The sequence below is a fragment of the Gossypium raimondii genome, chromosome 5 (assembly GCF_025698545.1).
Source record: "Gossypium raimondii isolate GPD5lz chromosome 5, ASM2569854v1, whole genome shotgun sequence".
Lineage (NCBI taxonomy): Eukaryota > Viridiplantae > Streptophyta > Magnoliopsida > Malvales > Malvaceae > Gossypium > Gossypium raimondii.
Window position 1 is genome coordinate 18,002,530 of NC_068569.1, and position 70,898 is coordinate 18,073,427.

General features: G+C 34.2%; 5 protein-coding genes and 1 non-coding gene across 9 annotated transcripts in view; 4 read left to right on the forward strand and 2 right to left on the reverse strand.

The window, feature by feature from the left end:
* The first annotated feature begins 11,242 nt into the window (after nucleotides 1–11,242).
* On the forward strand, nucleotides 11,243–26,923 carry LOC105769441 (E3 ubiquitin-protein ligase UPL2). Of its 2 annotated transcripts, none has more exons than XM_012590076.2 (17): nucleotides 11,243–11,491; nucleotides 11,633–11,756; nucleotides 13,632–13,727; nucleotides 13,805–14,011; nucleotides 14,160–20,685; nucleotides 20,819–21,900; nucleotides 21,988–22,293; nucleotides 22,369–22,573; nucleotides 22,775–23,028; nucleotides 23,114–23,403; nucleotides 23,643–24,759; nucleotides 24,906–25,052; nucleotides 25,200–25,280; nucleotides 25,378–25,603; nucleotides 25,713–25,852; nucleotides 26,225–26,331; nucleotides 26,469–26,923. In XM_012590076.2, exons 2-17 carry the CDS (start codon nucleotides 11,661–11,663, stop codon nucleotides 26,569–26,571), a joined length of 10,983 nt encoding a protein of 3,660 aa, XP_012445530.1. In that variant the 5' UTR covers nucleotides 11,243–11,491; nucleotides 11,633–11,660; the 3' UTR covers nucleotides 26,572–26,923. The 2 variants fall into 2 exon arrangements, with proteins under 2 accessions (XP_012445530.1, XP_012445531.1); XM_012590077.2 differs by having other exon boundaries at nucleotides 11,636–11,756.
* A 4,851-nt stretch (nucleotides 26,924–31,774) lies between these two features.
* Nucleotides 31,775–31,897, forward strand: LOC128041495 (small nucleolar RNA snoR100). Its single transcript, XR_008196514.1, has one exon. It is a non-coding gene; the product is annotated as a small nucleolar RNA snoR100 (small nucleolar RNA).
* A 1,417-nt stretch (nucleotides 31,898–33,314) lies between these two features.
* Nucleotides 33,315–39,753, reverse strand: LOC105770517 (kinesin-like protein KIN-14R). The gene is made up of 19 exons (XM_012591741.2): nucleotides 39,419–39,753; nucleotides 38,899–39,200; nucleotides 38,635–38,806; nucleotides 38,469–38,545; nucleotides 38,197–38,380; nucleotides 37,939–38,048; nucleotides 37,732–37,831; nucleotides 37,567–37,653; nucleotides 37,300–37,476; nucleotides 36,621–36,894; nucleotides 36,360–36,521; nucleotides 35,904–36,119; nucleotides 35,798–35,835; nucleotides 35,369–35,532; nucleotides 34,995–35,246; nucleotides 34,826–34,897; nucleotides 34,598–34,672; nucleotides 34,016–34,075; nucleotides 33,315–33,914 (listed from the first exon to the last, which is right to left on the reverse strand). The coding sequence occupies exons 1-19, from the start codon at nucleotides 39,624–39,626 to the stop codon at nucleotides 33,456–33,458; spliced, it is 3,189 nt and encodes a 1,062-aa protein (XP_012447195.1). The 5' UTR covers nucleotides 39,627–39,753; the 3' UTR covers nucleotides 33,315–33,455.
* Nucleotides 39,754–51,738: 11,985 nt separating this feature from the next.
* On the forward strand, nucleotides 51,739–55,723 carry LOC105769447 (protein CLT2, chloroplastic). 2 transcript variants are annotated; one of them, XM_012590087.2, is made up of 10 exons: nucleotides 51,740–52,399; nucleotides 52,476–52,621; nucleotides 52,769–52,806; nucleotides 52,969–53,084; nucleotides 53,544–53,643; nucleotides 53,723–53,758; nucleotides 53,847–53,897; nucleotides 54,417–54,540; nucleotides 55,109–55,234; nucleotides 55,398–55,723. In XM_012590087.2, the coding sequence occupies exons 1-10, from the start codon at nucleotides 51,879–51,881 to the stop codon at nucleotides 55,547–55,549; spliced, it is 1,410 nt and encodes a 469-aa protein (XP_012445541.1). In that variant the 5' UTR covers nucleotides 51,740–51,878; the 3' UTR covers nucleotides 55,550–55,723. The 2 variants fall into 2 exon arrangements, with proteins under 2 accessions (XP_052487171.1, XP_012445541.1); XM_052631211.1 differs by lacking the exon at nucleotides 53,847–53,897 and having other exon boundaries at nucleotides 51,739–52,399.
* Nucleotides 55,724–55,782: 59 nt separating this feature from the next.
* Nucleotides 55,783–58,265, reverse strand: LOC105769448 (uncharacterized). The gene is made up of 8 exons (XM_012590089.2): nucleotides 58,101–58,265; nucleotides 57,939–58,026; nucleotides 57,666–57,845; nucleotides 57,380–57,562; nucleotides 57,113–57,289; nucleotides 56,879–57,033; nucleotides 56,631–56,757; nucleotides 55,783–56,166 (listed from the first exon to the last, which is right to left on the reverse strand). Exons 1-8 carry the CDS (start codon nucleotides 58,142–58,144, stop codon nucleotides 56,155–56,157), a joined length of 966 nt encoding a protein of 321 aa, XP_012445543.1. The 5' UTR covers nucleotides 58,145–58,265; the 3' UTR covers nucleotides 55,783–56,154.
* A 4,699-nt stretch (nucleotides 58,266–62,964) lies between these two features.
* Nucleotides 62,965–70,898, forward strand: part of LOC105769449 (protein SABRE) — a 19,205-nt gene continuing 11,271 nt past the window's right edge. The window contains exons 1-9 of one of the 2 annotated variants that reach the window (XM_012590093.2): nucleotides 62,965–63,399; nucleotides 63,837–63,948; nucleotides 65,208–65,468; nucleotides 65,991–66,193; nucleotides 66,417–66,639; nucleotides 67,240–67,410; nucleotides 67,509–67,610; nucleotides 69,157–69,408; nucleotides 70,114–70,898. The exon at nucleotides 70,114–70,898 is cut by the window's right edge and continues 1,321 nt beyond it. In XM_012590093.2, the coding sequence (XP_012445547.1) occupies nucleotides 63,329–63,399; nucleotides 63,837–63,948; nucleotides 65,208–65,468; nucleotides 65,991–66,193; nucleotides 66,417–66,639; nucleotides 67,240–67,410; nucleotides 67,509–67,610; nucleotides 69,157–69,408; nucleotides 70,114–70,898 (2,180 nt within the window). In that variant the 5' untranslated portion in view covers nucleotides 62,965–63,328. The remainder of the gene's footprint in view (nucleotides 63,400–63,836; nucleotides 63,949–65,207; nucleotides 65,469–65,990; nucleotides 66,194–66,416; nucleotides 66,640–67,239; nucleotides 67,411–67,508; nucleotides 67,611–69,156; nucleotides 69,409–70,113) is intronic. The other variant, XM_012590091.2, reaches the window with a different exon arrangement.

A 70,898-nucleotide genomic window follows, 5' to 3' on the forward strand; every position in this document is an offset into this window, starting at 1 on the left:
ATTAAGTATATATAAACTAATTGTAATATATTAAAATTGTTTGATATATTTAAAAATTAAACATCAATTATAATTATTTTATTTGAGACTAATAAATCTTAATTTTTGAAAATTTATTTATTTATAATTTTAATATTATTAATATGATATTTTATTTTATTTCTTAATAATTTTAATATGTTAATTTTAATAAAATAAGGAGATAATTTATTAAGAACAATTTTGAAAATAAAAATAAACTTAGGGTACGCTTTGGTTTCTTGTAATAGAATAGAGTCAGAATGGAATAAAGTCGTAATCAAGAATTCAATTGTTTAGTTGAATGAAATGGAATAGAACTGTAATAGTATTATTGTGTTTGATTAAATGGAATGATGTTGTAATAGCATAAGGAAAAAACTAAAATGACTAGAATACCCTTAGCATAATTTTTTAGGTAGATGATTATTGTTATTGTTATTAAATTTTAATAAGATTATTATTAAAAATAATTTAATAAAAATAATAAATAATTTAACCATATTTTAACATAATTATTATTAAATATAATTTAATAAAATTCTTAATAAAATTATTATATGAATTAAAATCATAATATATAATACTATAAAATAATATATAATCTACTTTATTATTTTTAAATTGCAATACATATTTAATGTGCTAAAATATCATTAGTGAAACAAATAATTTAATCATTCTACAATAAAAACAAAATATTAAAAGTAATAAATAACTTGATAATTATATTTCACATCCAAACATAATATTCATATATTAATAAAAGTTACATGATTTCATTAGTTTATATGTCATAATTTATATGTTATAAAATTTTACAACATCAAAAAATTACAACATTGTAATGGCATTCTATCATGCCATTATACCATCCAAATATTACAAACACAAAAAAGTTACCAAAATGTCATCAACACAACCATGATTTTTAATGGTCAATAATAAATCTTTTGACCCATTCCAATCGCACAGAAGAAGGTAAACTAAGGAAAATGAGCATTTGCGTTGGATGATCTGAAATTTTGCTCAATGCGCGATGGCGCTCATCCTTAGTTAAACCTTATACTTCACATAATGTTGGATATAATGTTAGAGCTCTTTCTTGAATGGTCATTTCTGACTTTTGTTGAATTAGCACTTCAGAGGCAATACTCCTACTGATTTCAACGCCAACGGTCCGTATGTTTTCCACCAATAAAGTGGCAGCATCGTGAAATGAAGTAGAAGAATCACTTGCATCAGAAATCTTTTTTTTTTCTTCTTTGAAAATGTGGAATCACCTTAGTTTCTAGCTAGTTGCGGTTGTGTAGCTGCAAGATTCATGTCATCCAAAGAAACATCAACTTCGCATCCATAGAAATAGTTTCTTTCTTCATGAGTATATGTAGTAGCTACATCCTCAACATGTATTTCTTCAATAATATCAGCAGTTGTTTGAGCATCTTTCCCAGTGGCTCGATCTTTTGCGTACATAACAGTAAGTTGGTCATAATAAAGGAAACTACAATGTTTGAATTGACCGGCTTCTTTATGGCTCTATAAAAATGATGAATTCATATTAGATATAAGTTTGGTCAAAATAAGATAATAAAGACTTAAAAAAATTCTTACATTTATATATGAGTTCTACACCGCATCTTCAGCAACAACAAGCTGTCTATGCTCATCCCAACCAAAATCGCTATTGTTTTTTCCACTAAGCATGTCATAAACGATTGGCCAATCCCTTTTCAATGTCTTAATCCTCGATTCAAGATTAGGTTTAGCCTTCAACATGGCATTGGGTAAAACTTTTTCTAATATTTTTTCCAACTCATTTAAATAACCGGCTTTGAATCCCGTAACAGCATTGAAGGTTCCAAGACTGTGCAAGTCGACCATACAGACAACTAACGCAGCATCTTCTTCTGGAACCCATTTCTTTTTGGTTCCTTAAGAATTTTGGGAAGAAATACTTGATTGTGAAAAACCTGACATAATTAAAATTAAAATTAAGTTCAATATTATGAATCAAAAGGTCAACACTTTATAAAATTATAACACGTGATGAATCAAAAGAAAATAAATTATAATTCAACAAGTCTAGTACAATACAAAAAACAATTCAAACACCACCAAAGTTTCATAAACTAGATACATGAAATGACATAAACAAATTAACGTTTACTATTTTTACCCTAAACCTAACTAATTTCTAGACGCTTGCCATTCATCGAACATTTGGTTGGCTAGTTCCATCCTCCAAGTAGCCCATGCATCCGATGGATGAATATTTACGATATTCGGTTCATCGTCATCTATCACATTACTATGTAATCCTTCTCCTAACTCCGCTTCAATAGGATCAAGACTCATATAGGTTCGAATAAAATTATGGAGCAAACAACATGCAATAATGATTCTATTGTGCACTCTCACAGGATAGAATGATGGACTCCTAAGTATTCCCCATCTAAGTTTTAATAACCCAAAGCATCTTTCAATAACATTACATGCTGAAGCATGTTTCATATTGAAAAATTCTTCCGGAGTACTTGGCTGGTAACCCTGATGCCACTCATTCAAATGATATCTTTTTCCTCTAAAAGGTGCTAGAAATCCCTCACAATTTGTGTATCCAACATCAACTAGATAATAACAACCTATAAAAAAAAACTATTTGTCATGGTTAATTTCCTAAAAAAGTATGATCTTAAAGATTAATTCATAGTCCTCTAATTTTGCACTTTACCATGAGGAACTTTTAATCTATGTCTCCTACTAATGGCATCTTGAAGAACCCGTCCATTAGCAACAGAACCTTTCCAACTAGGAAGAACATAAACAAAATGCATATCAGGTGTACAAACACCTAAACACCTAACATATTTGTTGCCATGTCACCTTTTCGCGTTCAATATCTAGGTTTATCAACTGTTGTAACCCTAATCTTGATGTGGGTTCCATCTAAAGCACCTAAGCAATTCTACATCACATGTATAAAACCTTGAGTTAGGATACTATATTTAAATCTAAATCAACTAAATTATGTACAAGTTATATATAGAACTCACTCCAATACATTGACCATTTCCACATTAGGTCTGTAGAATTAGTTGTAATTGGCTCGGCCTTTTTAAATAACACGTCTTGTAAGCATATGACAACATTTAAAACATTGTGAAATGATTTGCTAACGGTTTCCCCGAACCTATTAAAGTGATGCTTGATAACTCGATTTTTAAGGTGATGAGAAATTATATGTAAAAACATTGCCACTTGCTCATCAACAAGCATGTTCCTTGACGACTTCAATCCCCTAAAAGTTTGTAACATGTCACATAGTTTAAAAAAGGTAATTCTATTCATCATAACTTGTTCCATATAGGTCTCGCCACTAGCATATACAAATCTTTTCACTTAATCTCGTTTTGCATAAAAATCTAAAATATAGGATCTAATCATTGGTCTATAAGTATGTAGGCTATGGATGGCACCCAATGTAACTAAGAACCAACTCGCAACTGTACACATTTGCAACCATATTGCCAATGCTAGATCAATTCTTTTACGCTTCATACTTTGTACTATTAAAGGCAGACGAGCCATTACTGCAAGATATTAAAGTATTACATATCTTCAAATCGTAGTAATAGGGTCACAATTCTCCAATACTAATTTCAATAACAGTAAAATAAAATCAAAGAATTTAATTACCAAAAGAAATTACAATGATTCAGTGAATACAAGACGCTCAACTTGTAACACCCCTTAGCCCCATATTGTCGTCGGAATAGGGTTACGAGACATTACCGAACATATCAAATAATTTACGATTAAATTTACAAATAAATAACATACATATTATAATTTAATGATTTAGTCCCTTTCATGGACCTTCGAGGCCCAGAATACGGATTAAAAATGAATCGGGACTTGTTCGAGTGCTCCGATTTTTTTTTAACTCAATATAACCCCTTTATAATTAACTAACATTCCCTACAAATTCAAACCACAACCAATTTGCAACCAATATAACAACCTATCCATCTCCATACTCAAACATGCCTAATTATGCCTACAACATTAATTTAACAATTTATCTACTTGATCATTCATAAATAATTTTTAATTGAACTAATAATTTCATTTATTTTCATTTTAGTTTCATGTCACATTTACCAAATATGCCATAATATTTCATTTCATACTTATAATCCATATTAGACATCATTTTACAACCAAAGTTACAAGACTTAAGTACATAATTTATATAATACCTAATTACATGCCACTTTTACCCAAAGAAAGGTTACATCACCAAATTATCTCTAAAGTCGGGATTGGTCTGGATGCTGAACCGGGACCTTTGACTTCTACTGACCTGCGCACGGAAACAACTATACGCTGAGCATTTCATACTCAGTGGTATTACCATAATTCAAACTATATAACTTTAATGAATTATAAATATTAATCATATAACATTAAACATGTAAAATTTATAACTCATAAGAACTAATTTACATTCAGTTTCATATTTCATATATAATAATTCATCAATAATATCATATATTAATAACTTGAATTTAATCAATTCATGAACCTTAGGTTCATGTTTTCAAATCTCACAATTCGACTAACAAATTTTTTCTTATACTTTCAGTTGTACGATCAATCAAATTTATTCAATTCTCACATTTCGATTATTCACCCATTAACAAACCTGGACTTTGGCGGATACACGGATTCCAACCAAACACACCAGTACGGCACATTGTTCCTAAAACGGTACTCAGTACCTGATCAACGTATCAGAAGCAGTATACAACACATAAAGTGCCTGAAACGACACACGTGGTGCCTAATACGACACATATAGTGCCTGATCGGCAAAGCCGATAAATTCCCGTATTCTTCCAATCCTATGGCATGCCAGCTATATCCGACTAAGCCTGATTAGTTAATAGGATATTCAAATCACTTTCTCAATTTCAAATTCACTTTCAATGTACAATTCAATTCAATACAATTTTCCACTTTCCAACTATATACTGTCAAATATTCATACATAATCATACTTCATCTCAATTTCATTCATTTCAATATTGATACTTATCTTAAAATTTTACTTACCATACACATAAATTTAAATATAACATTTAATAAATAGTAGTTTGAGTTATAGTAATACAAACCCGGATTTGTTCGATTACTCCTCGACAACTTTTTCCTTTCCTTTCGGTACTGATGCCCCGGGTTCTTTGCTAGCTACGGAAATTAAAATAATTATACTATTAATTACAGCACTAATTAATAATAATAATTAAATTTTTATCCAATTTATACCTTAATTCCAATTTAATCATAATTAACTCATTTACTTTTCTTATTCAATTCACACTTCATTTCTACTTAATATCTTACAACATTCAACTTAACTATTCAATATTCATATTAAAACCCTAATTTTAAACTTCTTTCAATTTAATCCCTACCATGTAAAACTTATAACTTACTTTACAATTCAATCCCATTTTTCAATTCTATCTTGAAATTCATTCAATTAAACCCCTAATTCATTATTTTGTTCAACATGAACTATGTTTAAAAACTTGAAAACTTCTAAAACCTCAACTTAACTTCAACAAAACTTTGTTCTAAAGTTTTAAAACGTCAAATTTAAGTAAAAGGACTTAATTGACTTACCAATTAAAGCTTAAAGCTTCCAAACCCTAATTTTTCCTTTTCTTTATTTTCTTCTTTTTCCCTTGTACTTTCGAATAGCCTATTCTGTTTTGGTTTCCTTCCTTGTTTTATTTCCTTTTATTTTTTATGCTGTATTTGTTTAATAATAATATAATAACTTAGTAAATATCTATTTAATAATCAATATATTTATTACAAGTGTAATATTATTTATATTTACATGTATAATAAATCATCATCATGCATTTGTCATGTTTTAATTTATTTATCACATAAAAATCTTATAATATAATTATTTAATTAATAAATATCTTTTACTTAATAATGAATAATAAATATCTATTTACTTAAATAATAAGTAATTAAATAAATATATTACAATTGTACAAATATAATTATTACACATGTATATTTTTATTACCATACATTTAGCTTTAATTTATATATATTTCATTAATTTAATAAGATAATATCAATTAAATAATAATCTATACTATTTTATTCTAATATTAATTAATAATAACTTAAATCTTTAAAATCTTTAAATTTTTCTCATTGTTTTGCCGCCTCAACTATTACTTAATGGCATATTTGTCATTTTGGTCCTTTATATTTTCTTTTAATCTATAATTCAATTTTTACCCTTATTCAATCTAGTCCATCTTCTTATTTTCTCTTAATTAAACTAAATTCACTTAATTAAAACCTAATTAAGCTCACCACTAGACTTATAAATAATTCTAATAATTATTTACAAACCCATTTTATTAAGACGGAGGCTCGATAATGTACTTTTTCGATGCCCGTGAATTTTGGGTCATATCACAACTGTGGGTGGAGGATGTAATCCAACAAGCCAAAGAAGAAGAGGAAGCAATAACACACTATCAAAGAAAAATGAACAATACATATTAAGAATCTTTACAAAGCACAAAATAGAAATTACAACTATCTTTGCAAGTAAAAAACTTGAAATTCATTTCTTTATCAATCCCCCAAAAAAGAAAAAAAGAAAAGAAAAGAAAAGAATGTGTTTTGTGGATTTGATTAATTGATGATTGACATTTAATACTTATTTTTTAAAAAATACCCATTTAATACATCCACATCCAAATAACATAGTTTCTAGTTCTACGTAAATATACATATATTATATGAAAATTTTAAAATATTCGATCTTTAATTTACCTTCTAAAAGTTTGTATTCATCCTCACATTGTAATTAACTAATGTTTTATTTGAATTAACTTCTTTTATTTTGTATTAACTCAATTCGATTATAGGTATACAATGTATTAAATATCTTAAAATTATGTATGTTAAAATATTCGATTATTATTTGTATTTAAATAAAATCTAAAATTCCACATACATTACATTCTTACCATAACATGATTTGTTTGTAGCATTTTTTTTGTTTCGTTTGTTGAGATAATTTTTGTAGTGTTAATTATATTTTTAATCAAACAATATAAGTAATATAAAAATTGTTTGAAGACCAAAATTAAATATAACATAAATTAAAGATATCGAAAATAAAAATAGTTTAAAAATATATTAAAAGATTAAAATAGTTTTAAATGAAACATATCAAAAATAAAAACATATCGAAAATTAAATATAACCAAAATGTTCTTGTTTAAAGTAAAAAGATCAAATCCAAATTGTAAATGTAGTTTAACATGTATATATTGTCTTGTTGCTACCTTAGCATACCCTTGAGTGATATTTGCAACTTTTGAATGCCAGATAAAATCTGCAACCATGAAAATGTCCTTAGCAACCATGTAAATGCCAGATAAAATGTGCAACTTTTGAATCAATCAAAATAGATGAAAACCAGTGGAAAAATGAGGGTAATGAACGATTGCCTATAACTCAATACAAAAATCTTACGATGGACTGGTGATCAAGTTATAATGTCTCTGTCCAATCAACTATCAACATTATGAACGATACCCTTAATTTAAATTGCATAAAACAGATGAAGATAGGTATAAAATATGATCATGCTTTCATTAGTTTTTAAGGAGAATTACTATACAACCTTAGAAAATAGAAACTCAATTATATGTTGCCTTCAAAATGTAGGGACAGACTAATAACAAAGAAAACCAGTAGAAAGTTACAACTACAAACTTAAATATTAAATATTTGAGATTCATTGTGCCAATTCGATATTAAAAAAAATTGAAACTTTGAAATTATAAATGAACGAAGCATACTAGATCAAATTAGATTTAAATTAAATATAATATCATTGACTCACTGTGGTAAGCAATCACCAATGATTTGAGCACACATATACCAATAATATATATTTGAAGTCAATATGGTAAGATGGTCCATCCTCATGCAAATGTTACCAATACAAATCAGCAATGATTAAAAAAACCAGCCCACATTAGTTGCAGCCTCAGAGTCAGATCATACAAACAATTGACTATCAAATGATTAAGATGGACTAAGATTCATGCTTGTGCTAAGCAATAAATACAAAAGCACAAAGCCTGAGTCAGATTCATGCTTGTGTTAACAAACTATACCACAACAACATAAAGACCGAAAGAACATCCATAAAACAAACTTACAAATTCACAAGATTTGTAATAATATCATGAGTCATGGAACTGAAAATTCTGTAGAATTTAAAGAAAATCATATCTTCGTTAAGACTATTGTGAGGGTTCCTACTTAGAACTAACCTATTAACATTTTAAATAGAACACAATTTTCAACATTGGAACTGAATACCACAGAAAGTTAGCATCACATAATTATTGCCAAAAAAATGCAATAAAGGGCCTTATCCGATCTTTAAGTCTGAAAATGAGTACATGCATGGTAAACACTTTTTACTTGGTACAGTAAATACTAAGAAAATAAAAAAGATGAAATGAATTTGCTACCTTAGCTAACAAATTTGAATCCAGCAAAACAAAAAGGATGGCGAGATTACAGATAAAAACTAATTAGGTATATCATTTTCTTGCATTCCACTTCTAAATCTTTCCTAGAGAGCATATGAATGAAAAAGTATGCTCATTTTCTATCATTCTTCCCACCAATCCTCTATCCTCCTAGTTTTCAAAACACTCCACCAATAAAATTTTAAAGTTAACCACAACAACATAATGTATACGGTACATTCCAAGAGGGCAGAAAATGCAAAGAAATAAATGCTCTTACTTATTTCAACTTATAACATTATACTAACAAAATTTGAGAAAAAAGAAAGAAAGAAGAGGAAGAAAAAGTAGCATTTAAGGTTGAGAACACAGTATGAAAATTACCCTGTTCTCACGGTATTCTTCTGAATACTCTGATCCATCTCATCTAAAACATGTGATCTAAAAAGCACATCAAACTGTATCAAATAAAGCATCATTAAACAAAATCCAGTAAAAAGAACCATTGCACTAAAAGCAATCTAATTTTGCAACATCTAAAACTTCCATCTAAACTTCATAAAAAGCCTAACATAGGGTCATATTTTTTTGGCAGAACTAGGGACAAGCAGCAAGGTAAGAAATATATCCAATTTCTAAAGAGGACCCAAAACCCTAATTCCCAACATAGGCCATTCAACATTACAAAGGACTAATACATCAAATTTCAAGATAGCTGGAGATAAGGTTGGGAGGAAATGAGAAGAAGAATGAGAAAGAGGAAAATGCTTTAGAAGTTTGAAAGAAATAAGGGTAAACAGAGGAAATTTTTCACCCACCCATTCGCTGAATAGTTATTCCTGACCCAGACCACCGAATTGTAAACATAACTTTTGCCTTGAATAATCCCGTTTGGAATAGGATTGTAATAGCTCATTACAACCAACCAAACAATGGCTTAGTGATGGGCTCACTGAATTCAGTTGTAATGTATTAGTATTACAACCAACCAAACATGCTGTTAACATTTTCAATATTAAGGCAACGTCTAGTGTTTTCCCAGGTTATGATTAAAATGGAATGTAATTCATTAAAATGTAATTTTTGTGAATGTGATTTTCGGGAAAGTTACTTTATAGCGTTTGATATACATAGGAATGTGTTGATTAAAATTCTAAAATACGATGAAATTTACACTATCACATTTGGTTCACTAAATACTTTATTAGGAATGTAATGCTAATTTATGAAAGTACTTTTATTAAATAAAATAAAATATTTATGTATTTAATTCCTATATTAAACTTTATTCTTAACAAATATTTGGATTAAATATTTAATAATAAATTTTAATTGACATTTTTAATTTTTAAATTTATAATGTTAATTGGAAATAAAATTATTTTAAATTTGTCTTGCATATATTTTCTAAATATAATAATGCATATATAAAATCAAGTATATATAAAATTTGTTTTGCAATAAACTAAAAAATATGTATATATAATACTTGTGAAAAATCATTAAAATAATAAAGAAAATCAAGCAGTAGGACAAAGGAAGAAGGTAATAGCTTTTTTTTTCTTTTACCTTCATTAATATATTAATATCCTAAATCAATATAAAATAAGATTAATTTTGTCATAATATTTTTAGAACTTTTCAATCTATATGAAAAAGTTTATCATGAGAATCATATTATCATGTAATGGAAAATGACACCTAAAAGAAAATTAGATTTGAAAGAAAATAAATAATGCTGAAATGCTAAAAGTTAAAATCACTTTCTAACTCTAAAAAAATTAGCTATTTTCATAATACCAAATGTTATCTAAGTAATAAGCAGCTACCTACTTAGCATATTCAACATATTTTGTTAAAAAATTATATTCGTGAAAAATTAATAGATTATTAAATACCATTAAAAATTAAATGTTGAAAATTACATTTTCAATCATTTATTAAACACAACTTAAATTATATTTTAAATTTTATATATATACAAAAAAATAACTAAAAAAGTTAGGGTGTTTTATTAATACTTATTTATTTAATTATATATTTTAAAATATTATCATAAAATATTTTAACAATAAATTTAAAAATAAATTTAAATATTTTTCAAATCAACTTGGATCAATTTTAAAATTTTTTCTAAATATTAATTAGTTGATGTGAATCTTTCAGTTAATTCTTAAACACCTTGAAATCAAATTTTAAAACGCAATTTACAAAGATAATGTTTAAAATAATATTTTTCTGGTCAATATTAAAATAAAATAACAAAAATTAGAAAGAAGGAATAGTAGTATGTAATTATGTATCGCTAAAAACTGGATTTTTTCTCAAATTGGGAGATATTTTTGGAGATCATAAAAAACTACACTGATACCTTTGAAAAACAATCATTTATTTATTATTAAAAGAGTAAAAAAAACAATAAATGAAAATAAAAAAGAAAAAATAGAGTTTCAAAACGACCTCTGGAGTCTGTGGCGGTGTAGTCGTCGTAGGTCTCTTAAGACACCCGCAAATGTACACATCTTTTTTTAACTATTTCATACTTCATTTACTTTCATTTCACTCCTCTTCTAATAGGCCCTAAACCTTTTTTCCCCTATTTATTGACCCCCCTTGATTTCCTTGTTGAAACACTGTGAAAATTCCTCAGAGAACTCAAAATTTGTATAAAACGCCAAAAATCAAACAAACACTTAAACCAAGCACCACTCTCTCATCAAACCTCCATTCTATTTGCTTTTGGGGTTTTCTTTTCTCTTTCTTTCTTTCATTTTCATAAATCTCTCTTTGAGAATCAATTTTCTTTGGTTTCATGCTGCCTACTTTGGATGTGTAAGCATCCATCGCTAATCGCTCTCTCTCGCCTTTCACAGGTTTTCTCTCTTTTCTTTCTTTTTAGGCTTTTCAGTATGTCTATTTTTTATGTAATTTATATCTGATCTGTTTTTTTTTTTCGATTTCTAAAATATATGTTCTCGCTTTTTTTTTTTTTTAAATTTGTTTCGTCTTTTTAGTAGTTGGAAGTAGAGGAGTAGAGGTGAGATGGCGAATATAAGATCGACTTTGCCTTCGAGGCTTCGCCAGCTTTTGTCTGGTGAAACTGACATCGGTCCTTCTATTAAACTCGATTCTGAGCCCGTAAGTTTCTTTTTCTTTAATTTTTCGTTTAGGATTCCTGAGAAAATGCTGTCTAATTAGGGTTTATCTGAATCTCTCTTTTTTTTTTGTACTCCTTTCTCGGAGTGATTGCTATTTTAATGCTATGCTTGTTTCTTTATGTTTTCTATGTTATTATTAGTTGTTGATATAATTGATTGTTTGTTTGTTACTATTGATTGCTTCCACTATATGGCGGTTAACTGAGAGATATTAATGCTTTTAGAACGAATTGATTCTTACATTATTAGTTGTAGTCACAAAATTGTTATCTGTATTTTAAAAAAAAATGAGCACAATGTCTTAAAGCTGAAGACCTTATATTGTTTATGACATGTTTTCTGTTCTACCTGCTTAAGAATGTGCTTTGGAGTAAGCATTCCGTATTTGCAAATGTTTTCTCTAACAGTAAGGGCAATAGTTGGTGTCAGTTGTTATGGTTCATGTTGTTTCTCTGACAGGATTATGCGCCTTTACTTCTCATAATTCATACCAAGTAAGAATCCTGAGGTTTTAGAGAGTTTTTTATTTATTTAAATAATGCTGGACTAGAAAATTGAAGCATGTAATTTGTTGTGGATAGTTGTCTTAGGATGTTATGATCTTTTTTTACACTATATTTTTCATTTTAGAATAAAAAATAATGTTAGTAAATTGCTAAATTGTGCATTCTGTGTTATTTTGCCTAGGTATGAAACTTTCTGTATGGTTCTAGATGTTTCCGGGCTTACATGCTGATAACTTAGTTTCTTTAATTTCAATATATGAATGAAATATTTTGTCCAAGGTTATAGAGGACATTTTGGTTTCTTTCATTGGAGTTTTTGGAATGCCATTTAAGCCTAGATTTTAGGCACTTCTAACTGATCAATGCTAGTTCTTTTCCTACTTTCTACTTTTAGAATATTTGGTTATCATGTGTTTACTGCTGGTGCTTGTAATTATATGTCTGTGTGAACTTTTTGTTCTGGTACTGCTATAATTTTATAATTGATGTGATACATCTGCAATCAGTACGCATGTCCTGTTCTGCGGTACTATTAATAGCTTTTATAAGATGGCATTCTCTACTCTCAATTAATTGTTGCTTGGTATGACTTTTAGACCTTTAGCAAAGTGCTTATATGAATATCTTTGTGAGCATCTATTTTATCTTTCTACATTGTGGAAGTATTAGAAGAATTTTTTAGTTCTCTTCTATTTTATACTCTCAATTAATTGTTGCTTGGTATGACTTTTAGACCTTTAGCAAAGTGCTTATATGAATATCCTTGAGAGCATCTATTTTATCTTTCTACATTGTGGAAGTATTAGAAGAATTTTACAGTTCTCTTCTATTTTATGTGTGAAATTTTTGGAAGTCATCTAAGCTGGCATCTTGGCATATTTTACAAGAACACTACATAAATTTCATTTTTAACATAGTTTTATGGATAATTATGATGTACCAGCTAGTCAATACTTGGCTAGCTTTAATGCAATGAGCAAGAGATGATGTTTTGAGTTCCCATTATTATTCTTGCTCTTTTGACCTTTAATTATTGAGCTTCAAATTTTGGCATTAGTTTTGTGCTTTAAAATTTCTTTTAGATTTTCTTTTCAATATTATTTATTGCTTTCATTGCTCATATTTGGTTATTCTCATCTTTCTTTAGGGAATTAAGAGCCAACATAAACTCCCAAACATGCTTTAGGGAACTTATGCATATACATTGATGTATGTTTACTGATTGCCATGGACTTTCTTGAATGGAGTATATACTGGTTTCAATAAGCTTGCCTGAATGTCCAGAAAATTTCTATGTATGTTCTCTTTTTGTTCTGGGAAATATATCTAACATGCACTGTCACTTGCAGCCTCCTCAAATTAAAGCATTTATTGATAAAGTGATCCAGAGTCCTTTACAGGATATAGCAATACCTCTTTCAGGCTTTCGATGGGAGTATAGTAAGGTGATTTTTGCACTACTTATTCCTCTTTGATTGCCTCCTTTCTTGGTTCTTTCACTCACTTGTTGCTTTTAATTCAGGGGAATTTTCATCATTGGAGGCCACTATTTCTTCATTTTGATACATATTTCAAGACTTATGTGTCTTGTAGGAATGATCTTCTCTTATCAGATAAAATTCTAGAAGATGATAGTCCATTTCCAAAGCATTCAGTTCTTCAAATACTACGAGTTATGCAAATGATATTGGAGAATTGCCACAACAAAAGTTCATTTGATGGTTTGGAGGTATGCTGAGATGGTGCCATGAATTATTTTAACTATGGTGACTTGCGAACATGTTTAGGTCCTAGCGACTTGTTAACTTATGGATGCTCTATGTTCTTCTCCTATACTGTTTTTTTTTTCTAATGTAACTCTCACATTCGCCTTTCAGCATTTCAAGTTCCTGCTTTCATCCACTGATCCTGAAGTTCTCATAGCTACCCTGGAGACTCTTTCTGCTCTTGTTAAAATAAACCCATCTAAGGCCCACGGGAGTGGTAAACTGATTGGATGTGTCTCAGTAAACAGCTATCTGCTTTCTCTTGCTCAGGGATGGGGGAGCAAGGAGGAGGGCTTGGGTCTGTATTCTTGCGTTTTGGCAAATGAGAAAACAAATGATGAAGGGCTTAGTTTATTTCCATCTGACATGGAAAATGACCATGACAAGTCTCAACACCGAATTGGTTCTAGCCTTTATTTTGAATTGCATGGGCCCAATACTCAAGGTACTGAAGAAAGCAGTGGGAATGCAAGTTCTAATTCGAGAGTCATTCACATGCCAGATTTACATTTGCAGGAGGAGGATGATCTTTTAATAATGAAGCAATGTATTGAGCAGTACAACATACCGACTGAGCTCCGGTTTTCATTGCTAACAAGAATTAGATATGCACATGCCTTTCGGTCACCCAAGATATGCAGGCTGTACAGCAGGATTTGCCTTCTTGCATTTATTGTGCTTGTTCAGTCTAATGATGCTAATGATGAGCTGGCATCATTTTTTGCAAATGAGCCAGAGTATACAAATGAATTGATCAGAATCGTACGCTCTGAGGAAACGATTCCTGGAACTATTAGAACACTTGCGATGCTTGCATTAGGAGCTCAGTTAGCTGCATATTCAGCATCTCATGACCGGGCACGAATTTTGAGTGGATCAAGTATTAGTTTTACTGTAGGAAATCGGATGATTCTCCTGAATGTGCTGCAGAAGGCAGTTCTGTCACTGAAAGGTTCTAGTGATTCATCATCCCTTGCTTTTATTGAGGCTCTTCTTCAGTTCTATCTGCTTCATATTGTGTCATCCTCTGCTTCAGGGAGTAATATTAGAGGGTCAGGAATGGTTCCAACCTTTTTACCTCTTTTGGAGGATTCTGACCCAAATCATATGCATCTTGTGTATTTGGCTGTAAAAGCTCTACAAAAGCTCATGGATTACAGTAGTTCAGCTGTGTCATTGCTTAGAGAACTGGGTGGGGTGGAGCTTTTGTCTCTGAGACTACAGATAGAAGTGCATAGAATTATTGGTGTGTCTGGTGGAAATGATAATTCGGTGGTCATTGGTGAATGCTCAAGATACAATGATGATCAGTTGCATTCCCAGAAGAGGCTTATCAAGGTGCTTTTGAAAGCTCTTGGTTCTGCTACATATGCCCCTGCAAATTCTGCCAGAGTACAGAATCCACATGACAGTTCTCTGCCTGGGACGCTCTCACTCATATATGGCAATGCTGAAAAATTTGGAGGAGATATTTATTACTCAGCTGTGACTGTTATGAGTGAAATTATCCATAAAGATCCAACTTGTCTTGCTGCACTTCTTGAACTTGGTCTTCCAGATGCCTTTTTATCTTCTGTCTTATCCGGAGTGCTTCCATCTTCAAAGGCTATAACATGTATTCCCAATGGCCTTAGTGCCATTTGTCTTAATGCCAAAGGCTTGGAGGCCGTGAAAGAAACATCAGCATTGCGATTTTTGGTTGACATCTTCACCAGCAAGAAGTATGTGCTTGCGATGAATGAAGCAATTGTTCCTTTGGCTAATGCGGTTGAAGAGCTTCTGCGTCATGTATCTTCATTGAGAAGCAGTGGTGTTGATATAATAATTGAGATTGTAAATAAAATTGCTTCCTTTGGAGACAACAGTACATGTTCCACATCATTATCTGTTGAAAAAGTTAATGGGAGTACTGCAATGGAAACTGATTCTGAAGACAAAGGAAATGAAGAGCATTGCTGTCCTGTTGGTGAACTGGAATCTGTAACTGATGGAATTAGTGATGAGCAGTTTCTCCAATTGAGCATCTTGCATCTGATGGTTCTGCTTCATAGAACAGAGAATTCTGAAACATGTCGCCTGTTTGTGGAGAAATCAGGAATTGAGGCTTTACTGAAGCTTCTTTTAAGGCCCAGTATTGTACAGTCATCAGAGGGGATGTCAATTGCTTTACATAGCACTGTGGTTTTTAAAGGGTTCACCCAGCATCACTCTGCTCCTCTTGCACGCGCATTCTGTTCTTCTCTTAGGGAACATTTAAAGAAAGCTTTGACTGGATTTGGTGCAGTTTCAGGGTCCTTTTTACTGGATCCTAGTGTGATGCCTGATGATGGAATCTTTTCTCCCCTTTTCCTCATTGAGTTCCTTCTATTTCTTGCTGCTTCCAAAGATAATCGCTGGGTTAGTGCGTTGCTTGCAGAACTTGGAAATGGCAGCAAAGATGTTCTGGAAGATATTGGTCGTGTCCATCGTGAAATTTTGTGGCAGATTGCTCTCCTTGAAGATGCCAAGGTTGAAATTGAGGATGATGGTGTGAGCGCTAGTTCTGCTGAGCCTGAGTCACAACAGGGTTCTAGTGCTACCGATACTGAAGAGCAAAGGATGAACTCCTTTAGACATTTCCTTGATCCATTATTAAGGAGGAGGACACCAGGATGGAGTATTGAATCCCAGTTCTTCGACCTCATAAACCTTTATCGTGACCTTGGCCGTGCTACCGGCTTTCAACAGAGATTGCGCATTGATGGTTCGAATGTGCGTTTTGGAGCCAATCATTCTACTTCATCTGATGCTTCTGGATCTGTCAGTAAAAAGGAACATGACAGACAGAGATCCAATCACACCTCTTGCTGTGACATGGTGAGGTCACTTTCCTTCCACATTACCCATTTGTTTCAAGAGGTGGGAAAAGTGATGTTACTTCCATCGCGTCGTCGGGATGATACTGTCAATGCTTCCCTTGCATCAAAATTGGTTGCGTCTATTTTTGCCTCTATTGCATTGGATCATATGAACTTTGGAGGTCATGTTAAATCTTCAGGCTCAGAAGCATCCATATCGACAAAATGTCGCTACTTTGGTAAGGTTATTGATTTCATTGACAGCATTCTTCTGGACAGGCCCGATTCCTGCAATGCTATAATGCTAAATTGCTTATATGGTCGTGGAGTTGTTAAATCTGTTTTGACAACTTTCGAAGCTACCAGTCAATTACTATTTGCAGTTAATAGGGCACCAGCATCTCCAATGGATACAGATGATGGTAATGTAAAGCAGGATGAAAAGGAAGATGGAGATCATGCATGGATTTATGGTCCATTGGCTAGCTATGGTAAACTTATGGATCACCTTGTGACATCTTCTTTTATTTTGTCTCCATTTACCAAACACCTGCTCGTGCAACCACTTCTGAGTGGAGATGTCCCTTTCCCAAGGGATCCTGAAACTTTTGTGAAGGTGCTTCAATCCATGGTGCTTAAGGCAGTCCTTCCAGTTTGGGCAGACCCACAGTTTACCGATTGCAGTTATGATTTCATCACTACGATTATATCTATCATTAGGCACATTTACTCTGGTGTTGAAGTGAAAAATATTTCCAGTGGTAATAATGCCCGTGTTACTGGACCCCCTCCAAATGAAACAGCCATAGCAACAATTGTAGAGATGGGATTTTCAAGGTCCAGGGCCGAAGAGGCTTTGAGACAAGTTGGATCTAACAGTGTGGAGTTAGCAATGGAGTGGTTATTCTCCCATCCAGAGGAAATCCAAGAGGATGATGAACTTGCTCGTGCACTTGCCATGTCTCTTGGGAACTCCGAAACTGACACAAATGTAGATGTTACAAATGACAGTAGCCAACAACTGGAAGAAGAGATGGCCCAACTTCCCCCTATTGAGGAGTTGTTGTCGACATGTACAAAGCTGCTTCAGATGAAGGAACCTCTAGCGTTCCCGGTTAGAGATCTTCTTGTGTTGATATGCTCCCAAAATGATGGTCAATATAGGTCCAGTGTCATTAATTTCATTCTTGACCAAGTAAGAGATTCTAGTTCTGCTTCTGTTAGCAGAAACAATTCGCTGCTGTCTGCACTTTTCCATCTTCTTGCTTTAATTCTTCAAGAGGATGTGGGGGCACGGGAAATTGCCTCAAAGACTGGACTCGTAAGACTTGTGACTGATTTACTTTCAGAATGGGACTCTGGCTTAGTAGATAAGGAGAAACCACAAGTTCCAAAGTGGGTAACCACTGCTTTCCTTGCTCTTGATAGGCTACTTCAGGTGGATAAAAAATTAGATTCTGAAATTCTTGAGCAGTTAAAAGGGGATAATCTTAGTAGCCAACAGATATCTGTTAGTATTGATGAGGATAAGAAAAGTAAGCTGCATTCTTCATTTGGATCTCCAAGAAATATAGATATCTATGAGCAAAAGAGACTGATTGAGATTGCTTGTGGATGTATAAGGAACCAGTTTCCATCTGAAACAGTGCATGCTGTCCTGCAGCTGTGTTCTACTCTTACTAGAACCCATTCTCTTGCTGTTTGTTTTCTTGATGGTGGGGGTGTAAGTTCACTTCTTTCATTGCCGACAAGTAGTCTCTTCCCTGGGTTTGACAATGTTGCTGCTAGTATTATCCGCCATGTCCTTGAAGATCCTCAAACCTTGCAGCACGCGATGGAAGCTGAGATAAAGCACAATCTTGTGGCTATGGCTAACAGGCATTCGAATGGAAGGGTTAGCCCACGCAATTTCCTGGTCAACCTAAGTTCTGTTGTTTCTCGTGATCCAGTGATATTCATGCAGGCTGTTAAGTCTGTCTGTCAAGTTGAGATGGTTGGTGACAGACCTTATGTTGTTTTGATTAAAGACCGTGACAAGGATAAATCAAAAGAGAAGGAAAAAGGATCAGAAAAAGATAAATCACAGCAAATTGATGGAAAGGGTAATTTGTGTAATGTGAATTCTGCAGGTCCTGGGATCGGACATGGAAAATTTAATGATTTAAATTCAAAGTCTGTTAAAATGCATAGAAAATCTCCCCAGAGCTTTGTAAATGTGATTGAGCTTCTTTTGGACTTGGTTGTTTCTTTTATACCTCCCTTGACAGAAGATATTAACATGAAGGCGCATGGTGATGCACCACCATCAACTGATATGGAAATTGATGTTGCTGCCATCAAGGGTAAAGGAAAAGCCATTGCTTCTTTGTCTTTGGAGAATGAAGTTTCTAGCCAAGATGTGTCTGCCTCACTTGCAAAGATAGTATTCATCTTTAAACTTTTGACAGAGATCCTGTTAATGTACGCATCATCTGTTCATGTGCTGCTTCGCAGAGATGGTGAAATTGGTAGCTGTAGGGCCCCTCATCAAAAGGGCTCAACTGGTTTAACCGGTGGTGGAATATTTCACCACATTCTTCACAGGTTTATCCCATATTCACAGAATTCAAAGAAGGAAAGGAAAACTGATGGTGACTGGAGGCATAAACTGGCAACCAGAGCTAGTCAATTCCTGGTGGCATCTTGTGTGCGTTCTGCAGAGGCAAAGAGGAGAGTCTTCACAGAGATCAATTGTATTTTCAATAACTTTGTTGATTCCTGCCCTGGTTTCAGACCACCAAGGGGTGATATGCAGCATTTTGTTGATTTGCTAAATGATATACTAGTTGCTCGTACCCCAACTGGTTCATGCATCTCGGCAGAAGCATCTGCCACTTTTATAGATGTTGGTTTGATCGTGTCGTTAACACGCACCCTTGAAGTTTTGGATTTGGATCATGCTGAGTCACCTAAAGCTGTCACAGGGCTCATCAAAGCTTTGGAACTTGTAACCAAGGAGCATGTTCATTCTGTTGATTCTTCTGCTATTAAAGGTGAGAATTCAGTCAAACCTGCTGATCGTAATCAAACTGGGAGAACAGATAATATTGTTGATGCATCACAGTCCATGGAAATGGCATCGCAGTCCAATGATGCAATTGCAGCTGACCGAATTGAATCTTTCAACAGAGTCCAAAACTATGGTGGTTCTGAAGCTGTTACAGATGATATGGAACATGACCAGGATCTTGATGGGGGTTTTGCTCCTGCTGCTGAGGATGATTATATGCAAGAAACCTCTGAGGATGCAAGGGCTCTTGAAAATGGTGTAAACAATGTGGGGATCCATTTTGAAATCCAGCCACATGAGCAAGAAAACCTTGATGATGATGAGGATGAGGATGAGGAGATGTCCGGAGATGATGGGGATGAAGATGATGATGATGTACATCACCTGTCTCATCCAGACACAGATCAAGATGACCATGAGATTGATGATGATGAGTTTGATGACGAAGTGTTGGAGGATGATGGTGATGATGAGGACGATGGCGATGATGAGGGTGGTGTTATTCTGCGGTTGGAGGAGGGTACCAATGGAATGGATATGTTTGATCGGATTGAGGTTTTTGGCAGAGACCACAATTTTGCTGATGAAACTCTTCGTGTAATGCCAATTGAAGTTTTTGGTTCCAGGCGTCAAGGACGCACCACATCCATTTACAGTCTTTTGGGGCGGAGTGGTGAGAATTCAGCCCCCTCGAGACATCCTCTTTTATTGGGCCCTTCATCACTACAATCAGCCTCTCCAAGGCAATCAGGTTATTTTCTGCGTTCTAATAGTGTACTTGTTTTGGGTTTTGTTGTAATTTACAAATTAATGCTTATTAATTTTGTACATATGTGCATCTCTAATTTTAACAACACTTTCTTCTTTACTTTGTTCCTGTTCAGAAAATGCCCATGATATGATTCTCGCAGACAGAAACTCTGATAGCACCTCAACACGTTTGGATACTATTTTCCGGTCTCTTAGGAATGGGCGTCACAGCCATCGTTTGAATTTGTGGGTTGATGAGAGCCAGCAAAGCAGTGGGTCAAGTGTGGCTACTGTACCACAAGGTCTTGAAGAATTGCTTGTCTCCCAATTGAGGCGACCAGGCCCTGAGAAATCTCCTGATCAGAAGACATCAGTAGTGGAACCTCAGAACCAGGTTGAAGGTAGTCAGTTACAGGAACCAGGGACTGGTACAACGCCTGAGAATCGTGCAGAAAACAATGTTTATAATGAAAATGCTAATGCATCTCTATCTTCCGAAGCAATTGGTAGCGCTCTCAATGCTGATAGGAGACCTGCAGTAAGTGATCCTCTACAAGGCACAGATGCATCAAGTGTACATTCGCAATCTGTTGAAATGCAATTTGAGCAAAATGATGCAGCTGCTCGAGATGTTGAAGCAGTGAGCCAAGAAAGTAGTGGTAGTGGGGCTACTTTAGGGGAAAGCCTTCGAAGCCTTGATGTTGAGATTGGAAGTGCAGATGGCCATGATGAAGGTGGAGAGAGACATGGATCTTCTGATAGAACTCCTGAACCACAGGTTGCTCGTGCAAGAAGAACAAATGTTGGTATTGTGAATAGTGGCAGAGATGCCCCGCTTCATAGTGTTACTGAGGTTTCAGAGAACTCAAGTCGAGAGGCAGATCAAGATGGTCCAGCTGCAGAGCAGCAGATAAATAGTGATGCTGGTTCTGGATCAATTGACCCTGCATTTTTAGAAGCTCTCCCCGAGGAATTGCGTGCTGAAGTTCTTTCAGCTCAGCAGGGTCAAGTGGCACAGCCTTCAAATTCTGAACAACAGAATTCTGGAGATATAGATCCAGAATTTCTTGCAGCCCTTCCCCCAGATATTAGAGCTGAAGTCCTAGCACAACAGCAAGCGCAAAGGCTTCATCAATCTCACGAACTTGAAGGGCAACCAGTTGAAATGGACACGGTCTCAATAATAGCAACATTTCCTTCAGATTTGCGAGAAGAGGTATAATTTTTGTTATTTTGTGGTTCAATTTTAAGTTGTAAGTCCTGTGTGCCTAAACATTTTCTTTTTGCTATATTTTATCCTCAGGTTCTCCTAACGTCATCTGATGCTATTCTTGCTAATCTCACTCCTGCACTTGTTGCGGAGGCGAACATGTTGCGCGAGAGATTTGCGCATCGCTATCATAATCGTAGCTTGTTTGGAATGTATCCTAGGAATCGCAGAGGTGAATCTTCTAGGAGAGGCGAAGGTGTTGGATCCAGCCTGGACAGAATGGCAGGAAGTATTGTGTCCCGCAGATCTGTTTCTGCTAAGCTAATTGAAGCTGAAGGAGCGCCTCTGGTTGGCACAGAAGCTCTCCGAGCAATGGTTCGGATACTTCGCATAGTTCAGGTGTTCCCTTAGCAGGTTAATTTTTCCTTTTGGTTCTTGATTTTGATCTATGCATTAACACATTAAAACCTGCAGCCACTCTATAAAGGTTCGTTGCAGAAGCTGCTCTTGAATTTATGTGCTCATAATGAAACAAGAAAAGCGCTAGTTAAAATCTTGATGGACATGCTGATGCTTGATACAAGAAAGCCTGTCAATTATTCAAATGCAATTGAACCTCCTTACAGGCTTTACGGTTGCCAGAATAATGTTATGTATTCTCGTCCTCAACATTTTGATGGTAAGATTTGGAACAGAAGAATTCACAGTCCCTGGTGATTCAATATGGCTTATCTTAAGAACTTCACTTTTGTCTCTACCTATTTTAATTCTTTTTATTTTTCATCAGTTGAATATATATAGTTTTATAGTTTGGTCATCATCTGACTTGTAGCATTCAGGTTTGAAGTGATTTTCTTCTATTTTATCCTTTTCTTTCTAGGAGTTCCTCCTTTGGTGTCTAGGCGAGTGCTTGAAACTCTCACTTACTTGGCTCGAAACCATCCATATGTTGCGAAGATTTTACTTCAGTTCAGGTTGCCTCTTCCTATCTTACAAGAGCAAAGGAATATTGATCAGTCACGTGGAAAAGCTTTGATGAATGAGGTGCAGCTGGAAGGATTCAGTTCTATTGCATTGCTTCTGAGCCTTCTCAATCAACCCCTGTACTTGAGAAGTATAGCCCATCTTGAACAGGTAACATGTGACAACCCTATTATAAATATGTAAAGCAATTTTATGTCTTTTTGTTCAGTTTGCTCATTTCTGGTTTTTGCCCCAGCTGCTTAACTTGTTGGATGTCATTGTTGACCATGTGGAAAGGAAGTCCCTTTCATCTGAGAAATCGAAAGCATCTTCCACTGAACAAGTACCTGCTTCACGAATTTCATTGGCTGATGCTGACACCAGTGCGGAGAAGGCTCCTTCTGATGTTGAATCACAATTGAAGGCTGTTGACTGCTCCATACCTTCAACATCTGATTCAAGTAATGAATGTGATCCGCTCAGTATACTGACCAATCTCCCACAAGTGGAGCTCCGACTTTTATGCTCATTGCTTGCACGGGAAGGGTAAGTTATATGTCTAACAATGTATCGGTTTTAGCAGTTTCCTCAATGAGAAGTTCGTCTTTCCTCTGTTTCTTTATTATGCTTCAATTGAAGAAGGGTCCTCTTTTTTCATTTTCTGTGACCAGTGGAATTATGGGATTTTGCACTTGCTATGTTTATTATCTTTCCATTGTCAAATTTCAATATGATTTAGTGCTTTTTTCCCATTTGCTCAGTCTGATGTTCTGTTCCCCTCCCAGATTGTCAGATAATGCATATGGCCTGGTTGCTGAGGTAATGAAGAAGTTGGTTGCAATTGCTCCTAGCCACTGTCATCTGTTTATTTCTGAGCTAGCAGATGCTGTACAAAATCTGATTAAATCTGCCATGGATGAGTTACGCATGTTTGGAGAAGCTTTGAAAGCTTTACTCAGCTCAATATCTTCTGATGGAGCTGCAATTTTAAGGGTCTTACAGGCACTGAGTTCTCTTGTTTCTTCAATAACTGAGAGAGAAAAGGATCTGCAGCTGCTTCCTGAAATAGAGCGTTCTACTGCTCTTTCTAAGGTGTTGGACATTAATGCCGCCTTAGAACCTTTGTGGACAGAGTTGAGTACTTGCATAAGCAAAATAGAGAGCTATTCAGATTCTGCACCAGATTTATTAGCTCCTTCGAGAACGACCACAACACGTTCTGGTGTAACACCACCCCTTCCTGCAGGCACTCAAAACATCTTACCATATATTGAATCCTTTTTCGTGATGTGTGAGAAGTTACATCCTGCACAGCCAAGTTCTGGTCAAGATTTTAGCATGGCTACACTTTCCGATGCTGAGGATGCCAGCACATCTTCTGGCCAGCAGAAAACTGCTTGTCCTGTCTCAAAATTTGATGAAAAACATGTTGCCTTTGTGAAGTTCTCTGAGAAACATCGGAAGTTGCTAAATGCTTTTATCCGTCAAAACCCCGGGCTGCTTGAGAAGTCATTTTCACTCATGCTGAAAGTTCCCCGCTTTGTTGATTTTGATAATAAACGTGCTCACTTCAGGTCTAAAATAAAGCATCAACATGATAATCATCACAGTCCTCTGAGAATATCAGTTAGAAGGGCTTACATTCTTGAGGATTCATATAACCAACTGCGGATGCGGACAACTCAAGATTTGAAGGGGAGATTAACTGTTCACTTCCAAGGAGAGGAAGGTATTGATGCGGGTGGGCTTACAAGGGAATGGTATCAGCTCTTGTCCAGGGTTATATTTGACAAAGGAGCTTTGCTTTTCACTACTGTGGGTAATGAGTCCACATTCCAGCCTAACCCGAACTCAGTCTACCAAACAGAGCATCTTTCATACTTCAAATTTGTTGGGCGAGTTGTGAGTACCTTCTCTGGTTGCTTTTTTTGGATTGAATCTTATTTTTTTGGATAAAGTAATTTTCATTTTTCTAAAAGCAAAGTATGCAACTCCTCTTTTTCATTTGGGTCTGACTTTTGTTTCACTTCCTAATCAAAATTTTAAAGGTCGGCAAAGCACTTTTTGATGGGCAACTCTTGGATGTCCACTTCACTCGATCTTTCTACAAGCATATCTTGGGGGCGAAAGTTACTTATCATGACATTGAAGCAATTGATCCTGATTATTTCAAAAACCTAAAGTGGATGCTTGAGGTCTGTCTTTTTTCTGTTATCTTTTCCTCTTTTTCTCTTATGAGGGAGAGGGAGGGAGCTTTTAGTTTGTTAGCTATTATCTTTCTCAGTCCATTAGATAATTGTTTTGCATTTCTTTTTTTCTCCTTTCCTTATTTGTTTCTCCAGAATGATATTAGTGATGTCCTGGGCCTTACTTTTAGCATTGATGCTGATGAGGAGAAGCTGATATTGTATGAAAGGACACAGGTAAGTGTTTTGATTGATCTTTTCAAGAAACCCTTTGTGGTGACATTTCTTTTTTGGTTATAAATTTATGATTTATATTCTACGAAATATGGTGCAGGTGACTGACTATGAGCTGATTCCTGGTGGTCGGAACATTAAAGTTACTGAGGAGAATAAACACCAATATGTTGACTTGGTTGTTGAGCATCGTCTGACAACAGCTATCCGTCCTCAAATAAATGCATTTCTGGAAGGATTCAATGAATTAATTCCTAGGGAATTAATTTCTGTTTTTAATGACAAGGAGCTGGAGTTACTGATAAGTGGTCTTCCTGATATTGATCGTAAGTGTTTATAAACCAATTTATTTAAATGTTAATTACTTGATGATAGAATGCTTTATTTTGCCTACCATTATTTTAATATGACATGATCTCAATAACTCTCTCCTAGTGGATGACATGAGGGCAAATACGGAGTACTCTGGTTATAGTGCAGCATCACCTGTTATTCAGTGGTTTTGGGAGGTTGTTCAGGGGTTCAGCAAGGAGGATAAAGCTCGGCTTCTACAGTTTGTGACAGGCACCTCAAAGGTAATTCAACGCCTGAAATTGTAGTTAATACTACTTTTAAGTTAGCATTTCAGGTTGTTATCTACAGTTCAACACAAATCAAATTATTAAATGCCTGAACTAAGGTTCAGATAAGATAAACAGGTTTTGATTTACTGTGAAATTGTGCAGCTGTTTAACTCTTCTAGCATGTAGCATAGCTCTATATTAGTTCACTAAGATAAACCGAGCTTAGCTTAGCTGACTGATTGATTCATGCAACCATCTGCAATTCATTCTCCTATTCCCAAACCGCAGCCTCCTTTGTATAAAAATAATAACAACAATAATAGTAGTAGCTTTTGATTCATAACCAGTCTCAAATCTCAGTCGTTGCTCGATATAATTTCACAGGTGCCATTAGAAGGCTTTAGTGCACTTCAAGGAATTTCAGGTTCTCAGAAGTTTCAGATACACAAAGCATATGGCAGCCCTGATCACTTGCCTTCTGCTCATACCTGGTAATTCTATGTATTTGGTTAATTCTGCAACTTAATGATTTTATCTTTTCTGCGAGTTTTCTTTCATTTGCTTTGCAATTTTCAGCTTTAGATCCTTCTCCCTTAACAAGGAGCATTATACTTCATGATTATTGCAGTTTCAATCAATTGGATTTGCCCGAGTACCCATCTAAGGAACATCTAGAAGAGAGATTGCTACTCGCAATTCATGAGGCCAATGAAGGGTTTGGATTTGGTTAAAGATGGGAAGCGGTGATCAGAGTCATCTTGTAGATAAAGCTACATATATACATAAGATGCATATGGGGATCTTGTTATGAGGGTATAAGGGGCTAGGCAATTAGTACATATTTATATGCTGTACAGTCGCATATTGGCTACTGTAATTGCTCTGGCAGTTTTAAATTTGCCACCGTTGTCGTTCCATTTAAATCTGCCTTGGAAGTAGAGGCTCGTTAACGATTCATCACATTGTTGAGTCTTTCCTTTGTTGAGACCCTCTTTGCAGGTAGTCTTTTCTATTACATTTTAGGTTGTACAATAATTGCATCAAATTAGTTTATTGCTACCATGTTTTGGTTAGTATTTTTTCTCTTGCCTTTTCTATTTATTTGTTTTGTTAAACGAGTTTAATTGTTTTGGTAACGAAACACCACTGTGCCTTGATTAATTTTTTTTAATAAAAGATGATTCATTTACTGAAAAGTCTTTTAAGTGATTTAACAAGAGCCCTTAATTGAAAACAATAGGCTCCTTCCCTAATAGGAAGGAAGCAATCAATTGACCCTTGAATCAAATCCTAGTATGAATTTTTTTTCTAAATTGAACTAATGGAAGTAGATATCATGATCCCAAACCCTTGATCTAGAGAAATCCTAAATTATTCATTGATAGAAATGTTCTTAGCCTGACTGATACTTCTCAGTTCGTCCTTAAACCTTATCCCTAAAACGCAAAATTTACTGCAAAGAGAACCCTTCAGCCCACTACTTCAGCCAAATCCTGTGAATCGAAACTATTTTTGCTCTTAATCCTTTGAATCCACAGCCATTTCCATACCCTTGCTTACATTGCTGGTGGTCGTATATGCAAAAGAAGATAACAGGTATGGTTTTTTTCCCATTCTGGTTCTTGCATCTTGCATCTTGCGTCCTGAAGGGTTTAGGGATATTTCCCTTTATTTCTGTGGGTGTTTTTTTTCTCTAATTTGTCCAGTATATATACATTGTTGATGAGGCTGATGCCTGTTCAATATATAATTTTAGGGCTATTTTTTAATTTTTGGTTGTCAGATAAGGACTGTAAAATCCTTTAGGGAGTCGGTATTTAGAATTTGAATTTGGATTAAAAATAGTGTAAATCAGGTAGTAAAAAATTTAGAAATATATGATTTATGATGATTTCTTAAATTCATGGATTTATTAGAATCTCATTTAGTAATGAATTTGAGATCTTTAAAATATTTTTAAATTTGATAAATCTACTTTTTATACTTTTCTAATGTTATAAATCTACTTTTTATACTTTTTTAATGTTATATTAAACCTCAATTAATTTATTCAATTTATTTTTACCATTACCATAATAATTAAAATTTAAATTCAAGTTTTTAAATCTAAACTTTTATGAAATTTGGGTTTGAATGTTTATTTAAACCCTATTTTTTTGGAGAAATAAACAAATAAAATGAATATGAAGATATTAGATGAAAATACATCTTTGCTTGGGATGAATAAAGATGAAGACAACAATTATGAAATGTTAGAACCCTTGCACGATAAAAACAACCGTTTTGGATTTCAGTGTATTTTTCACTTTTAACTATTTTTATAATGAAATTGTTCCGTCATCATTTAATTACTTGTTAGGGTGTAACATATCACAACCTACACCATTCAAATTTTTAAGTCAACAAAAGATAATTACTTATTAGGGTTTATACAATTATAATTTAAGCGGTTAATTGATTGTTTATATTTGATTAGAGATTCAATTGAATCTAATTTTTATTAAAACTTAATTGATTGTTAATTTATTTTATAGGAATTTATCGCTTTATTAAACGTAAATAAATGCTAATCTAAAATTGAAAAGTTTACCATACTTTTAACACATAAATTTTGAAATATGATTTAGCCAACCTGAAAATGATAATGTTGAGGAGGATTTAATTTTAAATGAATGAAAGAAAAACAATTATGACATGTTTGGTTGAGAGAATTGGAATAGTGATTTTCTCATAGTTAAATAATCATTCAAGATTCTAAAGTAAAAAGTAAAAGAAAATAAGTACTTTAAAAATAGGTAAACTAGAAGGAAAAAAGGCTAAAAATAAAAAAGCGAATCAAATATGATTTTAATTCTGTTTAATTGGTAGTTTAAATGCAAAATAATTTATGTTGTGGAATTCAAAATCATACTTAAATGCACGGTTTATATTAATCTTGATCGTTTATAAATGTCAATCACTAGAAGTCGTCTAATGCATTAGCAGTTATATGATTTATCCCGCACAAAGCAAGATTGACAATTGTATAAAATCTTTACCTCATTAAGCATAAAAAATGAAAACGATATATAAAGTTCTTTTTTTTTCTTTCAAGAGAAACAATGAAGTAGCCTTATTCTCCATCCAAAGTTGCCCGGGTCCGAAATTTATGCCTATTGTGCTATGAATGCCTAAAAAAATTACTCTGTATAAATTTTTAAACCAAAGAATTAAACAAAAAAAACTCTTTGAGAGAGGAAGATCATAAAAAGAACGAGACGGAATCACAGAATTGGAAACCAAAAATATGAGGAATGAACTATTGAAAAAAGGAGAGTAAAAAAACATTCACACTAAAAGGTAAAAGAGAGAGCATGCATTAAACACCAGTCATAGCATATATATATATATATATATATAAGAGAATTACAATTTAGTACAAATATATATCTAATCAACTATAATATAAAATAAATGTAAGATAGAGATTCACACTTTACGTTTGCGCAAAGAGAGTCTCAATGACTCAAAGCCTCCATCTTAACCAACAAGCCAATGACTCATTGACAAACAATGGCAAATCCAGGAGAAGCTGGCAGGGGGCCCAGCTCCCCCTAAAATAGAAATTTTCTCTTTAGGGTCTTTATAATTTTAAATTTATAATTATAAAATTACATTTTGATCCCTCAAAACGATAAAAATTTGATTTAACTATTTAAAAATTATAAAGATATAAGTTATTAAAATAGTGAAATCATATTTTTACTATTAAAATATATAATTTAATTTCGCTCCTCAAAATTTTTTTGGTTGACAAACTATATATTATAATATATATTTTAATATTAAATATAGATTTTAATGTTATTTAAATGTTTAAATATATTACATATGATTCTATAATGGTGTTATATTGTAGACTTGTCCACAAGTTTGTAGACTATCAGATTTGGTAGGCATAGTTTGATTGGGCTTGGAAAATATACTTATTATTTTAAATAAATTCAGTTTAATCCGAATTTGAAGTAAATAATAAAGAAATAATTTTATTAATATAATTATTAAAAATTGAAATTAGAAAAAATTAAACTAGGGATAAATAACATTTAAAATGTTTTAAAATCTTTAAAACTTATCTATTTCTCTAAAATATATATCCACTTAGTGGTTCACGGAAAGATAAATTCTACTTTTAATTAAACTACTCTTATTATTTAACTTTTCATCAATAACAACTTATCTGATTTTTCTTAAACGTTTACAATACCCAAAAATAAATTTCATTTAAAAATCAAGCTTTTATATTAAATTCGGATCGAATTAAGCTATTTCCGTTAACTAAAATAATTAATTAAGCCCTTTCTTTAATGATTTTTGTAATTGATCACATTGACTGTGAAAATAAATTAATAAATCAATTAAATAGTAACATGTGGCAAGTTTTGATTTTATCTAATATTTTTCTCATGAATTTAATTATAAAAATTATAAAAAGTCATAAAAATTATCAAAACCATATAAAATTATAAATAATCAGATAAAATTATCAAAATAATAATAATTACTAAATATGAAATTTGATATAAACTTATAAAATTATAAAATATTATAAAATATTATAAAAGATATAAATAAGTCTAATAAATATAATTGTAAAAAATATAAAATTAATAAAACATATTTGAAATATTTTAAAAATAAAAACAAATTAAAATTCTAAAAAAATCATATAAATTATTAAAAAATATCAAAATTTTTAAAATCGATATAAACTTATAATAACTATAAAAAACCATAAAAACTTAACTGAGACCGGACTAGTTGATTGGATTGAAATTGATAAGGGTATCGATTCAAAGAATTAGACTAGTCGACCTAGTAACCAGGTTGAATCGATTTTTTTAATATGTTTTTATTTTTTTATTATTTTTTAACATTTTACTTATTTGAACAAAACAAATCAATAAAACTAGCAAACTGATGGCCTAATTGGTTCAACCACTAGTTTGCTTCTGAAAAGCATATGTCAGAATTAAAAATTCTGACATATGCTAATAGTTGAATGATGAAATTTTGGTTTGGTCTAATGGCTTTCTTCGAACCAGTACTTTTGTCGATTTTAGGCCAATCAGTCCAACCCAAGTTTTTATAATTTTTATAAGTTTATATCGATGTTAATATTTTTAGTATTTTTCAAGAATTCTAATATGTTTTTTTATTTTAAATAGGTTTTATATAGTTTATTAGATTTTTTTATATTTTTATAATATTTATAAGTTTAATAAGTTTATGCAAAATTTAATATTTTTAATATTTATTTATTATAATTTTTCTTATTTTCAATTTTTATACAAAAACTATTATATTAAATTAGAAGTTGTCACGTGTTATCATCTATTTGGTCCATCAATTTATATTAATGGTTAACGGAAGAATTTAATTAATTATTTAAATTAACGATAGGGCCTAATTAAGTGTGAAATTAATATAGAGGCTTAATTTTTTTTACATTTTCTTAAACTACTTTTTATATATAAGTTCCTTTTTTAATTACAGATATCATTGTTTTAAATATCATTAATTAATTATAAATTAAATAGTTTTCATTCAAAATTGAGGCCCAAGCCCCAAAGGTGGAATCTTTGGTTTGAAAGTTAACTTGGGGGTTAATTGTGTCATTTGGCAAGTGAGATGAGAGCATTTTAGTCTTTTCGACGTGGAGGAGAAAAAACCCTAGCACTAGCACTTCGCAATTCATGCTCCTATATATATCCGCTAAGGGTCTCCTCCTACCACGCAGCCTAATTAAGTTGTAGAAGAAGGGAGGTAGCTCTTTTGATCGTTTTTTCATTGATGATTGTTTGTGTTAGGCTTTAGATAGTTTTTGAAAATTTGGGGAAAAAAAAGTTTTCGTTTGTCCTGTGTACAATAAGCCGATGCTCTGGAAGAAAAAAGAAATGAAGGTAGCATGGTAGTGTGCACAGAAACTGAATCTTACGATGGGACGACATGTCTGCTCTCTCTGAACCTCATTTCTATTGGGGCTTTGATGAGGGGGCCTGGTTTAGTCCCACATTTATTTATTTTTTCTTCAGTTATTATACTCTTCAGCCGTTCTTTTCTTTTATCTATTTTTTTAAAATCTGGCTGTTGACGATTTTTATGGTTGGTTTGAGTGAATCTTTTTATAATTTGGGTTTTTTTATGCGATTAAATTTAGCAGAAGGGGTTTGAATTGTCGATGTGTCTTGTCAAAATGCTCTTTTTTTTATGGAGCCATGTCTAGCTTCTGAGAAATTTGCTTTTTCTAGTTTTTCTCCCGTATTGAAAATAAATTACTGACGAATCGTGCCTTAATATAGCTTAAGTGCGAAACCTACAAATGTAACCTATTTGCTTTTTTTCGTAAGGGGTATGAATGGTCACGCTTTGAGCTCGTGATGTCAACCACTGAATGTGAGCCAATATTAAATATTAAAGAAAATATAAAGTAGACTATTTAGATCAGATAAACCTATAAATAATTTTTTAGATTCCTGCTTTACAGTCTTCCCAAGGTCTCTTGTGTGCCTGTAATCGATAAATGGATTTATTTTGCACTTAGAAGTTGAAAATTTGTTGAATTTTTATCAAAAAATTAGTCAGCTTATGACATCCCGGATGCCAAATTGATCCGACCCTAATTATCAAACAGGGGAACCTAAAAAAAGATCTGGGCAGTCCCAGGTGATCAAATGTGTTGACTGTTAAATGTGTTGATTTACTTGAAAATAAGATGCAATTTCAGGTTTAACAGATCAAGCGATGATTAAAGAACAAAAGCAGAATGTCTTAGCCTCCAAACTGAGAAAAAAGCAAGCTTTTTTTGAAATTATATTATATTATGAATTATTAACTTGTGAACGTTAGAGCTAACAATCATTTGGAACAAATCTACGAAGGAAAGAGAGGAAGAAAATCTCAATTGGTCCATCGGTTAAACATTTTTATCAAGTTAAAGATTTTATAAACATTTTTATATTAATTTGAAAATATTTTTAATTTAAAAATGCTTCAAAAATAATTTTAATATTTATAAAACTTTAAATAAAATCATTTAAATTATTATATAACATAACCTCCAACAAATTTTTTAAATCTACTAATCATTTTAAAAGTAAATTTTATATATTCAATAAATATATACTTTTCACTTGATGTTTTTCTATTGGTAATATCAAAACTTAAAATTTTGATTCAATGTAGAAATTTGATTTTATGCAAGAATATTTTTTTATTGAGAAAACAAGTGGCTAACCGCTTAGAGATGTAGGCTCTTGATCTTGTTATTCCAGTAATATTATCATCGATTAATCTCATGAGAGTATGAAGAGGGATCCTAATATTTTCCATTACAAACCCTTGTCTTTGCGCCCAAGCAATAAAGAAATCGGTACAGCAATTTCTCTTGAAAAATGTGAAAATAATATCAAATAATACAATAGACTAAAATTCATGTATAAATTTGATATTTATCATATATATCAATCAATCAAGAGAAATGATTATACTGGATTATATATTCTCAGTACTAAAAACACTTAAAGCTAAAAAAGGAAGAAAAATAGAACAATCATGTCAAAATCATTTCCGACCATCATCTTAACCACATTTTCAACTTATTGCTACTCTCTCTGGGCTCTTTACCCTGATCCCAGTTGATTCTATTGCCGGTGAAGCTTTTCTCAACACTATTTACCGATTTCCCACTCCTTGTAATCCTACATGGCCACTGCTCAATTTGCCTTGCTTTGTTTGTTTCACTCCATACCTTCTTCTCCACGAAAGCAGACGATAGCAACACATTGTTCTCAATCCCTTTGCTCTCGATCTGTCTTTTCCTTCTCAACTCTCTAAGCGACTCCGTTCCTTTCAACAAGTCTGACCCCATCTCATTCATCCTTCTCCCATTTGAGTTTAAGCTCCTTCTAGTTGTAGGATTCATGCCATATATGGTTTCAATGGGTGTGACTTGTGATTTCTCTGCAGAATATGATAATCCCGGTCGCATTGTCTGTTCCTGGTGTTGCCTCAACTTTTGTTCAAGTTCATTACCCTAACAATTTCACGTAAAAGGGTTAGTTTCCGACTCTAGGATCCTAAATTTTATTTCCCAAGTTCAGAAAAAAAAACAACATTTAAGATGGAAAAAAGAACCTTTTGTTGTGATCCTCCACTTTCTCTTTCCATTTTCAACTTGTTTTCGAGTTCTTTAACCTGTATCAATAGAATCATATCAGATGGCCGGGGAGCAGTGATGAGGCAATAATGGTTAATACAAGGAAAGAAACGGACTGCCATAAATAACATCATTTGCAATTAGTGGTTGAATTGAACAATGGGAAAGGGGAAAATATTTGGCTAAATGCTTAAATTAGGCTCAACCTTTATGTTGCTCACATAAGGGCCACACCTTTCAAATGATCATATAAGGGCCTCACCTTTACAAAAGTGTTAAAATAAGGACTTTCCACACACTTCAATTCAATTTGTAATAAAAATTAAATGAATATTGATGTGTTTAGGATAAAACACATAAAAGTTGAGTTCAACAGTGCTTAAAAAAAAAATCTTATTTGAGCACTTTCGAATATATTTGGCCCTAGGTTAGACCCTTAGATGACCATTTTGAATGGTTAAGTACTTATGTGAGCAACCCCTAAAAGGTTGGCTCCAATTTGAGCATTTAGCCAAAATATTTTGATATTTAAGTCAAACATTTTCGTTAGTTACAATTACCTTCTGTTGAAGCGTCCCTGAATGAAGCTCAAATTCCCGTGTTCTCTCTTTCAAAATGTCTTCAAGCTTCTTCACCTGTGAAATTATACAATCAAATGAATTTAAAAACCTCTTGATAAATTAGTATTGATGCTAAGTTTTCCATATATTCAATATCGGATATCAAATTTAATCAACTTATTTTTACTCAACAAAGTTAAAATGTCAAAGTTTCATTTTAAGCAAAACCTTTCTCTGTAGAGACAAGGATGCTGTCTGATTCTGAACATGCTCTTTCAGTTTGTTCTCGAGCTCCACAACCTGCGGTGAAAATACAAGTCAAAACTGGCATTTGGTTGATTTGAAGGCAAAATAAAGTAAAAAGATAGAGAACTAAAATTTTCAGATGACAATCAACCTTTAGCTGGGAATTTGAGCAAATTTCTTCCTTTTCCATCATTCTTTCTGAAAGTTGCCACAACTGCCTCTCTAATTGTTTACATAACTCTGCCTTGGATGAAAGCTGGTTTTCAAGTTCATTGAGCTTTTCTTCTTGGGTTTTGCAAAGTTGACCCTTAGCTTTGGCTTTATCCTCTAAGTTGTGAAAGTTCTCCACTGACTTTCTTAAAGCGTCATCTTTCGATTTCAATTCTTGCTTGGCTTTGTCAAGCTTCAATAGTTCAACAGGAAGACGAGGCAAAAAAAGGTACATGTTTAGGTTTTGGTTCCGAAAGATATTCACTTCAAGTTCTAGTTTTGTGTTAGATTCGGTAAATTTAGCAATCAGCTTACCATCTGTTTCAACTTTTGAAGCTCAGCGGTGTCAACCTGTTTCTTTGTTGGACCCAACTCCACTCCTCGGACCCGACTTGCAAAATTTAATGAACTTAGGGTCTCACCTAAGTCCTGCTCCGAAGGGCTGATTTGTACAAACATCAAGGTTTTAGAATCGCCTCCTACAGCAGATTAATAAAGGCTTTTGAGAAAGGTCGATGATACTTTCAATTCCTCCATATAATAAAACTAATAATCCATCAATCATGGTTAAGTGCACCATATTCTATAACAAAAGCGTTCCCTTTTGAACTCTGAACATTCTTCTAAATGTGTTCATACATATGCAAGTACGTAATGAATTCTTTCTGAAGTCTATATTTGAACGTTTTCAGAGTTGACTAATAGGATATTCGAATAGGAAACTCCTTCCATGTGCTTGCTTACCTAAGGAATCTTGGAGTAGATGTGTGAGCTTGGAATTCCTGCAAAACCCAAATAGATATCAAAACCAGTAATATACATCTAGGATACAATGAGATAAACAGCAAACCTATATGGGATGTGGCTGCTTTTGTTTGCCAAAGCAGAAATCACATCTCCTAAAGCAGAAAGTGATCTGTTGATATTTTGGGCTTCCTTAAGCCGATCTCCTTGCACTTCAGTTTTTGCTAGCCTTTCACTACCGGCCAAATCCACAAGCCATAATTTGCTCTTGGTGCACTCACCAGTGATCAAATTCTTTGCTTTAACTAATATGCATAGCATGCTGCAAAAACAATACATATATGCAAGCCTCAAATGATAACTTCTATTGTAGCATATAAATTCTTTCCTTTTATCATTTTATACAGATACGAAGAACATTTGTAAAACTAGAACAGAAACGAAAATGGTTATTACAGACCCTTGCATAATATGGCAAAGTCAAAGACAACTAATTTTGCTTGCCGTCTTGAGCAAAAACCAGAGTTAATCATAACAAAAGGAAAGTTTTGGTGATACTAACCAGTGAGATCGGCTACTATGCTCATTCACATTGTTTGACCCTATAGCTCTTGCATTGTTTCCAGCCTGTAGCACATTCCAAACCTCCTTAATATTTTCAACTTTAGCCTCCACTATCCCAGGAACATGATGAAACCCCTCTGAAGCTTGCCTTATCCCCAACCTTGAATAAACCGGACCAATCAATGGCAATTCTTACACTCACAACAGAAATACACCAAGCCAAACTAAATCGTAAATAAGAATAAGATTTTGATTTTACCTTTTTGATGCTGGTTCAGTTGCAAGCAAGTCTCTGATTTGCTCGTTGTAGACTTCAAGTACACTGACAGATATACTAAAGGTAGAAATTTCTTTCCGCTCTTCGATTAATTTAAACAACTGCTCTAAAGTCCTATAGTTGACTCCTCGATTTTGTCCTGTACCTTCCATGGTAAAAGTCTTCCCAGTTCCTGTCTGCCCATATGCAAATATACAGACATTGTAACCATCTAAAACCGAAGTTACCACTGGGGAAGCATCTGCAAACACCGAAACTGTAAAAGCATAAAAGTTTCGAGTTAGAGTATGTTCTCATATCCTTATCCACAACTGTACCATAACTCAGTCAAACTATAGGGACTGACTTTTTTTCTTTTTTGCTGCAAACCTCCACAGTCAGAAATCAATTCCTCTGAAGTATGCATTATGCAAATTTCTGACTAGGCGATAAAATGCAGTAATCACATTTAAGCAGGAAAGACAGCTGAAGGAGGAAAAATAAGCTGACCTATCGGGATAAATTTTCCAAAATAGTAACAAAAAATTAAGCTAAACTAAATTTATTTATGATATGTGCTGTTCATTAAACTATTAAATATAGCATAAACTCAGATCAGGTATGCTTGAAGAGAAGCTAATTCTTTAGTGTTGTTATTGAGAAAGCAAATGCAGCACAATACCTTGATCATCCTTAGGTGTATAAACTCGATCAAATTTGAAAATTTTCTTCATGGAGCTTCCTGTAAGTATCCCTATATCTCCATCCTTAGCTGCAGTAAAATCTACAATCGTTGTATGCCCAGCTGAAGCCTCGTCATCTCTTAATGGACGGCACCTACAGAACACTCTGATCTTTCCTGCGATAAAATAACAAAGCTGGGATTAGGTTCAATCCACACTGCAAACATTGAAAATTCGATGTTAAATTTTTGAACATCAAAACATGCCTTTTGCTTCCTGTATCTGGTTATGTAGCTTTTTCCTCATTGCCTGCTCCTCATTGAGCCTTAGTTTTAGGTCTTCACACTGTGCCACTGCAGTTTAGATAGATTATGAAGATGTAGAGATTCTTACCAAAAAAAAAAAAAAGTTGCTTGGTGATACATACATACCCAGTGCTTGAACAGCAAATATCATCTTGTTTAATTCTGGAATTGAATCAGCACAGTCATGCGCCTTATTAGATAGCAGAGAATGCTCTTGCTTTATGATCTGAAAAAGAGAGTGATTTTTAAACAATCTCTTTGATGTTTCACTAGGTCTGTCAAGAAAAATTGTACTAGTTATGGTCAAGAAAAATAAGAAAAAATATAGTTTACCTTTATTTTTCTTTCCAACTCAATGACGGAATCAACCCATAATCTCTTATCACACTGATATTTAGTAGAAATGTCTTTCAACTTTGCAGCTTGTTGTTCCAGGGCCCTATCTGCATAAGCATTAGGCATGATCAAAAAATTTCAAGTTTTCTAGCAAACAGAACAATTCTTACATTTCATAGGCTCTTTCGTTTTTCCCTTTAGCAACCTACATTTAATCGTTCTTCCATCTGAGACATTCAGCCAAACCCTCCTTACCTAAATTCAAATTCTGGAAGAACTTGTTGTCGAGTTCCATTCTGACCTTCTCTAGTTGTTCATTTGAAGTTGTTAATGACATCCAAGCTTCATAGCATTCATCTGTCTTGAGCTGGCACAGGTTCTTCAGCTCTTCTATCTTCTTTTCATACTTTACTGTAGATTTCATTTTCATATGTTTCTTCTGCAAACCACGTGAACAATAAATCAACATAACCTAAAGCAAGAATCTTTGTACTTCAGACGGTCTCAATCCAGAGTTTGTATCTCACCAGAGGTGATGAAATTTCTATTTCAGCATCACAATTGTTGCATACAAGATAATCGCAATTCAGTCGAGACACTTTATCTAGTTTAGAAGATAATCATTTAAGCAAATCAGCAAGTCTCTCAGGGAAAATTCACAACAGAAACCTAACATGAAAGAGAAAAAGATACCAGCTAATTCTGTAGCCCGTTTTATGCAAATCCCATTAACTATTGGGCTTCCACAGACACTTTCAAACCTTACAACAATCTCCCTGCTCGCCCCCACGGAAGCTCTAATATCAACCACTTGTAATGGCTTGTTTGCTCCAACTATAGAGTATACATCAAGTTCAGACAATACCTGCCGTTTTCACCAAAAGAACAAGCGAAATTCCTTAACAACAATGAACCAAACTAAATATATACACTATAAGTCGTATAATTTTAACTTGCCTTGTCTTCTTGAATGAAGACATCAAAAACTCTCATTCCTTTAGGTCCATTGGTGTTCACAATTTCAGCAAAATGAAGATCAACCAAATAGTCCCCCGGGGGGAAATCATTGAATCGGTAAGTGACGTTTCCAAAGCGTGCTGATTGATAAATGGGTGGCATATCGCCACCACCATTGATGCTTTCAATGGTTCGCAAAACATCCCCTCCTTCGAAAAATTTATCTCCACAAACATCAACTCCGCTCGCTCCTTCGTTCTTTAAAGCCCCTCCTCCAGCATTTACAAACATAACAGCAGTGTCTAGACCAAAACAGAACAGTCACAGTCGCTTCCACTTTTAAAAGCCATCAACTTTATTTAAGATATTTCCAAAATAATTCGAGATTATTGTTCATAGCAACCAAACAGACTCAAAAACATCAACAACGTTAGACTCCGCAACAAAATAGCGAACAAGAATTGAAGAAAACAGGAAATGAAAGTAAATTAGATATAAAGAAACAGAATAAGAAAAAAACCTGAAAATTCAGAGGTTTCAAAACCAGATTTAATCAATCTTGAACCAGAAAAGCAGAGTGTCGAATCCACTTCATCTTCTTGATTCTCATTCTCGAACTCAGAATTCATAGTATCTTGTTCACAGTTAAGCAAACTGCAAGGCCTGGAATTTGGGCTTTGGATCTTGGAGAGTTGGAGATGAGATTTAGGGATTTGAGATTCTGCCATCGGAGAAAGACCTACAAGGAAAAAAAAAAGGAGGGAATTCGTAGGTGGACCTGTGTTTTTCAAAATCTTGCTTAATGTTTCTTTTACCTTTTTGACTATGTAGCTAACTATAAAAACTACTGATGTTTTGTGGACAGAGATATTATAATATGACATGGCCTTAATTGATTCGAAATTTAAATTTGCTAAAATAGCGTTTGAACTTTGAATTTGTATTTGATGGACCGTTAGTCCGTTACCCTTTTAATTGAGTCCTTTAGGCTCCCCTGCCGTGGGTCATTTTTGTGGGCCGGGTTTCCATTGTGTTGTACTGTTGTCTGATCTATGTGGTCCAAATTTACTTTGTCCTATTTACTGCCCTTTTTTTTTGTTAAAATAACATTTTTATAATATATCATTTTGAATATTTTTTCACACTAATAAAATTTGAAATTTGAATTGACTGCACCATATATCCTCAAATCATGTTTGATATTTTATATTAGTTTCTAATTTTTAAAGCAGTTAACAAACATTTAAAGTATTTTAATTAATTTATTAAAATATTAATATTGTATCAATTAAATAATATATTACAAAATTTTAAAGAAAAACAGGTTGAGCTAAAATTGGCTTTAGAATGTTGGAGTCTAAACTTAATCTATATTTTCAAGGAGTTTTTATTTCCTTTGCCTAAATCCATTTTTTAAGTATAACAATTTTGTTCAAACTCTTTCAAATATTGGGCGAGATTTTAAGCTAAGACATGTCCACTTTCTATTATCATAGTCATTATCTTACATATTAAATGTCATTTACGATGCGAACTTTACTGGTGCGAACCAGTTGCATCTTAACCGTTGAAAGTTGATTTGCAAAACAACATTAAATGGTCTGTCGATAAGCCACGTGTAACAGGAAGTACCTACTCAACAAGGACCTAAAGTTATTTTTTAAAATTTAACTCGGACAAATATATTTGATTCGATTTGAATCGGATTCTATTTCACTTGACTTAATTCGAGAAAATTTTAAATCGAGTTAAGATGATAAAATAGAATTCGTCAATTCAAATTTTTTTCATTCAATTCGATTGAACACTCACTCTTAGTTAAAGCGATAGCAGATTTGCAATGCTTATGTATGACATGGCAACATTGATGGACCACACAATCGATCAATCATCCAATGTCTCATATTCAATTTTGCATGGGGTTTGCACTGGGAAAGTTCACATTGTAGTTGTCACCCAAATATGATGTAAAATATGTCTATTAATTGGATGTTTTCCTACCTTAAAAAATATGTATATTTACTATATCCACTGTTTCGATTTAATAAGTTTGAAAAATAACAGTTCTTCTAAAATTTGTTAACACTTTATTTTTTTAACATGTCATATTTAAATTGTTAATGCAATTGGTACATATAATTACAAAGTCGCATTTTTAAATATGTTCTACATTGATGATCTGTAATAGGCCATTTTAGCCCGGCCCAAATGCATAAACTCAGATATAATAGCCTATTACTAAACCCAATAACACCTCGACCCGATAACCAAATTACAAGCCCAATACCCAAACATGTTTCAAATACCTAACCCATTAGCCTAAAACACAAAAAAATGAACAATGAAACCTTTGGCAATAAGCGGCAGATCGGCGTCGCCCTCGCCTCACGTTAAAGAATCGCCTTCACGCACGAACGCATAGCAATCGCCCACGCCGTCTCACCCACGCCCTGGTAGCCAAGACGATGCACGTACCTGCAACAAGCCATGAACCACGAATAGAAATGATAGCAGAAATTACGACAAAAGTGAAGAGAGTTTTTTTCTTCCCCAATAGTTTCTTTCTCCGTTGTTTCGGCTATATAAAGCCAAATCAAATCTGTAAAAGGGTTACACACACATATATTGAAATACTGAAATAAGAAAGAAAAGAATCAGAAAAAACAAATTTTTGAAGGTGATTTGTTCTTTCCAAGTTTTTTTTACTGTTTCTTTTTTTGTTTTTCTCTCATCTTTTTCTTTTGTATTTTACTTTCTTTTTTTTTTAAACGAAAAGTAAAAGAAAGGGAGGAGATTCTTACCAGCAGAGGTGCCATCGGCATCGTTTGTTTCGTTTTGTCCAAATCGAAGTTAAAAGGGGGGAATTTTGGCGTGAAGAGCTGGGAATGAGATGAAACAGTTTTTACTGAGATGACGCAGCGCGAAAAAGGTGATAGTTTGGCTGAGGGGTACGTATCAGAATTATGTGACTTCACCAGTGTTAGCGTAACCCAGAACAACTTGTAGGAGTTGAAGGAGATTTGGGATCAATGGAATGATGAGGTTAGACAGTTATTCTTTTCAAATTACGGGGATTTACCTTATTTACTTGATATGAAGGTAGATAAGCGTCTGTTTCGAGCTCTTGCCCAGTTTTGGAACCCGGCCTACAGTTGCTTCACATTTGGGAATGTTGATTTGGTGCCTACAATAGAAGAATACATGGCTTTACTTCGGTGTTCGAAGATTCTAGTCGATAAGGTCTACTCGAAAGCTATAAATGCCCCGACCTTTTTGAAGAGGTTGATGAATATAACGGGGATGAGTGAGCAGTGGGTCACAGCTCGGATCAAGCAAAAGGGAGATAGCAAGTGTATTCCCTGGAAAATTTTGAAGGATCTCATTCTAGCGCACCCAGATGCAAGGAAGAATGTAGATGTCTTTGCTTTAAGTATATATGGTTTAGTTGTGTTCCCTAAGACTTTGGGGCATGTTGACGAGGCAGTCACTGACTTATTCGATCGGCTTGATAAGAGAGTTTCACCAGTCCCTGTAATTTTGGCAGAAACTTTCAAGTCACTGAATGTATGCCGAAGGGCAGTAGAAGGTAGATTCATTGGATGCGCGCAGCTCCTACTTGCATGGTTCCACAGTCACTTTTAGAAGGTCGATAGGGTTTCGTATCGGGTCTTCTCTGACAATTATTCATCATTGAAAGAAATAGTGGCTACGCCGAGGAGGGATGACATCTCGGAAGAGAAATGGATAGCTATTTTTTAGAATTTACAGGAGGGGGATATCGAGTGGAGAGCTCCGTGGTTGCTTCCAAGCGAGATCCTATATCGATGTGGGGATTTTGATTGGGTTCCTTTGATTGAGATTTGGGGAACCGTTGGTTATGCCCTATTGCTAGCGTTAAGGCAGTACAGGTCAAGGCAGTTCGTGCCTGTAACTTAGGGATTGGCCGATTGAAGAGATTGGCTATAGGTCTGATGACAACTCCCTAGTATGGCGAATGGTGGGCTAAGAGGATTAATGATAACATTTCTGGGTCGGGTTCAGAAAATAGTCAGTCAATAGAAGAGTATTTGCGGGTTGTCCCTACTGAGCTGGAAATCATAAAGCAAGACTTTGAAAAGAAAAATGCAGAATTAGAGAAGAAAATAGAGCAAATAGAGGAGGAAAATGTGAATTTGAAACTGGATGCGGATGTTCAGAAGCTCGAGGCTAATAAGCTAAGGAAGGGAAAGAATAAGGCTGAAGAAGAATTAGATAGTTTGAAGACAGATTATAAGAAGCTGCGTCTGTCGATAAGAACTGCTGGGCTTGGAAAAACTTCAAAGCAGTGGCGTGAAGCGGTTCGAGAAGAAAGAAACAGGTCAGACCGATGGGAAAGAAAATTTCAAGAAATGCAAGCACGAAATGAAGTATTAGAAAGAAGCTTGTCGGAGAGCCAAAAGGAAAAAGGAGAACTAAAAGACAGAGTAGTTGAGTTAGAAGGGTCTCTCCGTCAACATCGAAGTCAAAATTCTATAATAGAGTTGAAAGAAAGTCTTAGCAAGATCGAAGAAATGAAGGGTAAAATAGAAGAGTTAGAAGTATCACTGCGAAGTTGTGAGGTTCGGATTGAGCATTTAGAGGTAAAGGAAGGTCGTCAGAATGAGCAACTTCATTATTTCCAAGATCAAGTCAGAAGTAGGGATCGCGTTATGGGAGAAGCTATGGTTCAGGTTCGAGAGGTAGCAGATCACTTGTAAACTTTGGCCGTACAAGCTGACACGTTGAGCGTAAAGTACGAGCTAGAGTTAGATCGGGGACAAGAGTTAGTATCGTTGCTTAAAAAGATCAAGGTCTTAAGTATTAGGGCAAAGCCATATTTGTAGCCCATTCTATGTAAAGAGATTTATTTTCTAATAAAGTCTTCTGAAAGTAATTGAAATTAGAATCAACGTCTTTTTATGCATTCATTTCATGCATTCGCATTACATGACATCATATGCATTAAAATCTATTGAAAGAGTCTAATTGAGTAAAATTATTTCAGTTAAATTGGAAAACCAACACCCTCAAAGCACTCAAACAAAGACTAGAGAAATGGACCAAAGTTTGGAGAAATTAGAGCAAAATGCAAGTGCGGATGCAGGAACAATTGACAAAATTTCAGCAAGATATGATAAATCAGTTGTTAGAATTCCAAAGAAATATAATGTGCCAGTTAACCCAGTTATTGGCTAGAGGGTTAGAAAGAGGAAAAAGCCCAGCAGTCCACTTTAGGGATAATAATGAGGACCCTACATATCCTTCAGGCTTCACTCCAACAAATACCCAAGCACAACCAAATGCATATCCACAAAGGGTAATTGTTAACATCCGACCCCAATATCGCATCAAAGACATCTAAGACCGGTGAATTTCAGATCGGATCAGTTCCAACTCGATGGGCAATTTAACTAATCCTGTTGTCATTGATGATCAAGCAGAAACAGTACAGTCGAGGGTGGAGTTCCTAAAACAGTTTGAAGATCGTTACAAACGGAAGGGGCGAGAGTGGAACTCTTAAATCAATACTTTAAAGGCCCCAAGAAATAAGGGGAATAAGGGGGATAATGTAGGCAGATATAACAATGGCCACTCAAAACTAATCACTGTGGGCTCATCAAGACAAGAATCAAGTGTGAAGCAAGGTGCTGAGAAGCTCCAGTTCACGCCAATTCCAATGTCGTATAAGGAGTTGTATCAAAGCTTATTCGATGCGCACGTTGTTTCCCCTTTCTATTCAAAACCCCCACAGCCTCCGTACCCCAAATGGTACGACACAAGTGCACAATACGATTATCATGCGGGGATTACAGGACATTCCATAGAAAATTGTATTGCCTTTAAAAAACTGGTCGAAAAGCTCATAAATATGGGTATTGTCAAATTTGAGGTATCAATCAGTGCTAAAAATCCGCTACCCAATCACATTTGATAATAGGGTGAATGCGATATATGAAGTGTTGAGATGCGTTCACGTCAATACCATACATGAAGACACAATTGAAAAGGGACCTTATTAGATATCTATCCTTATAAACTTGGGAGTGTCCTAAATAATCGGATTATAGAAGAAATCTCTATAGTATTTAGAGTTGCTTAGAGTAATGTTCAAAACACACTTGTTGCTTTTAGCCTAGAGGCAATAAGAATTCCTTTGTGAAATAGGCTCATGTCTGATTGTCGTTATTTTAATGAAATGCATCCTTGCGATTATTTTTGAACCAATATTCTTTCGGTCTGTCTGAATAGTTATTCTTTCATTCTTTTGGATTTTCTTTCACATTATTCATTCATTCATAATCATATTATACAAATAGTTCTTTGTACATTAATACATTCTTTTGTATATTCTTTGGTATTTATTATGGGTCCCAGATATCAATGACATGAGTGACGCTGCTACAGACTCATAATTTCCTTTTGAGCAAGACATGTGTTTAGAGGGATCTCATGACTTTGGAAGATGACATAGATCGTGGCTTATCTCCGGACTTGTTGAGGATGGTAGAACAGGAAGAGAAACAAATTTACCTTATGAGGAGACAATGGAGATTGTAACCTTAAGGGAGCATGCATAATCGGAGAAACAAAGCAAGACCTTGTTGAGTTACCTTAAGGGTTCAAAGATGTCTTCGTATGGTTATACCAGGATATGCCCATGTTAAGCACTGATATTGTAATCTGAGCAATAGCACGTGAAAAATTTACAGTATGTTCAATATTCACATCATGAACGATGCAGTTAGAATTCTTTACCGGGGCAATACATTCTTCTCTGGCTTACTCCGTTAAAGTCAAGTTGTCATTTGTCCGTATTTTTGTTAGATCTCATCCTAATTGAAGAGGAAGATCCAAAGTTTTCTCGTCATAGTTAAATTTTACCCTAAAAGGCTCTATGAGAGAAACCTGATACCAAAGAAGATCTTTCGCATATAAAATGGCAGTGGAAGATTTTATGGGGAAAACTTTATCTGGAATAACATTGATTCTGATCAAAAGGGATGACCAGGACTTGCCTAACCCTATGAGTGCAAATTCAATCCAAAAAAAAAAAAAACAACAACAAAAACAAAAAAACAAAAAAAATAAAAAAAGAACAAAAACCAAAAACAAAAAAAGAAACAAAAAAATCTCTACCGGGGCAATGTCTTTCTCTTTAGCTTATCACGGTTTTTCCATTGAAGTTAAAATTCTTTCTCTTCGGGTATTGGCTGAGCTGAAGAAGGATGAAGATCCAATCTCGATAAGATCAGTTGAACTTAATTGAAGGAAATAGGCTAAAAGCTATTCGTCATGGCCAGACGTACCAAAAACGAATGATGCGAGCTTACAACAAAAAAGGGGTTCGTCCCAGAGAATTTCACGAGGGAGACCTGGTATTGAAAAAGATTCTTCCTCTACAAAAGGATTTTAGAGAAAAATGAGTGCCAAATTGGGAATGTCCTTATGTTGTAAAGAAGACCTTTTCTGGAGGAGCATTGATTTTGAGTGAGATGGATAGTAAAAACTTGTCTAATCCTATAAACTCAGATTCAGTCAAGAAATACTTCATTTAAAGAAGGAGAGGACCAAGGTAAAAACCCGCAAAGGGCACTTTGAGTTACAAAAAAAAAAGGTTGATGATGTGAAAAATATGTGAAAAATGAAAATAAAAAAATGAAAAATGAAAAATGGAAACAATAAAAATGGAGAGGCTAAGGTGAAAACCCGCAAAGGGCGCCTTAGACCAAATGGGATTTGAGTTGAAAACCTTAAAATGACGGCTCAAATATTGATCAAAATGGGGCATGAGGTAATAAGAGTAGCTCAAATTTTGATCAGATTGGGGCATGTGGTGGTCTTGATATACCTGAATCAACAGGAAAGTGTACGCGACATCGTGGAGCATCGACAGAGTATTGTCGATCTCCTAAGCACATGTCAAACTCAGAATGGTCTTCAGGAAGTTTGTACAGAAAAGTTCAAGCTGCGATATCTGGGGCACCTAGTTTTCATACTATTTTTATTGAATTGCTTATTCTTGGAATACTTCATTCTTTTTCAATATACGAGTCAATTCCTATTTTATTCTTAATATTATTAATTTATTCATTTCGAGCTATGCTCTCAAATCAATTCTATTTTATCCATTGTTTTGTTCTTTTTGCAAGCGTGTTGCTTTAGAATAACGATTAATGGACTAATAAAACTTTCACAAAGGATGTTTTGCATATTACTCTAGAAGTTTCTAAATCATACAGGAACCTGAAATAGGACTATTGTTTAGAACACACCAGGTTTAAAGGTTGAAATATCTAAGAAGAAAAAATCTAAATTAAAACTATTCCTTCAGATTTTGTTGTCAAGGCATTGATTGAACAAAATGACAAGATGTCGTGTCGGTGATAAGGCTTCAATGAATAAGGAACAATGATCACCAAGCAATAGAAGAAAGTTTCCTCGGAGAATAATCTTTCATTGGTGCATGAGCATTTAGCATGGCACCGTAGAATTGGTGTAAAAGACCAAAGAGCTTTACATTCTGTATCATTGATTTACGATAGGAGAGGATTGAGAAAAGGCCAGATTTTTTTACCGTTGAGTTACAGCGGGAGAAAGACGGTACAAATGTTGCAACCCAGTGGATTGAACTTTGAAGTTTACAGTGGGGGCAATCTGATCAAGCGTTTCCTTGGATATGCGAGCTGAGCAAGAGGACGTTGTAGTGCGTTAGTGATACGGTTTTAATAAACTTTGAGTAATGACAACCTGAGCGGGATCATTCTCGAAATATTTTACATTCATTCAAATATCATTCATACATGTCTAGTTAGGAGCATTTGATTCATTCTGATCATGACATCCTAATCACTAGGCATAATTAGGTTCATAATTTGAATTATATAGGTCGTGTTCCCTAGAGAACAAACCGGTAAAACTTCAGCCTTATCTTCTTGAACAACAGTGGAGTAGGTTAAAAATAGCAGATTTTCATTTCCTGGGCATTGCAGTGGAGCAGATTGAAGTCACAACGGCAGATCTAGTTTCCCTGACAGTGCAATTAAAAAGATTGAAGCCACAACGGCGGATCTTACTTCTCTTGCGGTACAGTGGAGCAGATTGAAGTCACAACAGCGGATCTGGTTTCCCCGACAGCGTAATTAAAAAGATTGAAGCCACAACGGCAGATCTTACTTCAAGCGGTGCGATGGAGCGATTGAAGTCACAACGGCGGATCCGGTTTCCTCGACAGGTAATTAAAAGATTGAAGCCACAACGGCGGATCTTACTTCAAGGCGGTGCGATGGAGCGATTGAAGTCACAACAATGATCTGGTTTCCCGTGGTAGAACTAAAAATATTGAAGCTTCTAACGGCGGATCTTACTTCACTGGCGGTGCAAGAGAGCGATTGAAGTCACAACAATGATCTGGTTTCTCGACAACAAGAATTAAAAGATTGAAGCCACAACAGCGGATCTTACTTCCCTGGCGGTGCAGTGGAGCAGATTGAAGTTACAACGGCAGATCTGGTTTCCCCGACAGCGCAATTAAAAAGATTGAAGCTACAACGGCGGATCTTATTTCCTTGGCGGTGCAGTGGAGCAGATTGAAGTCACAACGGCAGATCTGGTTTCCCCCACAGCGCAATTAAAAGATTGAAGCCACAACGGCAGATCTTACTTCCCTGGAGGTGCAGTGGAGCAGATTGAAGTCACAACGGCAGATCTGGTTTCGTCGACAGTGCAATTAAAAGATTGAAGCCACAACGGCAGATCTTAGTTCCTTGGCGGTGCAGTGGAACAGATTGAAGTCACAACGGCAGATCTGGTTTCCCTGACAACGCAATTAAAAAGATTGAAGCCACAACGGTAGATCTTACCTCCTTAGCGGTGCAGTTGAACAGATTGAAGCTACGACGGCGGATCTTGTTTCCTCGACATTGTAATTGGATAAATTGAAGAATATAATCCTATCTCCCTGAAGATGCAGTAGAGCGGATTAACACCACGGATCTTATCTCTCTAAAATTACAGTAGAACAGATCGTATCAGACTCATCTTTAAAGTTGCAGCAGAATAAGTTGAAGCTACGAGTCTTATCTCCCTGAAGTTACGGTGGAGTAGACTAGAGATTACAAGTTTTGTTCTTTTGAGAAGCTACAAGGTACAAGTCCTATCTCCTTGATGTTGCAGTGGAGTGGATTGAAGCACCGATTCCTATACCTCTGCAGACGCAGTAGGTTGGAATGAGGCTATTTGAAGAGCGTTAAGGTCCAGTATGCCCAGGCAAAATTGGCCATCTTAAAGTCTTTGCTCTGTTCCCGTTACACAACAACAAGCAAATAGGGGCAGCTGTAATAGGCCATTTTAGCCCGGGCCCAAATGCATAAACCTGTATATAATAGCCTATTACTAAACCGAATAACACCCTGACCCGATAACCAAATTACAAGCCCAATACCCAAACAGCCCAAATACCTAACCTATTAACCTAAAACAAAAAAAAAATGAACAGCAAAAACATTTGGTAATAAGCAGCAGATCGGCGTCACCCTCGCCCCCACGTTGCAGCAATCTCCTTCACGCACGCACGAACGCATAGCAACTGCCCACGTCGTCTCACCCACGTCTGGTAGCTTCGCACGATGCACGTACCTGCAACAAGCCATGAACCACGAATAGAAATGATAGCAGAAATTACGACAAAAGTGAGGAGAGTTTTTTTTCCCCGATAGTTTCTTTCTCCGTTGTTTTGGCTATATAAAGCCAAATCAAATCTGTAAAAGGGTTACACACACATATATTGAAATACTGAAATACGAAAGAAAAGAATCAGAAAAAACAAATTTTTGAAGGTGATTTGTTCTTTCCAAGTTTTTTTTACTGTTTCTTTTTTTGTTTTTGTCTCATCTTTTTCTTTTGTATTTTACTTTCTTTTTTTTTTTAAAACGAAAGGTAAAAGAAAGGGAGGAGATTCTTACCAGCAGAGGCGCCATCGGCATCGTTTGTTTCGTTTTGTCCAAATCGAAGTTAAAAGGAGGGAATTTTGGCGTGAAGAGCTGGGAAGGAGATGAAACAGTTTTTGCGGCTATTGCTGCTGCAGAATAGCGTTTAAATTTGAGATTGAAAAGGGTTTTAAGCACTGATGGGTTATTTACACTTTTAATCCTTCCATTTTATCTCATCATTTCAAAATCATTGTTGTTTGTTTTCAAAATTTTCCATGAAACATTATTAATGTTTTGATTTAATCCAATATTGCGCAATGCTTCGGGTGGTTTGGGTAAATTGTTTTATTGATCCTCCCCTTTGTTGCGCGTGTTTAAATTACTCCCTTTCTTATTTTTATTTTCAAATTTAGCTCTCAAATTCCGTTTGGTTTTGAAACTTAATCTTTAATTTGTTTTTTTTAGTTTTTTTATTATTTTCATTATTATATTGTTTATATTGTTTATTAGTATAATTATTACTATATTATTATTATTGTATGTATATATGAGCGCATATATATATGTTAATATATATATATGTATATTCTAAATGTTTTAAATGCATATATGTAGTACGTATATATTTTATTATCATATCATTTTATTTTTATAGTTTATATATATTTTATATACATTCGTATTTTTTATGATATTTATATTTTCATGTTTTATAATTCATATGTTTATACATTTTTATAACGTATACATATATTTTGCATTCCTTTCAAGGCTATTTTAAATATTTTCCATGTTTTTATATTTACTAATACATTATACTTATACATTTTTTAAAAATGTATTAATATATTTTATATGTATTTTATCTTTGTTTTTTTATGACTTACGTTTTTCTCTCATATCCATATACATATTTGCTAAAATTGTTTATATATCATACTTATGTATACACATAATTTAAATTAAAATATTTGTTTCATATTGCATTGACATTTTAACACATTTTTCAAATACATTTTGATTTTGTCAAAACATTAAAATCATTTTTTATGATTCAAAGGTTTTCAAAATAAAAACGATATTCAAAGTTAGGGATTTTCGAGGAAAATTGAGCCCTAACGTATTGGGTTCCGATTTTCTTTGTTAATTCCAAATAACCGAGAATATTCGTTATTTAAAATATATAAGTAAAAATCATTTTTGGGAACTTAATTTGTTATGTCCTAACGTATTGGGCATGACATAATTGCTTCGTCGAAATGAAGATTTACTTATAAAGCAAAAGTGATATTCAAAATTTGGGGATTTTGAGAAATTGTACCCTAACGTATTGGGTCTCAATTTCTTCGCGTGACTTGAACAATTGATTATCCTTTTCAAGTTTCATCATTTGAATTTTAAAAGTCTTTTTAACCCTTGACATTAAGACATCCAATAATCAATTTGGTAACGATTTTTGGGCGTTACGAGGGTGCTAACCCTTCCTCGTGCGTAATTGACTCCCGAACTCATTTTCTCAAATTTCGTAGACCAGAATCATTTTTAAGGTGAGCCGATCACACCTCAATAAAGGATCGGTGGCGACTCCAGTTTTTATTTTTTAAAGTCGACAACTAAATTTTTGTTTTCAAAAAAATAGTTTCGACAATGACAAAAAAGAATGTTTTACTTATTCGAACTAATATTTAATACTCATATTAATAATTATGATGATACAAATTTTAATTGATGTAAAAATGATATTTTAAAATTTTAATAAAACAATTTAAAACTTAACAATGAATTTAAACCTAAATATATTTAATGAAATTAACCCTTCAATAAATTCTCATTCTTTAATTTATACACGAATAAGCTCTCATGAAAATGATTATTGTTGTTCAACATTTGCTAGGAAAGGAGTAGACGGTAAATATCACCGAATGCCAAAAGAAGAGTACCGATTACCCCATCTCAAATTAGGATTGGCAGAGAGATCACTACTATGCAAAGATTAGTTCACGAATCAGGGAGGAACTTCTATATCATGGATTCATGGTAGAAAAAGAAAAGATTGAACTTTGGTCTAACAAAAATTTCCGTTCAAGTCAAAAACACGGACCATTGTTTCCGCCCGTAGCCAAACGAGACATTAGTCTGCCTCCTGCGTTCTCTTCTTTCTCCAGTCAACCTTTCTTCCTTACAATGTCCTTCCCCCTCACGTCGTCGTTTCGTTCGCTTCCCTCCCATTTTGTAGCTTCCTTCCTTTTCAACTCCAATTCAGCTAAGCTCCAATCTCCCATCTTAATGTCACTCCCTCAAAACCCTTCTTCATTTCCCCGCCATATTAGCCGTAGCTTCACCAGAGCTCCACCCAACAGCTCCGCCGTCTTCCGCCCAAACCTCAGAGTTCGCGCTTCAAGCAAAACGCCGAACCAGGCGACCGACGCTAAGCTAATCGCAATTAGCTCCGCCGTGACCATAACATTCGCCGTTGCTAATCGCGTTCTTTATAAGCTCGCACTTGTTCCCATGAAGGAGTACCCATTCTTTTTAGCTCAATTCACCACCTTCGGGTAAAATTTATTTCTACAATTTAATTTCAATTTTGTTGGAAGAAAAAAGAAAAATAATTGTATCTGAAAAACGTAGGTACGTGGCGATTTATTTTTCGATACTGTTTTTACGTTACCGGGCGGGGATCGTGGCTAACGAAATGTTAAGTTTGCCTAAATCTCGATTCGCTGCCATTGGTATGCTAGAAGCTCTTGGAGTTGCTAGTGGAATGGCTTCTGCAGGTGGAAACTTTTCAATAGTTTTTTGGAATTCTTGATATGCAAAATTGAATTTGTTAATTGTGAAAAGATACAATAAATGCAATTTTTTTTGTGTTTGGATTTGATGGGTTTACTTTTGGCTTCTGTAATATTTTGTAATTTCTACAGCGATGCTTCCGGGACCAGCCATTCCGATATTGAATCAGGTTTTCTCTTTAAAGTGATAGAATATGCCTTTGATACTTCTTTGAAAATGTATAGTAACACACAGATGATTATTGGATTTGGATTAGATGCTCATGGTCAATTTATGGATGTTTGATCGTATGTTGTATCAGGAATTGAAATAACCTCTTATCATCTTGCAGACTTTTTTAGTGTGGCAGCTCCTATTTTCAGCCGTTCTATTGGGGAGGAGGTACTCATTTAATCAAATTGCTGGCTGCTTGCTTGTAGCAGTAGGAGTAATAGTGGCTGTTACAAGGTATGCTAATGCTATCTGTTCTCTATAGCCAATAATCCTACCCGTAGGTATTCACATTCAATCTCGTGTAGTGTGTGGAAGTGCAAAGCAAGCAGAAGAGTTTACCTGCCTCATGGGAAAAAAAAGGCCTAAAAAATGCAAAAAAATAAAAATAAAAATAAAAATACCTAATTGTCTAAGATACTGAAAGAAAATAATAGAAATATTCCAGTCTACATCATTCATCTGTTGTGCTATAGCATTTTAGCTTAAAATGCTTAGATGGTCTTGGATGGAAAGGAATAAATCTCTGCTCCTCTTAGCTGCCAAGCACGAGTAAACAGGTTCATGTATTTTTCCCTTTGGCACTGCTGCTTTGGCAGGACTAACCAGATTTGAGTGTCACCATACATGCATTTCTCTTTGCTACTTGAGTTGGGGTAAAGATCTGATGATAGTTTGCTGTTTTTGTAATTGTAGCGGTTCAGAAACTAGCCAGGTGCTATCTGGAATTAAGCTTATGTGGCCAGGAGTAATGATAGCATCAGCAGCTTTTCAAGCTGGTGCATCTATTATTAAGGTTAAAGCAATTCCAATCTGTCATGAGTTCTATGGAATTGTATAATCAAACATAACAATTTTTTTCTTTCTTGAAACAGGAATTTGTTTTTATTGATGCTGCAAAGCGCCTCAATGTAAACCTTTTCTCTCACTGGCTTTCCATATTAGCGTGTTTAGTTTATTTCCTCGTTGATGCTCAAACTATCAAACACACTCGTGCAGGGGAAGTCACTTGATATATTTGTTGTCAATTCTTTTGGATCTGGATTTCAGGTGTGTCTGATGTTGTGCTGTAAAAGCTTTCACTTGTATTCCATTAATCCTATTTATGCATGCTCATTGATCTTTCAATAATAATAAATCTTGCTCAAAGGTACTTTCTTTTCAATCCTTTTGATGGAACTCATTCTGATGGCATCAAAATGGAGCTCTTTCTAACTTATCTTAGTTTGACAGGATGATTTTAATGTTTCTGTAAAAACTTTCCATGTTTACAGAAACTTAACATGAAAGAACCAACTCCTATCCATGCTCTTCCTTTCTTTATGCTAAAGAAAGGGAATCAAATTGTTTTAGGTATTGCCACACCAAGATTTGGTCATTTAGTGTTTATATTGGATGGTTCAAAAAATCCTGAGCAATGACCAGATTCAGCTGCTCTATTAATCATGTTTTGCAGTAATAGATATTCATTACTAACAACTCGCAAAGCTTCATTCCAATCAAAAAGATCTTACATGTTAAGCTGCATGTGTCCCCTTGTTGAATTTTAATGTTTCTTTGGATATGTAGGCTCTCTTTGTGCTTCTTTTGCTGCCTTTGCTGTCAAATTTGAAAGGGATACCATTCTTGGAACTTCCTTCTTATCTAAAAGGTGGTGCTGCATGCTTTCTAAATCTAGGAGGTGAAACATCAGGCAAGTTCTTACATTTGGAGTTCATACAAATGGATATATCAATAGTTTCCCTTTTTTTTCTTAAACCTTAGGCCTGTAGGGTTTTTTTTTTTTATTGGTCAGTAAGGTCAGCATTTTAACTCTAATTTTGTGCTGAAGTTTGACCTTGGCATCACAAGTTACTGTCAGGACTCTTACCTTTTACTTTTAGATATTTCAGACTAATTGAATCAAAATACAGTACTTTACCAATTAGCACCCTATCTGTTTTTACCTTAATTGCCCCATGTTGCTGGACTTACAATGGTTAAGGCAAGTCGCTTAAGTTAATGCGGGCATTAACCTTTCTTCTGCCCGCAAAATTTAAGTACCTCTTATTGGTGGACTCTAATTTTCCTCTGAACTATGCACATTAAAATAATGAAGAAAATTTTAGCCATTGGCTTTTTGCTGTAATGACAATATGAAAATTATCAGTTTCCTGTTTAAGCATTTAGTCAATCATGCTACGGACGCTTCTATTAGTCAGTCAAATAAATTGGATTCGCAGTAAGTTTTGGTTTTTCTCAAGTTGCATTTTTCACTACAGGTTGTGAAGGAGCTCCATTACTTCCACTACTTTACATAGTTACCAATATGGCTTTCAACATATCAGTGCTCAATCTGTTGAAAGTATCCTCCGCCATTGTTGCATCGCTCACTGTAACATTGTCAGGTCAACTCTCTCACTTACTCTCGCGATTTGCATGCATGGACATGATTATTAATGCATGTCATAACATGTAACATAGCTGAATCTATTTAATGCCAAGCTAATGCATTTCTACACTGTACTAATGAATTTTCTTTTCTCGTTTCCTCTTTGGTTCTCATTTCAGTGCCCCTTTCGATTTACATTCTCTCTCTTCCATTGCCGTATCTCCCTAATGGTGCAAGCTTAAGTCCCTTTTTCCTGTTTGGTAGCTTAATTCTCATGTCCGGTCTTGTTCTCTATAACATTGCACAACCTTCGAAGGCTGGCTCAAAATGAGATTGACATTACAAAATTCAGTTGATCATCAGAGATTATTAAAACAAACCGATTCAACTGTAAATACGACGATTTAGTATGTGCTTAAGGCAGCATTCTTTTACCACCACGGGGACAGTCTTTTACATAAATTGTGAATCGAATAGCATTGATTGCCTGCTCCTTTGGATTTAAGTATTTTGCTACTACAAAAGAAACTCCAATAAGGAATTAGAATTTTAATGGAACATGAATCAATTGAACTAGATAAACTAGATATAGCTTAATAATTAAATCAACCGGTTTTCCAGGATTGCACTTTTTGGTTCTTCCTACCAAACAAAACCTAAATGATCAGCCAGGGAACAGCATTTCATTTACTTCCTATGTTAATTTTTTAAGTAAATACAACTCAAGGGGGCAGCAAAAGAAGATTTTTAGTGCAGAAACATGACGAATCTTAGTCCCTATGGTATGTTTCAATCTAATCAGCAAATCTATGGGAGCAAATAATAATAATAAATTCTTCGCACAATCCAAAACTTAAGAACATGCTTTCAATAGAAAACTTCAATGCAAAATTGCCATTCCACCCCACTTAAAATGTACATCCAGTTTGTTGCCATTTAATGTTTCCTCTGAAAAAAAAAAAAAGAAAATAGATGTTAGCCACTGTATATATCTGGGAAACGTTTTGGTTTTCTATATACTAACTACCAAGCCCGACTAAAAGCCCTACGAAGGAAAAATACAGCATAATTATTATATAAAGCAAAAGAAGTAAAGAGAACCATAGGGATGCCATTTGATATAAGATAAACTAACGTCCAGTCTACAAATGAGATAAGCGAGGATTTGCCACCTCACGCTTCTTGCAAGATATGAGGTGTTTCGGGCATTAGGCTATAATAAGTAGTCCCATAACATTGCGATTAGAATTATAAAGTACATGCACAACTTCACTCCCAATATAAAACTGAATAACTAGCCTCAGGAAATGCCATGATTCGGTGCTATCCAGGTCAATAATATTAGATGTGGTAATGGGAATGAAAATTTAGGGCAAATGACGAGACGACAACAGAATGTTCAAACAACATACCTTGCGCTTTTTTATCTTCCCCATTCCACTGCTACCATTACCGAAGACTGTTGGTTGCTCATTGGTATCACCCCCCAACGGTAATGTTTTAATTTCATCATAGAAACTGTCTGTCAGACCAAGCAACCTGATACAAACAAGGGATAGACGGTCAAACAGAGGGAATCACATATACAACCAAAAACTCAACCATGAAAATTATTCACTGAAAATTGTCACTGATAGACACTGAAAGTCAAAGCGCATACCCATTTCTTGACTTCTTCAAGTGTTTCTCTATCTTTTTGTCCATCTTTGTGACGGGAGCACGAGTGAAAAGTTCTTCCTCTTGCTGCGCGCGCCTTTCCATCTTTTCCATATATCTAGTGAGTTCTCTACTTTCAGTTCCAATAATTTCTCTAACCTGGAATAGTTAGCAACAAAAAAGTGTTAGCTTAATTCATAAGTCCAAGTAATGAAACAAAAACAGTCAAGCGACGGACCTCTTCAGGTTTTCCTTCTAAATCATCCATCATTTCCCTAATAAAACCACTCCTTGAAGCTTTTCGCAAAGTTTCTTTTTCCCTCCTTAAAGCATTCCTCTCCTCTCTCGACATCTTTTGATCCTCTTCCACAACTGCAGGAGCGAATTTGGGTGGTCTATAGACACCAGTACCATCCTACAATACACAGCAAAAAGCTTAATAAACAAAAACAAAGCAAAACAAAACAAAAACAATTCAATAGGTAATATTTATAGCAAAACTAACATCTGGTATCATATCTGCTTTACTAATAAGCATATCTGGATTCGGGCGATAAGTCAATGGATCCTGTGTCTTCTCACGTCCATCTGATGCTTCATTTGAAGCTCCTTGTTGCTGCGTTGCACTCCCACTAACCCTTGTAAGCTTTTGAATTTGGTACTGAAGTTTTTTGTCAATTGGCCTAATCTGTTTATAACCCAAAAAAAAAAAAAAAAAACCCAATTGAGACCATAACATAGAAATCGATAAAAAAACTAAATGTCCAAAGAGAAAGAAAGATCCTTCAAACCTTTTCAAGAAACAATCTAATCTCAACAAGACTCCTAACAACAGGATGTCCCTCAATTGAATACCCTTTTGCCTTGCGAAGTAAATAATACACAAGTGATTGACAATAGTTTAGAAGCAACAAATGCTTGGCTTCCAAATAACTTATCCCATCCGTAGTTGGGAAATTATTTGCTTTCACCTGTCACTCAAATCAATAGAAACTATTGATATAAAACATCATAAGACTAAAAAAAATAATCAACTGCGACTGGACATGGCCGAAGCTCGTTACCTTAGCAGTTAAAGCCTGTATTTTGGTAGTCACTACATCTAAGCCTGATTTCATTTCTTTCAACACCGTAGCTAATTGGATTGATTCCCTGAAATCCCAAAAATAAATAAATAAATAAAATTATATGCTCCTAAATGCGAAAATCAATCACACAGTACTTACCTTCTTAACCTTTCATTCTCGTTTCTGTTGCTAATCTCTTCCATGGTTTATCGACTAAACTTCACTTCACCGGCAATTTACGAAGAACGAACCTGCCACGCCGTACTTTGAGCAGGTAATATAAAGGGGGAGGGTTAGTCGGCTGACCCCATTAACTTAGTAGCATTCGGATTTTGAATTGCTTTAAACCCTTATCTGGGCCTCAGGCCTTTTATACCCAAAACCTGAATTCTGTTCAGCCCAAGCCGGACTACGGATCTATTGGTTGAGTCAAACTGGATTCGTTGACCTAAACTAGCTCGTTTAGGTCCATTACCATTCAAATTAGGGTTAATACCACTTTCGGCCCCTGTACTGTAGTTAAATTATCACTTTGATACTTGTACTATTTTTTTATCAGTTCGGCCCTATATTTTCATTCTGTAATATTTATATATAAGTCCTCAAACATTTTATTATTTTATTTATTGATGAGATGGTTGATTGATGATGCATGAGATTAATTCAGCGATGGCTAATTATTTAGACAGATTTATTAACACCCTAAATAAATATGTAAAGGACATTTATTCAATCCATCCCCCACCTTGATAGGCTTCATTTTGACTCTTTCTTGTTCAAATCTTACTTCGTAAATGGAATGTTTCTTAAGAAGTTCGAATAACAGTATAGTCTTCATTCAAATCAATCCCGCCTTACCTTCGCTGCATTATTTTAGCCAACTAATTCCACTTGTTCTTTAGCTACTTTCTTTTCACAACAAAGAATTTCTTTTTATTTCCCTTAATTTTAGACAGTCAAATGTACTTTTAGATGGAAAAAATGTCGGAGCAATAGGCTTTGCCCCCCTTTCCTCTTATTATGCTTCTTCTCAAGTTTGTTTTCCTTCCACCAGAAATTGTCATTTGTTGCATCATAGAAGAGGGGAAGAAAAAAAAAATGGGGAATTGGATGTTAATTAGAAAGGCGAATCCAAATATCCGACGCGTTTACTCCATCTCTGATCACAGCAACGCCGGTGCAATCCATTTACTCTCAAAATCTTATAAATATGCTTATTTTAAAATTAATGAGTTGGTGATATTGATATTAGACGCATTCAATAATATTTATGTTCATCAATATTTATTGAATTGAGTAGTAAACAGTTCGATATCATTCATATAATGAATCGAGTTTTAATTTTATGAATGAGAAATATGATATTAGAAGAGATTTATCATTTGTTAAAGTATTCGATTCATCTTAATTTTGAATTTAATTAAGACTGAATGTTGTGAGATTCTAATATTTTCTTTATTGAAAATCTTAATTAATTTCGTTTGATCTATTTTTCATATGAGGTCAAAGTTCTGGCTGGACAAAATTTAAAGCAGTATATGCAGGTAGGGTTTTTCAGCATAAGATCTTTATTGTATACTGGGTTTTATTTATAGATAATGTATTGTCCATTCATGGAAATGAGATGTTTCAATTTGGGTTGATAGTGAAATAGACTTAAAATACATGCAAATTAATTTGTCTTAATATTAATTTAAATTACATGCATTTACATGCTTATGGCTAATATCAATATGTAAATTAAAGAATGTGAAAGCCTACCATATGAGGTTTTGCTTTATTTTATTTTTAAAATTAATTTCTCTTCACACCTTTTGTACGAGCAAAATGCTTTTATTATGTATTAATGATGTATTATTGAGTTACTTATTCTTATATTTAATGATTTTTAAATGTTGCATGGTATGTGAGGCCTAGTTTTCATTATGCTTAATTTTTAATGGGTCTAAATTAAAAACCAGGAAAAGATCTTTATTCCCATCATTTCATCCTTATTTGATAAATTTTGAATTTTTGGTAGTTTGTGATGGTCTTTTAACTTTATTTTCAACTATAAAATTGTATTAGTCCAGATTTATTTATTTAGTCTGGAGGCTTGTTCGAAAAATTAAACTGTTTGAATAAAAATATAAACTCAATAAATAGGCTTGGCAACAATGCTTGTTTAGAAAATGAGTTAGACCTCATGTAAGATTTTTTTGCCCGACCTAGTCCGAATTTGCAAAAGAGAAAAAATATGTTGTTTTCTTGTTATTTTCCTCTTGTTTTCTCACTGTTTTGTTGTCATTTCATTATTATGTTGCTATTATTTTGTTGTTATTGTTTGGATATTGTATAACTCTTATTTTATTGTTAAATTTGCTACTATTTTAAAGACATTCGTTTATTAAGTTGCATTTATGTTGGTGTTATTTAAGTATAAAGATATTTTAAATTTTATTTTCAATTTGTTGGTAAATATTTATTTTAATGTTTTTAGTGTTTTTTTATGTTTTGTATTTAAAAAATTTATATAAAATTTTAATACGAGTGGGCCAAGCTAAGTCTGTATTTTAACATTTTTATCAAGACCGGGCATCGATAATATTTTAGGCCACTAAAACGGGCTCAAACCTATCTAACAGACCTAAATTTTTTATAAAACCTGACATGAACCAGACCTAACCCAACTCATAGATAGATTTAGTTGGCTCTCTCTCATTTAATTAAATTATTTATTATTTATAGTTTTTTCCCACTTGCTGTTAGTTTGTTATCTTTCAAAACTATTGCTATTACATATTTGAGCTCTCCCAATGTCATCACTTTTGCGTTTATGTTTATGGTATATTATTTGATATCTTTGTTCTTTTCTCTTATTTCAATGAAAATTTTAACTTTGTTAGCTCAAAATTTCTGGTTCTTCTATTAAGTAAACTAATATGATATTTGATATTAAATTTTAAATTAAGTCTTTTGATATAATTAACTCATTATATCCTCTAAATCCATGATTGATGATGTCTCTTTCAAATATTATGGTGATCCCCCATTTTGATCCATAAAACCATTTAAGTTAAATTCCATGCATAGTTTGTAACGTTATCATAGCCATAATCGCTTGCATTTGTTTAATAACAAGCAAGACACATTTAGGATTTTCTTTTTCCTCGAAAGGAGATTATTTACTAGCTAGGATGGAAGTTTTATAAAAGCATTATTATGCTTCACCCTTGTCCTAATTAATAATTATTAAATAGATGAAAATTTGATTTAATGGAAAGGTTAAAATCTTGAACTTTAAAATCTTCCTTATATAGATGTATGGAATCTTCTTTAAATAGATAGATTTGTTACTTGATTCTTAAGTTAATTATATTATGGATTAGAGATTTAGTTTGAATTCAATTAGTGTAGGGAAAAATATATATATATATATATCTATATTATTTATATCAAGTTTGTGTCACTTTTAACCTGTTGTTATGAAATTATTGAAATACTATCGAACACATATTCAATAGTATTAAAATACAAATTCATTATAACGTCACCTATATTTATTATTGAATAAATTTTAAAAGAAAATACTTTTAACATAAAACATTTTCTTTCACCCACATCGTAGGTGCGACAAGTTAACTTGATGCCAAATTAGTGCGAGGCTACTTCAAAACTCTCTTTTAATAAAGAATTTAATATTAATATAATGATGTTTTTATCATTTACTATTGATATATGAAATGTTTAAAGATATAATTCTAAGAATTGAACACAAGCCTAAAAAGATGTTTAACTATAAGGATTTTACCATTTCACCTGTAATTTAATTATTAATTATTTTCTTATAAATGTAAATTTAATATTATGATTTTTGAGTAATTTTCTTAAGAAAATATATATTTTAAAAGTAAATAGTTGCTTCTAAAATGCTAAAACATATTGTTTTTAAATAGAAGTGATTGAACTCGTATTAAACAAACAAAATATTTTATTACTAACTATGTATGGTCTAAGACCAACTTCCAAAAAGAACAGTTTGATTTTAATTTTACAATAGAACTTTTAAAAGTTACTAAAATGACTCTTATGAAACAAAATACTAAAATGAAATATAGCTTGAGTTGAGAGAATATTAAAATTCTAGGCTTTAATTGGTACAAGTGAAAGGTAAACTAAAATCCAAAATTTTAATATTGTGTAAAAATTGTTATTGATTTTATCCAAATTATCCTTTAAAAGAAAACTTTCCATCGTATTCATACATAGAGAAAATAAAAGATTATAAAATAATTGCAATCGTTAACTACCTAGCTGGATTGGACCAATCAAATTCAGCCATGGCACCAGATCCACGTTAATTCATCCTCAACCAAATAAAAAAAAGGACTAATAACATTTTGGGACTTGAACTTGACAAATTTTTTCATATTGGGGTCTAATTTTTTGTCAAGTTAGGTCTTGAACTTGATAAATATTCTTACATTGGGGCTTGAAAAACTTTTATCCAAGTCAGGCCTTGAACTTAGCAAATATCCCCACATTGAGGCTTGAAATTTTTTTGCCCAAGTTAGGGCTTGAACTTAGCAAATATTCCCACATTGTGGCTTCAACTTTTTTTATCCAAGTTAGTCCTTAAAAATCCTAAAGTTCAAGCCTGAATATAGGAACAATTCCAAGTTCAGACTCTAATGCGGGAACAATTACCAAGTTTAGGGCCCAAATTGGACCAAAAAAATTCAGGTCTCAATGTGGGAAAAATTGCTAAATTAAAGACTTAACTTGGACAGAAAAAAGTTCAGAACCCAATATGAGAAAAATTATCAAGTTCAGGCCCTAAATAGTGATTTAGTCCAATAAAAAATGCCGAGTTGCCGACGCAAATCAAAAAGGCGTTGGCTCTCCTTAGTCCCCCACTCATCTCCCGAGGACAAATTCGGCATTTAAAATTGGCATCCCGTTCACGTTTCTCAAGAAAACACCCCAGCACACCCATCTTCTCTTGCACCCTCACACCACTAGATCCTACCCATCACTACTCGCCAAATCAAATTAAAAAAGAAAAAAGAAAACCGGAAACAAATAACAGGAGCAGTCAGTTCATTTGATCATCGAGCAAATCATGGATCGGATCTTCTTTCACGTTGACACTCTCCTCTCCGATCTCTGATCCTCGAAGAGTCGCTTTCATTGCTTCAACTGAACTCTCAGATCGCTTTCTATCTTTTGGAAACTCATTTTCTTTAGGGTTTCGTCTCCTCTTTTTCTCCTTCTTATTCTACTTTGTAATGCTATTATGTTCGGACGCTGTTACATTTGCCGCTGCTTCGTATTCTTTTTCCGAATTGGATGATTTGATCGGATTTTCTACGGTTCCGTAGAATTACAGTTTTGTCGCTAGAAAAAAAATGGCGGCTTCTCCTGTCAAGTTTCTCTTCGGATTCTTTATGATTTCCATCACATTGTGGATGGTTTTCATGTAAGTCCCCCTGCTTTTCACTTGTTGCGTTTGAAGTTGTTTATCTAAGTGTCGGCACGCATGCTTTTATTAGTGTATTATCTGAATTTTGGAATGTTATTTCGATCAGCTTTTTGCTTATGCATTTGATTTTTTCTTCTTTTTAATTGGCATCCTTTTGTTAGCCTTTAGTGTTTCTTGATGTTATTTCTAGTTCCTAAGACGAAGCTGTCTCATACGTGGTTAATTTGTTACAGACTTGTAATTGGCATTGTCAATGTATTTATCCTTCTCTTAAGCAGAATAATTCCAATGACATATTTATGTATCGGAACTGTTTTCATATTACCTTGCTTTTTTATTCCTCAATTTATTGCTTCTTTTCTGTTCGAACTTTGGAGCTGATGATCCCCAAGGGATAGTTAAAGCTTCTGTTATATGTTTTATTCCCTTTGCAGATTTGCGTCAAGGTTGCTAGCTTGGATTCTAAGCAGGATAGTTGGAGCATCTGTTGGATTCCGTGTTGGGGGATGGAAATGTTTGAAGGATGTTGTTGTGAAGTTCAATAAGGTTTTCCTGTAATTCAATTGGTTGTTTTCATATTCAATGTTCTGTTAAATTAGGGTCCATACATGTAATTTAGGTATTAAAGCCTCTGCTAGTCACTAACACGAGAGGAGTCATATTTTTGAACAACTTGACTTTCCTTCCGGTGTTTATCAAATTACTTGCGAGAAAGACAAGTAATTTTCTCCCTGGAAAGGAGAGAAAAGTGGATGCAAAGATAAAATATTTCTCATACTTGCTTGGTAGGATGGAATGACAAGGGGGGAAAAGTGAAAAGTTATTGCACTTACATGAGTTTTTGTCAGTCCATAATCCAATGTTTTACCAAAACCATTCCATGTTCCTTTCAATCTAAGAGGGAGAAGGGAGGTTAAGTACTTAGAATCCTGGCAATTCAGTTAAAATTGGATAGAAAAAACTGTTCATTCACAAATGCTTCCAATAGACTACCTCTCCTATTTCTCAGAAGTGTCTTTACTTTTCTTTTCAGTTTTCTCTTGCACCTTTCTATCATTCCATTTCTTTTCCAATCAAGCACAAAGTAGATCTAGATTTGTTTAAGAGAATAATACGGAGTAATTTCACCTAAATTGTAGCATGGACCTTTATAAGTTGAAGTTTCCTCTCATTCTGTGTCTTTGGGTAAGTTCTTGGTATTTGTTTCTTATATGATGGGCCGTACTAATTGGCAGATTACTGCAACTATAGGTGTTCTTCTTGCTGTCAACTTTAAGCATTACTTTGTCATGGATTTGGTTTGTGAGGTGACATTTTACCTCAGTAAAATCATTTTGTGTTTAGTTTGCGGAGAACCTTGCCATCCCAAGTCTTTTTATTTTGTTTTAAGTTGGGGTGAGTTGTGTTTCCTGGAAATAAATCTAAATGGATGTCCAGGAGGCACGTGCAAGAGATAAGTGTGCCTTTAAGTTGAACTTCTTTGACTGGAATATTTATATATATAATATAGGGTTAAATAATGAGTAGGATGCTATAGTTATGGCCCGGTATGTAGTTTTACTCTGATTACTGACCTTTCTACTCTTAAGTGGATTAGGCGGTTTGTTTTTGAAGCCAGTCCAACACATTAGAAATAGTTTAAAATCCCCTTCGAAAATCATGAAGGCTATCTGAACAATCTGAATTTATTTCAGTATGTATTAATTTTTTTATAATTTATTGCTTTTTTGTTCCAGTTCCTATTTCGGTACCTATGTGCCTGTTCATGGTGTTGAACATATTTTGCTTCTTTGGAAAATTTTCAGGGTGCTGTTGAATCCATATTAGTGGGTGAAATCAAGCTTAGTTTACGCCAATCCCTGGTTAAACTTGGGGCTGGCATTATTTCTAAGGATCCAAAGCTGCAGGTGTTGATATGTGACTTGGAAGTTGTACTAAGGCCTTCAAGTAAAAGTTCACAGAAATCTAGACCCCGGAAACCTCGCACTCCAGGCAGGGGGAAGTGGATGGTTGTAGCTAACATTGCAAGATATTTTTCAGTGTCTGTCACAGATTTGGTTATGAAGGTAACTGATCTTTGGCCTTTTTTTCTCCTCCCTTTTAAACAGTGATCTCACTTTTGCATAATTCATTTTCAGCACATAATTTTTAAGGTTTGGGGGATATGTCTTTGTCGTGTGTGCTCTGGAGTAATGTTGAATGGGGAGCTAAGGGAGTGGTTGGGGATGATGTATATTGTTAATGCTTTTTGATTGCTACCTTTCTTCTGATTGTAAGTTACTGAATAGGAAATCCAGTAATAACTTTTTGTTGGTTCCTATGCTGCTGCATGATTCACACACCTGCACAGTTTGGAAGTCAATTCATCTTAGAGTATGATTCTGATTGACTTATTTGTTACTTCATTTGATCTTGTTCATACACCTAATATCATATATGCATTATCATCTAGTTAGGGTTCAACAATCTCTGAATGCCCTAGATTCACATAGATCCTAAACAAATGTATGCTTTTATTAATTATGTATTTTTCTGTTGCCCTTTTTCTTTTACGTTCTTATGCTCAAGTGTATCTTGTAACTATGCAGACGCCCAGAGCAACTGCTGAAGTTAAGGAACTCAAAGTAGACATATCTAAGGATGGTGGCTCCAAACACAATCTGTTTGTTAAGCTACACATATTACCCATTTCTGTCTATGCTATTCAGATGCTCTCTGGCTTTATGGAAAAGCCTTCTTCTTCTTTTAGCTGTGAAGAGTTCTCTCTCTCTTGTGAATTTGGCCATGATAGGTATTTCTTTTCTTTCTGGAATTTTCTTTACAGTGCCCAAACCATTGCAACCCATTATATTTGACATAAGTTTGTTGGTCTGTTAATGATGGTAAGTTTTACTCTCCTTGGGTTGCATTTTTGTCTCATACACATATTATCTGCTTAATCATATATATATATATTGTTTTGGCTTTTACTTTATGCGCTAAAATGCTCCTCTATTTGTATCATCTTCGTTCAGGGAAGCCGGTGTAGTTGTTCGAAATGTGGACATTAACTGTGGAGAGATTGTTGTGAACCTCAATGAGGAGCTACTCTCAAAGAATAAAGAACCGCCAGATGTTTTTACTCAAACCGATAAAGTTACAGGGCCGACTGCTGATTATGTAACCACTAAAAAGCCTCAGAAAAAACAATCTGCAATTTTAGCATTGGCAAAGTATACTTCTATGTTTCCAGAAAAGGTTTGTGCTTTTACTCATTGATAGAGATAAGCCTGCTATGTGTTTTCCTGTCTTCTAAGGTTGGTTGCCCTTATCTGTTTAAGTTACTATGAATTCAAAGATTAGAAGCATCCACTGGCAACTTCATTATTAGTGTGTAAAATATTATTTTTGGGCTTGGTCGTGATTGTTTTACATCCTTAGCTATCATGAAAATTGTTATTTTTAATCTTCCACTGGATTGAGCAATTATAGATGTAATTCCAACCTGCTTGAAATAGCTCTTTTCATTTGTGCTGGCTAGCTTATGGACAGACTGCCAGCATCCTTAGGTAAGAATGAAGCTAATGGAAGAAATAAGCAACAATTCTGACAAAGAAGTGCATTATAGAGATTCTAAACCCTATAAAAGAGGATGAATGTTTGTTTGATGAACCCATATTTTCTTGTGTTGATCAGTGAGAACTAAGAATTGGATGTGTAGCTCAGAGACAATTCTCAAGTTATTAGAATGCATGATAATAGTTTGCTAAAATTTAAGAAGATAGGTGGTGGTCCAGTTATTTGCATGCATTGGTGGGAACTTTTATTTTATTTCATTCATTTGTTTTTTTGAGACAGATTTGCTTCAACTTACCAAAACTAGACGTGAAATTTATGCATCTGCAACATGATATTGTTGTTGAGAATAACATCATGGGCATTCAATTGAAATGCATCAAATCAAGATCAACTGAGGATGTGGGGGAGAGTGAGCGTCTTGATGTTCAGTTGGATTTCAGTGAGATACATGTATAGCCATTACTATTTATGTTGCAGCTCTCTGTTTTATAATGTATATCATAATCTTGCAAATTGGCCTATTATTAACTTTTGTTTTTCTGTTTCAGCTTCTTAGAGAAGCTGGCTCTTCTGTATTGCAGATAATGAAAGTGGATGTTGTCTCTTTTGTCTACATTCCGATACAGGCAAGTCCTGTGCAATCATGGCAGGTTGGTGTCTTTGTCAGGTTGTTACCCTTTACTTTTTCAGTGTGGTACAACAGGTAAAATATGTTTTAATAGCAAATCATCAAGTCAGTGTTGTCATGGGTGCAAGGCACAAAAAAAGCTCTATGTATTTATATATGAGTTTTTATAGGTCTGTGTGTATATATATAAAACTTAAGATATATAATAAACTCTGAAGTGCGTTATAGCTTATCTACAAAGCATGCGGTTCTTTTATTGGTCAATATGCATGATTTTCTTATGGGCAATGTTTTGTGTCAAATGCTCAAATATTGCAAAGTATAGAGTTTGATATTATCCCTTTCTTACTTATAAAGGTATATCAAATGAAAAAAAGTGAAAAATAAAAGAAATTAAAGAGAAATTTAATTTGGTGGCCGTTTCTTTTTTGTGCCCATTGCCTTACAAAAAAGTGTGCTTAGGCGCACCAGGCATGCACCTGATCAAATGGGCTTCGGCTGAAACGGTCTGGGATGTTTTTGTCGTATGCTAAGGTGCAAGGCACAGGCACTGGCAGGCGCACAGACATGCCTTGACAACACTGCATCAAGTTTTCATTTTATTCTGTATTACTTGGCTTCCTGCCTTTTACCAAGTGATCTCAGATGAGTATGAATTTAGAAACTATCATATTTATTGTCTATAAGAAATTCATGGATTTGACCTGGGCCACCGGCATCAGCATTTTATGTGGTCATATGTCTAGCATTGTAGATCGGTAGAAAATGAATAGTAGTTGATATCGTCTTGTTATGCTCTTTTTGGGTATTGGTGGTTGAATCATTTCTATTAGGATGGCTAGGCCTTGTGTGGGTGATTTGGTGCATCTTCCAAAGTTTGTTTGGTTAACCTGAAGGTCCTGAACCCAAATAGAAAGTGCACAATTTGCCTAAACCTGACCCAATTAACCCATCTGTGGTCTTTAGTCTTTACAATTTTTAGCACCTCTCTCATGCTCGCCGAGAAAAGATAAATTTAAATTTGACCCAACTTGACCTGCCTTTAAAAGGTAATGACTTCATAAAAAAACCCATATAATTTCCTTGCCAGGAAATGTTTTTTTGGAAGTAAAAAAACTTATCAATTCCCAAATAGGGACTAGTTTTGACCATTTGAGGCCCAATACAGGACCAGGGAGACGAATTTCCTGGATAGCTGAATGGTTCCCCCTATTGAACTGGTTGGACTAACTGGTTTATGGTTCTTTTAGTGATTCCTGGCAATTGGAAAAGAAAATTTGCTAGTAGAGCTACCTTTACTGATTCCAACTTCTCTAGTTTTCTTATTCTATTCATTCCCATTATCTGATACCTTGCCTGGTACACAGACTCACTCTTACCACCACCTTGTTTGGGAAAAAGGAGATTTTTTTTTTCAATCTACTTCTAATACCAATTTATCTCACTTTTGTTTGGTATCTGTATATTTTCGAAAATAGGTGGATTTGGTAAATATATTGTTAGTGTCATGTTTATAGTTTATCAGGTTGCTTTATTGGCTTATTCTTTTTAGCGCTGTTGCTTTTCAGCCAATCTCACCTATTAGAGCTGAAGTTGATGTTAAACTTGGTGGGACTCAATTTAACATTATAATGAGTAGATTGAAGCCATGGTTGAGGTTGCAGTCCTCCAAAAAGAAGGGAATGGTTCTTGAAGAGGAAACTTCTACTCTGGAGAAGCCACAATCAACTGGATCCAAAGCTATCATGTGGACATGTACTGTCTCAGCCCCTGAGATGACGATTGTGCTTTATAGTATAAGTGGTGTGCCACTGTATCATGTAAGCAACATTCTGTGTCTCATTTATATTGGGTATCTAGGAAATGATTGAGCCTTCATCTTGCTGCTCATGCTGTGCTAGCACATGACTCTATATCTGAAGGTGCATAATTCGCTTGTAATATTTTTCTTCCAATATAGTTGGTATTGTAGGATTTATGTGCAGAATATGTTCTTTAGTTCTTTCTTATGATTTAGTTTCAGCTCTTCACCAACAGAAAGTTTTTTTGCCAGATGATCATGCCATTAGCACATCACTTCTAAAGCATTAGTCAAGTGCCTTTTTATTCTGGGTGGTTGTGTTGTGGAGCCAATTTTTTGCTACCAGGTGGTGGGAACCATGGTGGCAGTCCATATAATGAACAATTTGTGTTCGCTTGAAATTAGACCAACTAAAATCAGCATATTGCTAAAAGAAGAATCCCTTTTTAACTGTTTATGAAACTCTTAATATGGACAGGTTGTTCTTTTTGATGGTTTTCGGACATAAGAAGTTTTTTATATATGTGGGTGTAGGACAATCTATGGTCACATCTATAATTTATTTGCTATTTTGAGTAGCATGATCTTCTGTTTGGACTATGTTCATTTGTTTCCTTGTTTTTTGTGGTTATTCACTTAATATGCCTTAGTTGGTTTATGTTTTGACTTCTGGAATGAAGCAACAACTGAGACTCCAATTTTTGACTTTGATTTCTAAATGCAGGGATGCTCACAGTCATCACATCTGTTTGCTAACAACATTTCAAGTATAGGAACCACAGTACACATGGAACTTGGTGAGGTGAATTTGCATACGGCAGATGAATATCAAGAATGCTTGAATGAAAGCCTTTTCACTGTGGAATCCAATTCAGGTTCATTACTGCATATAGCAAAGGTTAGTCTAGATTGGGGTAAAAAGGACATGGAATCATCTGAAGAAGATGGCCCTAGATGTAAATTAGCTCTTTCTGCTGACGTGACTGGAATGGGCATTTATTTAACCTTTAAGCGTGTTGAATCACTCATAGTAACAGCTTTGTCCTTTGAAGCACTCTTAAAAAATCTTTCTGCTGGTAAGAAAGCAACACAGAGCCGGACAGGACGTTCTTCAAAACCATCAGGGAAGGGCACTCGGCTTTTAAACTTTAATCTTGAACGTTGTTCAGTTAGTTTCTATGGTGACACTTACTTGGAAAACTCTGTTGTTGCGGACCCCAAGCGTGTAAATTATGGGTCTCAGGGCGGTCGAGTTGTTATTAGTGTTTCAGCTGATGGTACACCACGTAATGCAAATATAATGTCCACAGTTTCTGATCAGAGCAGGAAATTGGGATACTCTGTTTTGCTTGACATCTTTCACTTCAGTTTGTGTGTGAACAAGGAGAAACAATCCATGCAGGTGGAACTTGAAAGGGCCAGATCTATTTATCAGGAACGTCTTGGAGAAGATAAACCAGAGACAAAAGTTTCGTTGTTTGACATGCAGAACGCAAAATTTGTACGACG

Excerpts from the sequence above, each read along its gene's own strand:
- LOC105770517 (XM_012591741.2), bottom strand. The coding sequence starts at position 39,626 with ATGGCAGAATCTCAAATCCCTAAATCTCATCTCCAACTCTCCAAGATC. Across the intron at positions 36,522-36,620 it reads ACTGAACCAGCATCAAAAAG|GTTGGGGATAAGGCAAGCTT; the intron begins GTAAAATCAAAA and ends GGTTTATTCAAG. Across the intron at positions 33,915-34,015 it reads GTGGAGGATCACAACAAAAG|GGTAATGAACTTGAACAAAA; the intron begins GTTCTTTTTTCC and ends TGAAATTGTTAG.
- LOC105769448 (XM_012590089.2), bottom strand. The coding sequence starts at position 58,144 with ATGGAAGAGATTAGCAACAGAAACGAGAATGAAAGGTTAAGAAG. Across the intron at positions 57,563-57,665 it reads TTAGATTGTTTCTTGAAAAG|ATTAGGCCAATTGACAAAAA; the intron begins GTTTGAAGGATC and ends GGTTATAAACAG. Across the intron at positions 57,034-57,112 it reads TAGAAGGAAAACCTGAAGAG|GTTAGAGAAATTATTGGAAC; the intron begins GTCCGTCGCTTG and ends TAACTATTCCAG.
- LOC105769441 (XM_012590076.2), top strand. The coding sequence starts at position 11,661 with ATGGCGAATATAAGATCGACTTTGCCTTCGAGGCTTCGCCAGCTTTTG. Across the intron at positions 21,901-21,987 it reads CTTCAGATTTGCGAGAAGAG|GTTCTCCTAACGTCATCTGA; the intron begins GTATAATTTTTG and ends TTTTATCCTCAG. Across the intron at positions 25,853-26,224 it reads TTGTGACAGGCACCTCAAAG|GTGCCATTAGAAGGCTTTAG; the intron begins GTAATTCAACGC and ends ATAATTTCACAG.
- LOC105769447 (XM_012590087.2), top strand. The coding sequence starts at position 51,879 with ATGGTAGAAAAAGAAAAGATTGAACTTTGGTCTAACAAAAATTTCCGT. Across the intron at positions 53,644-53,722 it reads CTGGTGCATCTATTATTAAG|GAATTTGTTTTTATTGATGC; the intron begins GTTAAAGCAATT and ends TTCTTGAAACAG. Across the intron at positions 53,759-53,846 it reads ATGCTGCAAAGCGCCTCAAT|GGGAAGTCACTTGATATATT; the intron begins GTAAACCTTTTC and ends ACACTCGTGCAG.